We start from the raw sequence: 72,089 nt of genomic DNA, 5'->3' as shown, positions 1-72,089 counted from the left end.
TAACCTCAAAGCAAGGGCATGATTCAAATCTGGGAACTTCTGCAAAATGATCTGAGTAACCTTGAGAAAGACAGTTCATCCTTCTAAGCCTCTGTTGCCTTATTTATAAGGTGGGGATAACCATCATGGTTTCCCCTGCATAGGATGATTGGGAGAACAGGGTGATTTTAGGGAATTGAACAGTGGGTTTCTCACCTGCTACATAGTAAGGCCATCAATCAACAGTAACTCTTGATATTAAATGTTCTTTCTCCAACATTTCTAAAAGAGACTTTTGCTATCTTGAATATTTTCTCATTTATCCTGAAGTCTCTTCTTCGGGACTTTTTCTTTTCCACCATGAATGTTCCAAGTCTGTGACGCCTGACCTGTTGACCCACCTTTCCGCACACCTGTCCAGATCTGAGCCCATTACAGAGTGGTCTGCACAGCCGCAGTGTTGCAGGTGCTTTCTTTTACTTCCTCATGGAGAGTATTTGTGAGTGTAGTCACAGTGCCATCTTTAAAAAGCTTCCCAACTCTCCTGTCTGCATCTCATGTCATGGCAGGAAGCCAGTGTTGTCTCTGACTATTAAGAGAATTCTGTCTTCTGGAAGCCAAGTGCACATGTCCAACTCTGCCTAAAACTTTCCAGTTATAGTAGAATTTGAAGTGAAAAGAGTCACATTCCCACATACCATGGGACTTTCACTCTGTCAGCCCTTTCCTCCTTGTTGGGCAGAACTGGTTCAAGAAAAGACAGAAGTCAGGAGAAGGTGCTGGGAATGTCAACTGGAGCCAGATGGGAGAGAAACCTGCTAGGCCATGAGGAGTCACTGAATGTTCTAAGCAGAGTGGTGACATGTTTGGAGCAGAGCCTGGGGAAAAGTTCTCTCTCAAGGTTATCAGGGTGTGCCAGGGAAGTGACGGAGGAAGAGAAGATTGGAGTGGAGTGAGAGGCCATGGCAGCTGGTTGGAGGTGGTTGGTGAGAGATCCAGGAGAGGACAGTCCTGAGATCTGCTGATGCCATTCCTGAGACCTGGGAGAACTAAAATGCCATCAATAGAGATGTTTGCTGGGGTATCAAGCTGGATGTGGTAGTGCTGCGTGCAGAAGGAGAGGGCAATGGTAACATGGTGCTGACTTTTCTTTGTGTGACAATTTTGCTATGAGACAAATGTCACATAACACAAAACCCACCATTTTGGGGTTTTGGCTGGGCACAGTGGTTCATGCCTGTAATCCTAGCACTTTGGGAGGCTGAGCTGGGCAGGTCACTTGAGCCCAGGAGTTCGAGACCAGCCTGGGAAACATGGCAAAACTTCATCTCTACAAAAATTAATAATAATAATAATAATAATAATAATAACAAAAATTAGCCAGGCATTCTGACACTCACCTATAGTCTCAGCTACTTGAGAGGCTGAGGCAGGAGGATTACTTGAGCCCATGAGGTTAAGGCTGCAGTGTGCCATGATTTACCACTGCCCTCCAGCCTAGATGACAGAGTAAGACCCAGTTTCAAAAACAAACAAACAAAAAAAAAAACAAAAAATCCTGCCATTTTAAAGTGTACAATTCAGTGGTTTTCACTCTATTTACAACCATCACCATTATCTAGTTCCAGAATATTTTCATCAGACCCAGAAGAAACCTGTGCTTGTTAGCAGACACTCCCAATTCCCCCTGCCACTGATACCCCTGTCCTCAGCCCCTTGGCAAAGACTAACCTACTGTCCATCTCTACAGAGTTGCCTAGTCCAGACACTTCATATAAATAGAGCCCACTTAGCATCATGTCTGCAAGGTTCGTGCATGTATCAGAACTCCCTTCCTTTTTATGACTGAATAATATTCCACCGTATGGAGAGACAACATTTTGTCTCTTTATCGGTTGATGGACATTTGGGTTATTTCTACTGCTATCTAACAGGAATAGTACTGCTGTGAACACTTGTGTCCAAGTTTCTCTGTGGGACCATGTTTTCAACTCTCTTGGGTGTATACCTAGGAGCGAAGTTGCTGAGTCATATGGGAACCCTATGTTTAGGTTTTTGAGAAACTGCCAGACCAAACTATTTTCCAAAGGGGCTGCACCATTTCACATTCCCACAGTGGTGCATGAGGGTTCTACTTTACCCACATTCTCACTTACACTTATTTTTTTTCTTTTTAAAAAAGTTTTAACCATTCAAGTGGGTGGGAACTGGCATCTTATTGTATTTTTGATTTGCATTTCCCTCTTAGCTAATGCTGTTGAGCATGCAGCTGAAATTTAGTGAGGACACTACTCACCTATAACTCGTCAGTGGAGCAGGTATGAGATTGAGTCCACAACTTCAGATATTCAAGCAATGAACTTTTTTTCTGCAACATTGCCAGTTTCCATGTTGAACCTTCATTCTGCCATGGTTGTGTAACAGGACCCCAAAGTAACAGTGCCTTAAACTGGGAAAGTTAGATTTCCTCGTTCCATAGGACTGCAGAGGCAGGTGGTCCCTGCGTCCAGTGGCTGTGCTAGATGGGCCAGTGCAGGCTCTTTCTCTCCTGTGGCTTCATTGTCCTGGGCTGTTCACGTCCTCTGCATCATCCAAGATGTCTCTCATCACATCCACACTCTGAACAGCAGGATGGAAAATGTCCCTTCCCTTTAAGGGGGCAACCCTGAAGTCACACACATTATTCCTTAATGGCCAATACTTAGTGGCAATGCCATCAAGTCACCTATTTCTGCAAAGCACGCTGGAAATTGTAGTCTTCACGATGGGTGGCCTTGCAGCAGGTAGAAATCTGTAGTTGTGGTTCTGATAAGATGAGAACAGTTACTGAGGGACAAATAGCGGTCTTGGTCACACTAGGTCTGTTAGAAGACATCATTCCCATCATTTGAGTTGGCACAAGGGTGGCGGGAACCACAGGGGAAGACCCACCCTGACACTGATGATGTTTTTGGGCTGGAAGAGGAAGAAGAATCAGCAATGCCCCAGGCATGCCTCAAGCACACGCTCCTCAGCACTGGGATCCTTTTCCTGGCTGCTCCCCTCATGCCTCGTCCCTCAGCTCTCTCCTCCACCCGACCCTTCCCTCAGCTTCTTTCCCCACCAAACTTTCGGGTGTGGGGTTCTCTCTTGACTCACCATTCTTCATTCCCAGGATGCTTAGATTTACTACTTAGGGGACAATAGCCTGTTGAAGGCTGCCCAAACCTCCATGGCCCTGCGCCACCGTCTCCCACCCCATTTTCCCAGTCTGTTCTATATGTGGTCTCCTGCCACGCCATCTCCTTTACTGCTCATCCAGGTCCCAGTCACCGTGTCCTCCAAAGTCCTGGCGATCACACACTTGCCTTCCTGCGCACATCTCTTTGGAGCCTTCTGAGGGTGAGGAGGGATGTAGCATCCTTCCACGAGTGAAGCGCTTGATGCCCATAGTCTCACTGAATTCTCTAGCATACTCTGAGGAGGGGCTGGCTGTCCTCATTTTACATGAGAGGACTCGAAAGCTCAGAGCTGCTAAGTACCCAGGACCTCCCTCCACCCTGCCAGAAACAATAGTGCTGGAATCATGCCCCAGGGCAGGTGGCCCACTCCACTTTACCTCACAGCTGACTCTTTTCTGCCCCAAATCCCAAATCTGTACTTCCAACCTCTGCTCCCCTGGAGCCTAGCATAGCACTCTTCTGCCCAAGGTATTGAAGTTGAGTCTCAGGTAAACCCAATCTGTTTCCTTCCACTCCCAAGATGGAAGAGGAAAAGGAAAAAAAAGTGGAGAACATGCTTATGAAATCCTCAACTCCCCTTGTTTACTCTGTAAATAGCACAATATGTTTAGATTTTTCCACATCTAGAGGATTTCAAAATCTACCTGGGAGGGAGGGCTGGGGCATCAACTGGTATGCAATGTGCTTTTTAAATTTAAAAAGTGCTATGCAAAGAAAAGCGCTGCCTTTGGGCCACGTCACAGCCGCTTCCCTCCCCAGCGCCTGCTCTCCTGAGTTATCTGGTGGAACTGTCTTTAGTTAGCAGGGTGAGAGGCACCAGAGTGGGAGCAAAGGGTGAAAGGCTTTGGAGCCACAGCAGCTGGGTTTAAGCCCTGCCTCCGCTCCTTATTTACCAGGACTTGAGGAAGGTTCATCTGAGCCTTGATTTTCCCACTATGAAATCGAGCTAATAATTATCCACCTTGCAGTGATGTTGTGAAGATTCTGTTGTGAAGATTCACACTGGAAGAGTTCAGAAACTTAGTAAATGCTAATGTTCATGTCGTTAAAACTGGGACATTACATGTCCAACTACTACGAAACTGTCTCACAAGCTGTAATTTACTGACCCAGACTTCGAGTTTCTCAGTTGAGGAAAAGAACCTCCCCACCAGCACCCTAGGAAAGCTCAAGGGCAGTGGCCTGGCTCTCAAAGCATCTGCCCTCCAGGACTTCTGGCTCCTGCCATGGGACTTGGGCTTCAGCGCTTGCCTTCCCTGACAGTTGGACTTGTGAGAAGATCAGGAGGTATTGCCTGGAGGGACAGAGACAAAGCTGGGGCAAAGTTCCCAGGCAGCTGCCAGCCCTGGAAGCAGGACACAGCGAGTGTGGCAAGGTCACGAAGCACGTGGAGACCCAGGAGGGACCTGACACTGTGATGTGACAGGTGGGCTGACTTACACAGTGCAGGCAGACATCTGTACTCAGGGCAGGTGACCCAGGTGGCCCAGGATGGCAGCCAGCAGGGCCCTGTGGTGTACCTATAATTTTGGAGTGAAATCTAACTTAGGTGGGTGTCCACTCACTGCCTGCCAGTCTTGGATGGGTTCTGACAACAGAGGAAACAGCTTAGTGGAAGCATAGAAAAATAGCAGCAGATAACAGCTCTGGAAACTAAACCTCGGGGGGGCAGAACTGCAGGGGACTCAAGGGAGCCTGTCATTCCACCTGTTCATTTTGTGGAGGAGAAACCAATGCCCACGGAAACCAGCGTCTTATCCACTAAGATGCAGCAGGCCAATGGCCTAGAGCCAGTTGGGGGCTCTTTCTCCTCCACCATGGCTTCTCAGCATTGTCAACCCAGTCTCCTCTACATGACAAATATTTTGTAATGACCTCTTTACTATCCTGATATAGCATTTATAGATAATATAACTTGCCTTTATCCATAATAAAAAATCAATGTAATGCCCTACCTGTAATATAGGGAGAAATAAAAGGAAAGTCATTTATAATAAAGTAGTTCAATAAGTAAATACACAGGCACAACTGTACTCAAATGAATGCCACAGCTATACACGCAGACTGATGGAGGCAAGTTGTATTGTATTTGTGACTTCAATACCTTAAGTGTTGTTGCTGTTGATTACATGATTTTTCTTTTTTTTCTTTGAGAGGGAGTCTCACTCTGTCGCCCAGGCTGGAGTGTAGTGATGTGATCTCGGCTCTCTGCAACATCCGCCTCCCAGGTTCAAGCGATTCTCCTGCCTCAGCCTCCCTAGTAGCTGGGATTACAGACAGGCACCACCATGCCCAACTGATTTTTGTATTTTAGTAGAGATGGGGTTTCCTCATTTTGGCCAGGCTGGTCTCGAACTCCTAACCTCAGGTGATCCACCTGCCTCAGCTTCTCAAAGTGCTGGGATTACAGGTGTGAGCCACCACACCTGACTGATTTTGTGATTTTTCTGAAATGGCGAACAACTCTTGGCAAAGACACAGCGCGAGCTCCCCTCTAGAGAAATGTGAGCCCATTTCCTTGAATGCAGATGAGGCAGGGTAAAGTGGTGATGCTTTCTCTAGGAGGTGCAATCCCAGGGCAGCAAGCATGAAAGACAAGGAAGCGCAGCAGTGAAGGTGGAAAGCCACACAAACTGATATGCTGCTGGACAGCCGCTGCTTCAAGACACACTGTGAGGGCGGTGTGTACACTCAGCCACATGGGAAGTCCCCAGCCAGCTTGTACAGAGAAATCAAACTTTAGAACAGTCCCCAGGGAGAAGGAAGAAAGTAGGAATCCTGATACCCAATGGCCAAAGTTCATTCCATAGGGAATTGACTCTCCCGCACTTCTGGGTTATGTTATCTGGTCCCTTGGCAACTGAGCAGGAAGCCAGATTGCACCTCCTTGAGCGTGGCCTGTTATGTGATGCTAGAAGCAACAGGAGCATTTTGAGAGTCACGGTACAAGGGCACACGGCTGGTGGGGCTCAGGTGGTGGAATGAGGATGCCTTGTTGAGACTCAGGTGGAGCAAAAAGCTGAAAGCCTGGGTGGCAAGGTGCAGCGAAGAGAATCTGAGGAGATGAATATGCTGTGTCCGATCCAATACAGTGATTGCAATCCTGGAAGACTCGTTGTATGTTAAAACCTTTTAAATTTTTTATGTTTATATATAAAAAAGAGTTACATTTCAAGCTCAGATCACTATGAAGACGTTTTTCAATCTATTCCAATGTTTAATGGAACATCTGAAAGTCACATAGAGCACGGGACAATTATTGATTCTGTGGGACTGTCCCTTAGATTTCAGGAAAATGATCACTGATATCTGTAAGTTTCAGGCCTTATTCTAGGCACTCTGTACAGATTAATTTACAGCATGTGCACAAAAATCTTGGGAGATAGGCATGATTACTATTTCCATTTTACAGATGAGGAAACTGAGACCAGAGAAGTTTACACAGCCAGTCAGTGGTAGAACTGAGGCTGGAACTCAGGGGTCTGGATCTCCATTGGTTCCAGTCTTCATCCTCTAAATGCCAGTGAGATCTCCTCTACCAGTTGTTGGGACAATAAACACACTCCCAGAAATTTCTCCCCAGCCCATGGGAGCAGTACGTTCCCCCACGGGCCCATTGCACAGTTCGCAGATGGACACATGGCCCCCAGGGAGCCGGGCCTGCTGGGGCTACCACAGAGCCCCAGGTTTACTAACCCTGAGCAGGGTCAGGGATGGAGTGGGTGCGAGGGGCCCTGCAGGAAAGGGGAGGGTGAGGGGAGGAAGAATTTGGAGTCTCCTCATGCAGCCGTTTCGCTGTGCTTCTAGATGCTTGCATGGCGGGCTAGGCATTTGGCTGAAGTGGTGGCTACAGATTTCAAGGCATTTTAAAGGTTATCACCCAGACTCCGGTCAGGCACCAGAGAAAATGCAACAGAAACCCCAACCCCAAACCAAACTAATCTCCTATTTCCATCCTGTTGCAACTCAGCCATTGCTCTTTGTGGCCCACAGGACTCCCCACGTGTGGGTTGGATCCCATCTGAACCTTGATTCCCACACCCGCCGGCTTTCAGACCTCGTCTGCCAATCGTGGCTGTGCAGAGCCCGAGGGGTGGGTTTCTCCCTGAAGAGCTTCTGACAGACATCTGCACCGAGAAATCAAACTCCCAGCCTCCTTGCAGGTGGTCTCAGATCTGCCAAGCCACCAGGCGTGAGGCTGGCAAGGGCGGAAGGAAAGCTGCCGAATCAGCTCTGGAATCCCACAGCTGAGCCCGCCTCTGGTTCTGCAGGAGAGGAGCCCAGCTTTGCTTTGCGGTCAAAGCTGCCTCTTCTGTTTTCTGCACCAACCAAGATGCCATCTGAGACCGACACCCTCCAATTCCTGTGATAAATAAAGGAGCGATAATAACGATAATGGCTGAGCCTCTTCTGGCATCTACCATGTCCTGGATACTGTTCTAAATGCTTCATGTATATTAATCCTTGCCACAGCCTGTGAGCTGTGTACTTTTATCATCGACTATGCCCTTTTTGCAGATGGGAAGACTGAAGCACAGTGAGTTTCAGTGATTTGCCTAGGGTCATGCCAGCCGCTACGTGGCTCCTGGTTGTGCGTCTCTAACGATTTCACCCTACTGCCCCTCTGCTGCTGCCCCTCAGCTGCCTCCCAGAGCAACAGACAGCTTCAGGGCTACTCTCCTGCCTGATTTCCAGCTTCCCTCGTCACACAGAGCTGGGGACAGCAAATTGGGCAGCTGCCTCCCAGGATCAATGAATGATCACAGATTTTCGAGTTGAGTCATCTGTCAGGGGATGTGGTCTCCACGCTGCCTCTCCCTACCCCTGTGCCTGGGACAGGCATTGCCCATGGATCCGGGGCTTTCTCTCCCCTGCCGAGGCCACACTGGGTCTCAGGGCTCCAGGGGATTTCAGAGGGTGACAGCATGTCTGAGATCCTCGTGGTCATCTTGTTTCCTGGCTGACTTCACCTCCTCCCACTCCACTCTGATCCTTTGGGCCTCCCTGATTTCTCTTAACCTCGAGCTCGCCCCGAGCCCCTTCACCCTCCACTGAGAGGGGACCTGGCCCCAGCATCTCTTCCTTCTGTGGCTCTGAGTCTCCGTGATGTACCAGTGCTGTGCTCCTGGCCACAGAGTAACAGACCTCCTGGCCTCTCTTGAATTTCCTGCTCTCAGGATGTACAAAGTTGGAGTTGAGATGGTGGATGTGGCATAGCTCACAACGAGTATTAGTTCTCCCATTAGAGTGGGCAGCTATTTAATTTCATGCCAACTCACGATGACATTTTCCAGAACAGAAAAATAAACAGAATAAAAAGAGAGAAACAAAAACCAACGCAAGATGGGTTTCCATTTGGAAATCAAATATGTGTCCATTTATTTGCACCTGAGCTGCCAGAGGCAAAGGAATTCCAAGCTTCACTAGTGGACCTTGAGTTTTCCCTCCCTACTCACCATGACTCCAGCGGCTCTGGGTGTCACTTTGAGACCTGGCTCCGGCCCAGATGTGCTGTGTGTCCGCACAGATATGCTGTCTCCCCAAGTGCTCCCACACCCTGCGGCACTGCATGTGCTGCTGCCCAGGAGCCAGCAGAGCCCCAGCGGGCCCTTTGTCGCTCACTGCCCAATGTGCATTCTCCAGTGGGCACAGCAGGCAGCCCTGCTCCGCGGGCCTCTGCCCGAGCCAGGGATTACAGGATGGGCCTGCCTGCAGTGGCAGATGGTAGCGCTTACAGCTAAACTGCATTCGGCGCTTTGAACATCTTGAAAAGATTTCTTTAGAAGTTAAACTTGGCTTGGGAGTGACAATATGGTTCAGTCTGTATCTTTGAAAGGGCCTCAGGGTGGGGCAAGGGGGATGGCTATTTCACGGTTCCCCGCCTTGGCTTGGCTGTCTTCCACGAGTCCTGTTTCTCATGGGTCCTGCAGTCACAGTGGCTTCCAAATTTCGGCTCCATTGTTTGGAAGTCACATTTGTTTCTGTACATGTGCTGTGGGAAAGGCCACACTGGCTGTCCTGCAAGGACACATTTAGATGCCCCAAGACAAGCGCATGCCTTGGGGCACACGTTGAGGCAGAGGGTGTTGTGTTCTGCACCAGGGCTGGGTTTTGCTGTTGCCCCTGCTTCAACCCACTGAGGGGTTGACAAGCATTTGGGCAGGGTTTGGGGTCCCAAACCTTTTGGCATCAGTGAGGACCAGTTGACAGCTTCTTGCCTCCTGGAGCTCATGGCTAATTGCACTAGAATAATACCCTCCAAATCCCCATCCTAGGCTTGTCCTATTTAACGAATCCTTTGGGGGACAAAGGGTTTGATCATTTCTGGGCTCAGATAACATCTCCCTTCCCCATCCCACAATTTTCCCATCCTTAATTTGGCCACTGTAAACTCTGTCAGGAAAAACCCAGCCTTCCCCCCAAGGAAGGCACCCAGGAGCACTTCCTAGGGTGAGTGAAGCCCTGAAATTGGCAGAAAGGCAAGGCGAGTGTCCAGCTTGCATACCGGGCTGGCCCCTGTGTCTCTCAGTGGCTTCTGCAGCCAGAGCAGGCTCCATTGACCATTCATGAGATGTCAGGTGGTCTACAGATGGGAACACAGCATTATTGATTTTTACTAGCCTGCTAAAATTGAAAGGAAAAAACCCGTCTTAAAAGCTCCCGGTTAAGCTTTGTTTCCTAAGTGGTGATTCCAGGGCTCTGAGTTTGTCAAAGGCAAGTTTAAAATATCAGGACTGTGGAAGATATAATAAAATGAAATTTTCTTACCGTCATTAACTTCAGAGAGGAGATAGATCTCTGACTCGGGTTTGGGGGCTAAGGGGGAGGGGGAGAGAGATACACAGAGTGGGGGAAGGGGGAGAGAGGAAGCTGAAAGAACAAAACCAGCAACTCCGCCCCTCATAGAAGCCCCTTTGATAAGATTGGATGTGAATATAAAGAAATGAATTCCATCTGCTCTAAATTGACAACAGTTCCCTGGCCAAGCAACGACAGGGGATGTGATCAGGGAACATTGGCCTGATAGGCCCCCACCAAGTACACTGACTTGGAAAATGGGGAAAGTTTGGGGTCAGGCGATGAGCTCTTGGGAGAGGAAGCTGGAGAATGAGGAGGCTCCGATTACCCTACCCCTAATACTTATTTAGATGTTGTTTCTTGTTCTTCTTCCTGAGAGATCTCATAGTCCCAATGACTAGAACACAGTTGAGGGCACAGTCGTGTCTGCAGAGGTGTCTGCACTTCTAGTTGGCTTGCCTGGATGTGTGTGGTTCTTGGAGGCATCTTGGGTCATTTTTCTCCAAATCTTTGATGTTAGGGAAAGCCCCTTAGAGAAATTCCCCAGTGAGTCCACCAAAGGGTTTGTGCTTATGGGGTGGCCTCCTAGAAATGAGGGTTCTGCATCATGACTGAGCCACTATATCCTCCTAAGTGTCTGTACATGTGTGTGTGCGTGTCTGTGTGTCCATATGTGTGCATGTGTGTTTGTGTGCATGCATGTGTGTTCATATGTGTGTGCGCACTTGTGTAATGGTCATGTGTGTGCATGTGCTTATGTGTGCATGTATGTGTGTGCGCATGCCTGTGTATTAACATGTGTGTGTGCATGTGTGTATGTGTGCATGTATGTGCGTGTGGTCTTTATCTGCCTGTTGGATTGATATGGGAATGGTATTTGGCTGGCGCCTACCTTCTTTTGATCTGCACAATGGCACTGCAGCACTGTAGAAAATATATTGATTGATTGACCTTTTTGAAGTTAAATGAGCAGAGATCTGGGAGTCGTGAGACCTGAGATCTGACCAGTGGGTCAGTCAGTAGATATCTATTGAGCACAAGGAAGCACTGTGCTGGGCACGATGGAGGAATTGAAGAAGCAAATGATACTCTTCTGCCTCCAGGTAACAAAAGTGTGTGGGGCAGCCACCAATTTCTATTGGGTCCTCGGACTATGGATCCTGAAATCACAGAACTTTGGAGTTGCACAGGGGCATGGGAATGCCTTAGCCCTGCCCTCTTACCTCCTGGATGAGGAAGCTGAGGCTGAGGGAATTGAGATGACTAATGTCATGTTCCATTGGAGTGTCCTGAATTCCAGTCTGTGATTATTGACCAGCTGAACAGCTCTGCCTTTCTGAAAAGATCACGCGGGCTCTGCTCTCATTATTGCCAGAGGACCCAGCAGAAGTGAGGCCTACCAATCTTCAGAATTTATCTTCTATCAGATGGGCAGGGCAGCCCCTCACAAGTGCTGGAAAGCTTAGCAAAAGTGTCCTTGGAAGCTACTTTTCATCCATAGCAGGGGGATGAAAGTGACTTGGATTAGAATTACATTATTGTATTGATTACAAAACAATTAACTTTTATCTTGCAATAACTAAATTCCAGATGCTTTGCTGAGGGCTTTATATGCAACATCTATTTTAACTCTCAGAACACAACATGAGTACTATTATTATCTGTGGTTTATGTATAAGGACACTGAAGCTCAGAGAAGTGACAAGACTTGCCCAGCGACACATAGTTGGTGCCTGGATTTGCACATGAATACCAACTCCAGCAGTTGAGCAAAAAATCTCATCAACTTAAGTATTTTTGTTTCTATGGTTCCCAAGGACAGTCTACCATTTATTTATTACTAAAAGCAGTTGCTATTTCTATGTTAATGTAGACAAAGTGTGTGCTAGTCCCCCTTTATAAAGCCGAGGTTGGGCATTGGACAGATACATTTCTAGTTAACTAATCCTGTTTCATCAAATGTTGGCAGCATCCTGTCAGACTTCGTAGGCACTGGGGAGAGGAGCTGTAATAAGTCTATAGTATAACAGACTAAAGCGGAAGGCAGAATTACTGGAGTCTTGTGATTTGGGGAAATCCTCCTCCCACCCCACTAGAAAGACAAATAGTTTTCAAAATGATTATGTTTTTCCATTTTAGAAATTTAAAAAAATAAATTAAGATTCAAATTGCCTGACTTAGGTGTTGCAAACAATTTCCAGGTGATGATCAAATTCCTTTCTTCTCTGGTGATGAAATTTGTTCATGGTTAAGGATGATCAGCTTTCAGATAGCATGGCGATCAGTCAGAAAGACACAAACAATACAGTGCATCTTACACTCATATAATTAGCATTTCCCCCAATTAGAGTATTAGGAGAAGCATAACATCAAGACTTGGTTTGACACTGGGCATGCTGTTTATTTGTGGCATCGTCTTCGGGAATAATGGCATTTAGCTACATACAAAGAAATATCTATAGAGCGAGCACCAGGCAGAGGCTAGCTGGTCCCCTAGCCAGCTAGGTGGTGTCGTTCAGACTCCATCCTGCAGGAAGAATTATGGAGGTGCTAGAAATTTCAAGGGCAACCTCTTGTACACCCTTCTCTTCTCCACCTCAGCCCCTGCCCCCTTTAATTAGGTTCTTTGGTTTGTCCCTGACAGTAACCAAGGTTACCAGGGCCTACGCAGAAAGGAGACTTCTTGGTCTCCGTCTCCAGTGAGAGGATGAACACCTCGCAAGGGGTTAAACTCAGAGGGGACCCTGGTGACCAGCATTGCAGAGTCCCCCTCCTGGGAGCCACTGTGACTGAGTGACAGCTGAAAGGCTGGAAAGCGTCACCAAGAGACAGAGGAGGACCCAGCACTCTGGATAGATTTTTATCACTTTCTTGAACGCTTCAAATTACAGACATTAGTTCTGAGGCTTTGTTTCCCAATTGGTGCCACAGCAATTGGTTTTTGTTCATTGATTTACATGAATGCATATTGTAGCTGGTTTCTTAGGATGCATAATTTGTGTCAAGGGGTTGCTTTTGTTCCTGGGAACTCTTGAGGGAGTGTAGGAGAATGAAAATATCACTGCAATGCACCCCTTCCCTCCAGGGGGTCTCATCTGTTGTGGGGGTGGGGGGCTGGCAACATCCACTTGTTCACAGGTCAGTGGGCGTCGAGAGGAGGCGATGGGTGTCTGTCTCAGTCCTGGCCCTATTTTCACTTTGGCCTCATGCTCAGGGCATTGTTGACATTTTGAGCTGGGGGTGGGAGGGCTGTCCTGTGCATTGTAGGGTAATTAACAGTGTCCTGGGATTGTACCCCCTAGGTGCCAGTGGCACCTCTTCCCCAGTTTCAACAACCAGAAATGCCCAGATGTTGCCAGATGTCCTCTGGGGTAAAATCATCCCCAGTTGAGAACCACTGGCTCAAGATAACTAGAAACTCCACAGACCTAGACTGACTACATGCCCAGGTGTGACACCTAGAGTGTACAGTTCCTAGTGCCATGAAAGCATGTGGGCATTGGGAAACGGGAGGAAGTTGGGGTAGAATCACCCTCTAGGAAAAAAAATTCTCACCAGAAAAAAAATAAAGTTAGCCAACTCTTATATAGACCTCACAGTGACTAGATCACATAGACCTCACAGTGACCCGATGCTAGACTCAATCACTTTTTTCATCAAATTTCCCAACAGTCCCATAAGAGAAGTCCTCTCATTCTTTTCATTTTGCAGATGAGGAAACTCAGGAAAAGAGAAGTTAAGTTGTTTGCCCAAGGCCAAAATCTAATTAGAAGCAAAACTGGGATTTGAATCTAGGTCTCCCTGGCATCTTGTACCTCGCCAGTGGATGGCTTAAAAGCGTGGAGAAATCAGCAGCCTCAGAACCTGTGCTCGCTCCCTTGGGAGGCTGTTATTGCATCTGCTGCAGCTGTGCCCACTGCCAGGATGCCTCTGGCCAGCTCTTTGCATAACAATACTCAGAGAAAGAACAAAGAATGACCCTGCTTTAGGGTGCTGTGACTTAAGGAAATGTTCACTATCTCCCAGAGGAGCACCAAGAACCTCACTTGGGGACAGAGAATCCAGAATCCAGTGAGCACCACTTGGCACCAGCCCTCCCAGGCTCAGTCCTTTGCTGCCTGCGAAGAGCGTGTGGCTTCCTCCGAAGGTGCCAAGCCAGCGTCCTGCATTTAACCTTCCCCACTGGGGAGCCTTGTTTACTAAACAAAGCGACTACACAGAATCGGGCCTCTGGGGAAGGTAGCAAGGTGGAAGGGCAGGGGTCAAGAAGCGGGGTCAAAGGGCTGAGACTCTGGGGAAAACGGGAGATTAAACATCCTCCTTTTCAAATCGGGAGGTTCAGATAATTAATTGGTCCCCGAACATGAAAGCTTTCAATGATTGTGCTAGGCAGCGGCCATTCCGCCTTGCTTCTCGTCTGGCTTGCTGGGATCCTCTTCTGCACTGCGCAAGCTGGGGTCAGACCAGCCGATAGCCAAGCAGACAGAGGTCTGGCCCAAAGGAGGCCTGTGCCAGTGTCTGTCCCCACAGAGTCCCTTCTTCACTGTTCCAGTGGCAATCTGTCTTTCACACAGACGGCCTCTGAGGACAAGAAGTGTCAGGGATGGGGGGCTGCCTCCATGCTGGGACCACTATGGCATCCATGGCCTCCTGGCCAATTGGAAATCCCTGGCAGAGAGAAGGCAGCTGAGGGATCACGTCCTCCTCGCTGCCCTGGGAGAATCTGAAGCTGCCTGATCCCAGCAGGATTGCTCCCACTGAACCAGAAACACCCCAAGAGCCTTCTGACGTTACAGTGCTCCATGAGGGCGGGGTGACAATCTCCCCCATGGCATACCTGTGGGAAGGTGAGAGATGCGTACCTTGAAGTCTTTTAAAATTCCTCTTTGACAAGGATGACAGTCATAAACATGAGCCAGGACCACACACACAGATGTTCACCTGCCGCCCTCAGGTCTCTTGCCCATCATGATGTGTGACCCCATTTTACAGATGAGAAGACAGAGATTTCTCATGAATATTCTCCGGAGCCAGGGGCTCCCGGCTGCCCAGTGGTCTCTCTCCGGGGAACAAGACAGACCTCCGAGCAGGCATCTGCTTCACCCTGGAGAGTGAGCTGCTGCAGGGCTGGGCCAGGGGTGGGAGCCACTGTGGAGCTGCAGCCTGGGGCTGCAGGGCAGAGCACCCAGTTTGCCGGTGGCAGTCTTGCCTGTCCTCTGCAGGGCTCCCACGGGCTTGGGAAGGGGCCATGTGGAGAACCCTCCTGGCTACTGAGGAGCCAGGCTCCGGGAGTGGCCATTCTGGGCAGGACTCCCCAAAACCGTGCTCAGGCCAAGGCCAGCTCTGGTAGTCAGGATGCCTGTTGGAAAGCCCCTAGAGGGGGCAAAACTTAGCCATGGGGATTGGGCAGGGTGGGCGCGGGAAGCCAGAGGCCCCTGCCAAGGGAGCAGTGCACCCCACTGGCAGCTCCTTGGTCAAGGGTGGGGCCCGGGGTGAAGGATGCGCACCAGTGCGGGAGGGGCTGAGGGAGGGGGCGGTGCTGGCGACTGCTAAGTGCCCGAGCAATGAAGCTGAAAGGGCTCTTAGGCGCCCCTTTCTTCTTTCCTGAAAGGATCAATCGCGGAGCTCTGCCTTTGTGTGTGATGGCCCCGCTGTGAAGTACACTTAAGGAATCAAGTTTTCTAAAATTCTATAAATCATTATTCCAGCCTCTTGCCCACCCCCTCCAAAATCATTCATCTGCTGAAATATTTAGCAGTGGGCGCGTCTGCACACACACACCCTGGAGGCAGGCACGTGGGAGAGGGCACAGTAGCCGTTGCAGAGGTGTCCCGAGGCCTCTGCCTCTCTGCTCTCCCTTCACAGGGACCTTAACAGCCCCTGATCGCCATGTCCAGGTGATCGTGGCCAAATCGTGAGGTGTGGCTTCCTCTGTCCCTCTCAAGGGCCCCATAAAAGAAAGGCCCCAGGGTACTGCGGTAACACCCTGGTGGCTCCCTCTGGGGTCCGAATGAGGCAGGCGTGGGTGTGTGCACACATTTGTGGTCAGGTCTGCCAGGGTGGCTGGGGAACGCCACACTGCAGAAGTTGTTCCTGGCTCCTGTCCTCTGCACTTTTGGCCACTCTTAGCAAGGATCGGGGGAGAGCAGTGCTGTGCTGATGTGATGAGTTTGACCTGTGAGTTGTGGGCTGGGCAGGGGAGACTAGAAGTGCTGGCCCTTTGGTGGACTTGGTTCTTTGAGAATGAGGATTTTGGCCTGGTTCCTCTGTCCTCACCAGGGCTGGAAGCTCCAGTACTTTCCAGAATTTTCCACCCCTCCCACCCTGTACACACACACCCTGATACATGACAGGGCCGACCACAGCAGCCACAGCCAATGTCCCTGAAAGGCAAGGCAGGCCTGATTGATTTGCAGCAGTTGATCTGTGTAATGTCCCTTTTCCCCAAGCACCCATCTCGCCTGCAGAGGCGCTACATTACCTCACAGGCCTGGCTGCCAGCCTGACACCCTACACCCAGGAGGATGCTTGGGAGGTTACCGGTGCAACAAGCAAAATGAAAATCCATAGTTTTAAACCTTTATGAATTGAGAATGTGAACCTGGCAAATGGACCCGGAGTTACTAATGGACAATTGGTGTAACCAGCCCATCCATCCTCGAGGACCTGGCGAGGCCATTCCCGTGACTGCTGGCTCCTGAACACGGAGTGCTCCCTGAGCCTGCCTTCCCTCCCCTTTCTCAGAGTCAGGGAAACAGATGCAGGCATGGAAAAAGACCTGCAGGCAGCCCGCCAGGGGCCCCCAGCTCTGTGTACCCAAGTGAGGCCTTAGGAGAAGGCAGCAGTGGGTGTGGGGGAGGGGATTCAGGTCTCCTGGGCTGTCCAGGGCTTCAGCCAAGTGGCCATCAATGGGCAAAACAGAGCCCCCATCCCGACCTCCAGATGCAAGCATTAGAAATCTTCTCTTGTACAAAGGAAGACCATATCCCAACCATACATGGGCACTTGACTCAATGGCTGTGCTATCGAATGGGAGGGAGATCCAGACCTGGGTCCCCCCCGGTCCTAGCCATCTGTATGTACTAAAGACACTGTCTCTCAGGGCCTGCAAACATGTCATCCCTCAATACCCATGAGTCACTCACCTTCTCAGGGCAGCCTTTTCTGGCAATTCTGTTGAATGTTGCCCCAACCCTGCATACTGCCTGCTTTATTTTCTCTATAGTGGTAGTCCCAATTGGACAGACTGTATATTTTACTCATTTGTGGGATTCCTATCTGTTTTTCTCCTCTAGGACAGAAGCTCCACCAGGGCTGGAATTATTGTCTGTTCTGTTTGTTATTTTTTCCAAACACCTAGAAAAGTGCCTGGCACATAGCAGGTGAATAGTAAGTATTTGTTGAGTGAATAAATGAATGGTTGGATGTCTCAGAGGTGTGAGGCTCTTCCTTGTTTGGACTCCAGCACTCTGATCTCCACCCTCTAGAGGGGATTGTCCCTTTCCTGTTGCTGCTTCCTTAGCTGCCCTCATCTTGCCAGCACCTGCCTGCTCAGCTGCCTTCCCGCTCTTGTTTCTCCTGTCCAGCCCCACGCCATTCCCATACTCCTGGTGCATGACAGCAGTTTACTGTTCTGCTCCTGTCTGGGTGTTCTCTCTTTTCCTGCAGGCCCAAGATCACTAATTAAATGAAGGGACTTGGCATTTTTCTCCCTGCATGCCCCCATCCTCCAGCAAGCACCCCGCAGCCCCAACACTTGCACAAAACTGACGCTGAGTTGGAGGTTTCCTAAAAGTTAGTGTGGACTTTCCCTCTAGAAAGCAGCATGAGTCGCTCCTCACCTTCACAAACAAGGGAACAAGGGGACAAGGTCAGACCTTTGAGGATTAAACTCTGAAATCAACCCATGATTGATGGGGGCAGAGATAAACAGACCTGAGAAGCAGAAGGGACACAAAAGAAGTGATCAATAAATGTTAGTTTCCTTCTGCTGTGGTCTGAATGTTTGTGTACCTTCAAAATTCATATCTTCATACCTAATCTCCAATGAGATAGTGTTAAGGGGTGGATAGTGTTAAGGGGTGGAACTCTGGGCAGAGTACTCATGAATGGGATTAGTGCCCTTCAAATATAGGCCTAAGGAAGCTTGTTTTTCCCCGTGCCATGTGAGCACACAGCTGAAAGGTGCCATCTATGAAGCAGAGCATGGGTCCTCATCAGACACCAAATCTGTTGGAACCTTGATCTTGGACTTCCAATACTCCAGAACTGTGAGCAACAAGTTTCTGTTGTTTATAAATTACCCAGTCTAAGATACTGTGTTACAGCAGCCTGAATGGATTAAGACACCTTCCTTTTCCCCTTCATTTTCTCACTGCACAAGTCTGGGGTATTTGTTCATCAGATGATGTATCAGTTAGGATGAGTTAGGTGATCATGCTGCAGTAACAAACAAAAGGTTATTTCTAGATTATGCTGTGGTCATGAACGTTTCTTTCTGCCTCATGCTACAGGTCCCCCATGACTGAGGATTTTTGTTGTAGTTCTCTTCATTCTGCATTGCAGGCTGATAACAAGACTCAGTATCTTTGACATTCCCTGTTGCAGACAGAAAGAGAATGTATCATGAGTGGGTGCTCTCTTAAATCTACCCAGGAAGTGACATTTATATTCCCACTCACTTTTCACTGGCTTGAACAAGTCACATGGCTATGTGGAGCAGGAAGGGCAGTCTTGCCATGTGCCCCAGGGAAGATCCAGAAGTTATCTGATGAATAGCACTGACTCCCACTGAGAGGCCTTTTTCTGAAAGAGCGGGTGCACCCGGTCACTGCTGACACTTTTCCTGTTTTGAGGAACCTGTGAGTCCCTGTCTGTTTTCATGCCAGCCCTGCTGAGGAGCCCAGGAATCTTCCCCTGGTCTGTCTGGGCTCCTCTGCAACAGTCTGCTCTGAAGGCAGCTCTTGTTCTTTGCCTCCCACAGGTGCCCTGATGGCTCTAGAGGGCAGCTGCTTGGTGACAGGGCTGTTTTTAAGGATTGCTGGGGTTGGAAGGAGGCTGAGCAGCAGAATGGCCCACACCCTACTATCACTCACCTTTGGCCTGAGCCCAGTTATAGGGTGCTGCTGCTGCACCTGCAGAGGAAAGGGGGCAGGTGGCCAGGGTTGCAGACTTAGGCCCACTTGCTGTGGTGCCCAGGCCAGAAAGCACTGATTCTGAGGCTCCATCACAGACCAGCTTCAGGGGCACAGGGTTCAGGAAGGCAGACTTGGTTTGGGAGCTCTGTGTCTTTTTCTCTTTGTTAAAAATAAAAAAGACTGACTTGGCACATCATTTCAATAGCACCCTTTTAGCAGATCAGACCCTCTGGTTCTTCTATCTTTCCAACACATGCCAATCTTGGATGAACCCAATTATCTGCCTTCATTCAAAGAGCTGAGGACTGTTGGAGGAAATCTCACAATAGGACAGACGGATACCACTGGAAACGTACAAACTCCAATCTCAAAGCCTCGAAACCACCCAGCAACCCTATAGTGGTTCTCTACCAACTTTCTTTCCTTAGCTCTCCAGAGTGATGAGTTCAGAACTTCACCATTCTCTTCACACTTTCAAGCTCTTCCACCCTTGCCTTTCTTCTCACTCTTGACAGCATTTCTCAAAGTTCTTATTCTGGAAAACACTTTAAAATCCTTTCTAGGTCTGGGGTAACTCATGCTGAAAATTTATTTAATCTATGACTTGTGGTACATTAACATAATCAGGAAATTATAGATATTATAACCCAATAAAATGTCAATGCATTTTTGAGTAGGAAAAGAAAGCGGGGGTGGGGGAGAGTGGGGGAGGGGCATGGAAGGGAAATGGCTGAGAGTCACCAAAGGCTATGGAGATGTCAAGTTTCTTTCAAGACAGGTTTTTAATGAAGGAAGTGAAAATAGAGCAGATGAAAAAAATGCATGTGCGACATAGTCAAGGCAAATACATCTTTGCAAATGCTTTTTCTAAGTTGTTAGTGATACCAAAGGCCCTGTAGAATCTGTTTTCCTCGTGAGCCTTCTGCTGGTCTTGAACTATGTAAAACACACTTCAAAACGCAGACAGAAGGGAGCGCCACGGAGCACATCAGACTGCAGGACGTTTGTGCGGGGGGCACCGTGTGGCACACAGCAAAGGTTTCGAAACTTAAAATAGAGCATCACTTCTTCCTGAAACACGAAAATATGCATAGGGGATTTTGCTCTCTTTTTGTACACATGTTCTATGTGGCTCTTTTCTCCCTTTTTTTTTGTCAGCTATATGGCAGAAAATTTACCAGGAACTGGCATAGAAGTGGCACAGATGCCTTAGTGGGTCTGGAATGTTAAAAAAAAAAAAAACAAGCTATTTTTTAAAAAACTACTGTGGCGAGACATAATTCACATATCATGCACTTCATCCATTTAAAGCATATAATTCAATAATTCTAGCATATTCACAGTTGTGTATCCATCACCACAATCAACTTTGGATCATTTTCACTACCCCAAAAAGCAACCCCCCACCTTTTAGCCATCACTCCCCAATCTCTCTATCTCTCCAGACAAAGGAAAGCACGCGCCTATCTTTTGTCTGTATAGGTTTATCTATCTGGGCATATCATATAAGTAAAATCATAAATAAGTGGTCCTTTTAGACTTATTTTTTTCATGTAGCTGATGTTTTAAAGGATCAACCATGTTGTAGCATGTATTAGTACTTTATTTCTTTTTGTTGATGAAGAATATTCTATTGTAGGTATATAGGTCATTTTTTGAATTTTGCAGTTCAAAAACCTAAGTTATATGACTGAGGAGAAAAGGGGTCACAACAAGTGAAGAAAAGACACCTGCAGGCATTTTACTGCCAACCTGAAGTCCTCCAGTTTTAGGCTAAGCAGAAAGGATTATGGCCTCAATAAAGGGTTCATGGAAAACTAAAAAGAAGCATCTGGACCAGTCTTGTTGATAAGATCTGGAAAAGGTTATGTGAGAGGACCCACAGAGGCTTTTAAATTCCATGTTTTATAAACATGTTTAACATTATTTGTTTGGAGAGAAAAGTAGGAAAAAATATGTGTATCAATGTTAGTCATTAATTTTCTTAGGGCCATGTGATTGACCAAATATAGCTCCTGTGTCCTCCAGGGAAGCACCTCTCAAGATAGAAGGGAAGGTCTTTAGGGCACTGAGACACAAACCTGAAGCTATAAAGTGAAGGTAAATCCCCAATCTCTGTGCAGATGTTGCCACTCCTGCTGTCTGCTTACTGCTGGCATGTTGCTTGCTAAAGTGCAGATCCTCCAGCCATAGAGTATGTCTGTGCCCCTCAGGACTGTATATAATAACCACATTCTCAGGCCCAGACCAGAGTCAAGAGTTAGGGACTCAGAACAGTGGTAACTACTGATGAAGCAGTTGCTCCTGAACTTTTTCTAAGTGTGATACTCCTGCTTGGCTGCAACAATGGCCCCAATTTTTCACCCTTCTCTGTAGCCATACTCTTCACTATGTGAATCTGAGCTTCCTCCCACTGCACTTCAGGCAGTGTGACCTGCCCTATCCTTTAACACTGACCTCAGTCATGTCACTTGCTGTGGTCAATGGGATGTCAGCAGAGGCATGAGCAAGCCAGCTGAACTGCAGTGCCTGGTTGAGCCTAGCCAAGATCAGCCAACCTTGACTTGTGAGCAATTAGCAGTTCAGCAGAAGCATATAGTTGGCCCTTCACTGATTCCAGATGTTTGGATGTGAGCATACACTTATTGTTGAATGCCATTGAGACTTTGTGGTTGTCCATTAGCAGCATACAGTGGCAATGCATAACTGACACAGCCCTTCATAAAGTCGCTCTTAAATTAGCTGTTTTTGCTAGGTGAATCTAACATCCACATTCTCCTTGCTTCGTGCATTCCATCCCTGAATTTCTGATTTTCTCAGACCACATCTCACATTCTAGTTCCTCATGTGTTCTCTCTGTAAGTCCTCTTCTTGCTCTTCTCTCCTGTTTTATGTGCCAGTGGTTCATTATACTAATTTTCTCTCCCAGTCTCTCATTCCTTCATTATACACCATGAACAAGAGAGCAAGAAAATGAAAAAAACCCAGAACCTTGGTGAATTGACTGTTCAACTGCAAGACTGAGATATGGGATGAAGGAATGAACTAGAAAATAGAAAACATTGATTGCTTTACATTTTCATCCACTCCATGTTCATCATAGAATGCCCTCACATGGTGGCAGGACAATCATTAACCTGTCTTAACTACCCCAGAAGAACTTTTCAGTGAGTACTTTCATTAATGGATATTAATAGGTGCCTCACAGGCTGGTGCAGGACATACCAGAGCAAAGAAGTAGAGGAAGGGGGAGGTGTGGCTTCCTGTCACAGCCAGTCTAGGTCCTACTGGCATTTTTACAAATGAAACTGTAAGCGCCAAATGTGTACACTCAAATACAGAATATTGCCAAGCAGTGAGGCTGCACTGCATGAGGTCAACTGTTTTCTAAATAACCTTCCGCCCTGTGTTCTGGGAGGAGGATGGAAACAAGAGACTGAATGAAATAAACAGAAAATGAAAGACAGGGAAGGAAGTGGGGGTAATAGAGATGTGAGGAGAGGGAAAGCTGAGAGCACTCATCTGTGCCTTTGGTTCAGAACAAGTGCATCAGGGTTTTTGAGATCTGGCCAGCCTCACTCCACCTCCCGAAGACTTCTTGCCTCACTGTGGCTGGTGGAAAACAAGACAGTCAAATTACTTTCCCCAGATATTTAGAGCTGGGGCTCGAGAGTCTCTGTTAGCCTCTGTGCTGTGCACATGTGCAATGCTAAAGGCTGTGGAGGTGCTTGTCTGCCCGATCTGTATAGGGAAGCAGAGAAACCTGGGAAGAGAGAAACAGAGAGAGAAGTAAATGAGGCATGAGGAAGGTGTTTGTGTATTGGGTTCTAGCCCTCAGGGAGAGGATCAGTGTCTTTTTCGCTCTTGGTTGGATTCCATGAGGCACACTTATAATGACCTCCTCTCCACATGCTTAAGCCAGTTTGAGTCACTTCCTGTCACAACTAAAAGAGCCTTAAGGGAACAGGGAAATAATTCATAGTCAATCTATTTTACTCTCTTCCTCTTTCTTTCTTTCTTTCTTTCTGTTTTTTGTTTGTTTGTTTGTTTGTCTCCAACTTCAGAACTCAAGTCACTATCCTGCTCTCCCCAATGCTGCATGGTTGTTGAGTGGGCAGTATTGCTCAGAAGTGGAATCCACTGAATTGGAAGACAGAAAATATCATGGCGAATTAGTAAAAATAAAGTGAGTTGAGGCAGTGGCTTTAGGAAAGAGCGTGTGGGTTGATGCAGGCTGACACAGGCACAGATGGGAAAGGGTAAACTCTAGAATGTCTTGTGCCCTTCCAGTTGGAGGATTAGGGAGAACTAAGAAGCTATTAGAGTTTGACCAAGCAGAGTTAAGGTTTGGCCAAGGGCCACCTGGATTGCCCAGGCAATGATGCTGTAACTTTATGATAATGATCCTACAAGAAACTCACATGCAAATGAAGTGCAAAGTAATTAGGGTAATTAGTGGCAAAGCAATATGTGGCTCCAACAGCTCTGCCTTGGGGGGCTGGCGAAGAGGGGTGGAGATTGTGTTGCAGTAAAGACAAAGAAGAGAAAACTGAGTTACACAAAAAAAGAGAATCTGTGTGCCTGGGAGGCAGACAATAAATGTACACATACATGAACAAGAAAAATTATCTGCTGGTGAAGCTTTTTGTGGAGAACTGAAATAGGGCAATGTGATTATGAATGGGTGGCGATTTGAGATTAGACAGTTAGGATAACTGATTTAATTTTTAAAAGTTTTTACTTACAATGAAACTTTAACACCAGGAACTCTGCCTCACAACCACACTTGAGAACTACTGCAGCAGGGACTATAGGAAATGTGGCCGTAATAGGACATTGCCTGTTGCATAGCAAGTCAATACACTGACACCGAGGGCTGCAGCAGAGAAAGGGTTTTAGGATGGGTGTGGTGGTTCACACCTGTAATCCCGGCACTTTGGGAGGCCAAGGCAGGCAGATCATTGAGGTCAGGAGTTTGAAACCAGCCTGGGCATCATGGCAAAACCCTTTCTCTACTAAAAATACACAAAAAATTAGCCAGCTGTAGTGGTGCACACCTGTAGTCCCAGCTACTTGGGAGGCCAAGGCAGGAGAATCACTTGAACCCAGGAGGCAAAGGTTGCAGTGAGCAAAGATCATGCCACCGCACTCTAGCCTGGGCGACAGAACAAGACTCTGCAACAACAACAACAACAAAGTGTTTTAATAGTAAGTTAACTGGAGGAAGCCTCAAATTTGCCTCCCTGAGGAGTTTGGGGTTAGGGACTTTAAGGGTTTTGAAATGGGCTAAGGTGTGAGAATTGTGGATTGGTCAAAGAATGCAGGGTGAAATCATGGGTCAGGGTGACGAAGAAACTACATTCTCAAGCTGATTCAGTCCTTCTGTTGGGGTCTTTAAACTGGTTGGCATCAGCCCTTCCAGTGGAATTCAGGTTCTGAAAAACATCTTTAGCAGTTCATTGTACCTACAGAAACAACAGGGATGCAAGCAGTCAGTCCCTAGTGTGAGGTGACTTTTTGTTACAAGGAAGTGGGTCACAAAATGTGGCCTGATTAATGCTTAATTATAACTGTATTTCAGAACCTGGCATGTAATTCTTGTTAAACATGTGAGGACAATTTCAGAAATGCAAGATCAAATCCAGCCACCTGAGGCATGGACCATCTCCTAGAATAGAGAATCAGAAAGCTTGTAGAAAGTGCTCACTGGACATGGGATGGAGTAAATTCAATAGGGTTTATCTGGAGACCCTTCTTTAAATCATTTCTCCAAGCCCTCTTAGCCATAGCCTTCTCAGTGAACCAGGAGAATTTCATATTTGTTGGCATTAACCCCTCAATTCTGAAATTATCTTTGCAAAAGTTATCATAATAAGAAAATCTAACAGAAAAATGAGGACAGTAAGAGAAATCTGATATAGCTGCCTCTATCTTACTTCTATCCTCTCAGCTGTCCTTGTTCATTCCTGGGCATAAGCCAAGCTAACTTTAAGAGGAATCTAGTTTATAGTTTAACCTTAAAGCAGGGATGATAATAACCCTTTCCCACACTACCTCTTCCTTGCTTGGGGACCAAGATTACCTTTGTAAAATTAACAAATTAGTCAGTAGGTTAAAATTATTGCTCAGGAGTCATGCAGACAGAAGCTGCAAGATTTCTAACCTCCCCAGTTGCTTGTATTGATAACATTGATATCGTAAAACCTAAGACTGGTGTTCAAGGTATTTTTCAGACCCTGTGTTCTCATGGACCTGGTGGTACCACACAGTCTGATAAACTGGCTTAATTAGTTTTGTGATTCTACCCAGGAACTGAAGACAGCAAGAACCCACGTTGACTCCCAGTGATTTCATCCCTAATCCAGCCAATCAGCATTCCCCATTCCCTAGCCCCTTGCCTACTAAATTGTCCTTTAAAAAATCCTAGACTTCAAATTTTGGGGGAGATAGATTAGAGTAATAACTCCTATCCTTCCTGACAGTTGTCTTGCAATAATTAAACTCTTTATCTACTGTAATAATACTGTCTCAGTGAATTGGCCTTATTTGTACAGCAGGCAAAAAGAACCCATTCGGTGATTACAATTCTATGAGGATAGCTGGGGACTCCTGCCATAAACATTGACAGTCACCTGACAATCAAGCATCCTTTTCTTGGAGTCCAGACACGTTCTTTTCTGTGTCCCATGTTCCAAATCTACCAAGCATCACAGGGAGTGGGGTGGAGGTGAATTGGGACACCTCAGATTTGCATAATAATAACTAGCTCTAAACTCTGTAAAAAAAGGAAAATGACTTCCAGGAATCTCAGGGAATAAGGAAATGCAGACATTTTGGGGAGGATTTGGAGTCCTTGTGACTTCGTCCTTCACTTGCATTCTTTATACATTTCTAACATTTTCTTTACTTGGATTTTAAAAAGCAAAGATGTCTTCTTTCCTCAGGCCCCTCCTCACTAAACGTTTCCCTGGTGAAGGTAGAAGCCTCCAGGGAATGAACTTCTCAGGAGATAATGGCCTCAGTCTAGAAATATTCACACTTCCCAGACCTGCGAGTTAGTGATGAGGGTGGGGCTGGGTGTGTGAACCAATCAGTCAGGGAGACCACGGGGTGGAGGGGTGGGGGTGCGGTGCGGGGAGAGAAAATTGAGGAGATAGGCTGGAAAGGAAGCCTTAGATGGGCACAAGGGAAGAAGCTGGGGCCCTATATCCTTGCAGCAGGGTTGCATAGAAACAGGGCCTAGGCTGGGCACAGTGGCTCACGCCTGTAATCCCAGCACTTTGGGAGGCTGAAGTGGGGGGATCACCTGGGGTCAGGAGTTCAAGACCAGCCTGGCTAACCCTCCTCTACTAAAGACCAGCCTGATGAAACCCCGTCTCTACTAAAAATATAAAAATTAGCCAGGCATGGTGGCAGGTGCCTCTAGTCCCAGCTACTAGGGAGGGTGAGGCAGGAGAATCTCTTGAACCCGGGAGGCAGAGGTTGCAGTGAGTTGAGATCACACCACTGCATTCCAGCCTGGCCTACAGAGTGAGACTCTGTCAAAAAAAAAAAAAAAAAAAGAAGAAGAAGAAAAAAAGAAAAGAAAAGAAAAAGGAAGCAAGGCCTAACACTCAAGGTCTCTATCATCTTATTTTGCTGGGGTGGAGGACAGGGAGAAAAGTTGCTGGTCAGACCCGTTCATGTTCAAGTGGCCACAGTACTCTCTGGGGGTGATGGAAAGTTTTCCTCAGAGCTGGAACCACTGAGAGTATAGACCCAAAAGACTCCCCAGGAACCTGGGGTCTGATGCACTGGGTCCTGAAGGTTGGCAAGTCCTTGCTGCTCAAAGTGTGGTCTTGGACCAGCAGCCCTGGCACCATCTGGGAGCATGGGTGCTGTGCAGAATCTCATCAGATCTGCCCCAGAGCTGCTGACTCTGAATCTGCACTTCAGTGAGATCCCCGGGGAACTCAGAGCACACTGGAGTGTGAGAAGCATGTCTGCAGGTGGCTCTGCAATATCAGACTTCCAGGTTTTAATCACAGGATGTTTACTGAACCGCATGCATGTGTTGTGTAATTGTGTGAGTGTGCACAGAGGCAAGATGCTAGTCCATACGGTAAATGACTAGAGCATTAGATAACACTCACGATGTCAAGGGGAAGTTTTTGTTTGTTTGTTTTGAGATGGAATCTGTGTCTGTTGCCCAGGTTGGAGTGCAGCAGCATGATCTTGGCTCACTGTAATCTCCGCCTCCCGAGTTGAAGCGATTCTCCTGCCTCAGCGCCACCCCCGCGCCCCCCCCCCCCCCCCGGAGTAGCTGGGATTATAGGAATGCACCACTATGCCTGGCTAATGTTTGTATTTTTGGTAGAGATGGGGTTTCGCCATGTTGGCCAGGCTGGTCTCAAACTCCTGACCTCAAGTGATGTGCCCACCTCAGCCTCCCAAAGTGCTGGGATTACAGGTGTGAGCCACTGCACCTGGCCAAGGAAACAGTTTTACGGGTAGTTTATCCCTCACCGCAGCATGCAGGACAGGGCCACTAGTCCATTAGGGACACACAGATCATCTGCTTGTGGTCTTCCTGCCTGGCCCTGCCCCATCACTGTGCTTCCCAAAGCCCGCAAACCAACACACCTTCACTCTGCTCCTAGTCAGTCTTGCAGCCAGGTTGATTATGTTTGCCTTTTCAGAAATGTGCTGTTTCTTAATGATGAAAAATCAGGACATTAAAGGAAGGGGCAAAGGTAAAGAAGGCGACCCAGATGAATGACACACTGGATGTACTGTTTAAACCACATTCCCTCGGGTGGAGTGTGGTGAGGCCAGTGCAGATGGAAAGTGGGGAACCAGGAAGAGTTTTTACAGTGTTGTTACTCACAGCTGCCTGGGGAGAACACAGCCTGGCACCTGGGGTTGCTCGAGAAGTGGAGGGAGGGAGGAGAGCTGTGGGCAAGCAGTTTCCACCGGAAAGAAAGTAGGGGGCGGGCAGCAGGTTTAGGATTGGCTTGTTTGAATAATTTCAGTGGATTGTACGGTGTTGAGGCTGTCCCTTGTCTGGTACGTGGCCCTGGGGTGATCAGAACAGAGGACGAGTGACCCTGAGTGTGACAGCCCCATCAGAGAGGTGCTTGGGGTTGTGGACTTAATCAGTTTCAGGAGGAAGAATGGACCTGCCTCTAACCGGGTCTCAAACTGGGTCAAGACAATCTTTGAAACAATTGCAATATAGTCAGGCCCCAAATTAAGTTTGTTTCCGTGTTATCTCATCCAATCCTACCAAAAGTGTAAGGTTGTTCCCATATAATCCGGTTATTGATGGCATAACCAGTCGCCCCCAACCTTAACAGCATAAAACAACAGCATTTATGATGCTCACCAGCTCCGTGGGACAGGAAGCTGTGCGGATGGCTCTTCTGGCTTCATCTGGCTTGATTCAAATGGCTGGAGCTGAGGCTGAAAGAGCCTGGACTGGGACATCCATTTACGAGGTGGCCTGGCTGGCCAGCTGAAAGATGAACTTAGCTGGGGTTGTTGACCACAGTGTTGACATGTGGCCTCTTCAGCATGGTGGTCTCAACACAGCGAAACTTCTTGCATGGAGGTAGAGGGTTCGAAGAACGTGTGTTCCTAGCCATGAAGGTGGAAGCTGCATGGTTTTATGACTGAGCCTCAGAAGTCGCATAGTGTTATTTCCACGCCAATCCTTAGGTCAAGGAAGTCATTAGGCCCCTCTTCCAACTACAGATTCAAAGAGAGTGCACAGAGACTCCACTTCGCCATGGAGGGAATGTCAAAGGTCCTGTGACTGATTTTAAAACAATGCCCCGTATTATAGAAAATGGATGGCCCTGCACAAAGTCAGAGTTTTGCAGACAATATAAGAATATTAGACCTGGTGGACTTCCAGTGTCATAACTTTCCACGACAGGCATCAAAAAGGCCTCAGGAAAGAGTTCAGTTAAAGGGACTTCTCTCTCCTCTTCCTGGAGCCTCACCTCCAATATCCTACTCCTGAACTGCCTCTCTTTCTGGCATTAGAACCTACTGAACAGTCAGCAGAGGGGAGGATTGTGAACTTATGCTATGAGTATTTGCTGTAGGGATCTCCTCTGTTAACGTTCATTTAATCCCACACACTTGTATTGAGTGCCTAAAAATAAATATGATAGCACCATGGTTAAGAGCAAGAACTTCAAAATCCAATTGCCTGTTTGAAATCCTAGCCCTGCCCCTGTGCAAAGGCCACAGCCAAGTTATTTAAACTTTTAGTGACTCAGTTTTCTCAACTTTAAAATGTGCATACTATAATAATACTATGGACTGTCATGAGGATAGGATAAAAATATGCAAGGTAAGCACTATGTCAGTGTTCTCTAGAGTTGTTTCTGCAGAGCAGAACTTCTGTCCCTCCTTGCTCTCAAGGATTGCACAGGTCAGTCAGGTGGAAGAAAGGTACACAAATAACAATTCCAGCAGACAAGCTGTGGTGGATGCTGAAATAGAACCGGAGACAGCTGTGGGACAAGGCAAGGGAGCTAGAAAAATGGAATATTGACCACATTGTAAAACTGCAAACCCATGTGTATTAAGCTGCTGGGGTTTTACCTAAACCTCCAGTCTTTGAAATCTGCTTCCGATAGCCATGACTCCGAAGTGGGAGTTTTATAATCGTATTTGAGCTTCAGAGATTGCTGAATGCAGTCTTTTAGAAAAATGGAGATTTACTTAAAAATCCACCTGAGGACTGGAAGCTTCTTGACTCTCTTTCTGGAACAGGGCCTCACCCAATAAGATAGTGCTTAATCAGATTGAATTATCCAGCTTTCCTGGTGCTGTAATTGATGCTTGTGTATCACTATTGCCTTCCCAGCTCAGCGTGAGCTTCCTGAGCCAGGAACTGTGGTGTCTACTCCAGCTCAAGCTCTTGACGCTCAGGGAGTTTTCAAGAATCTCAGGCAAAAGTTCCATAGCAATTGCCCTCAGGTAACCACAAAGAAACATTTCCGTGGAGGAATTCATGGATAAAACGCACTGTACCTGATAAGGTTACAAATGGGCTTAAGATGCCATTTAGGGGTAAAATTCTTGACTTGCTTTTCTCCCTATTCCCAGTGCCCACCACAAAGCTTGGCATATAATGAATTTCATAAAAGTTCTCTGAGTGAATGAATGAATGAACGAAGGAGGAGGGCCTGTGGCTGACGTTGCCAGGTTTAAAACCTGAGCCCTAGATCCAGGCGAAAGAAGTTTAGCAAACAGGTAGTGAAGCCAAGAACACACATCTGAGACAAGTTGCCTATCCCGATGAAGAGACTCCGATATCTGAGCCAACGACGTCGGGGAAGCACTAGTGTTCAGAAGCAAATGTAAGAGGATGTTTTCGGTTGCAAATAACAGAAACTCTCATTCAAACTGGCATTAACAAGTGAATGCAGTCTCCCATAGCTGAAAATATCAGAGGTGGGTGGACTTCAGAGTGCTTGATCCAGCCACTCAGTTAGATCCAGGTCCCTGTTATCAATCAGTGACCCAGGTTCTTCGGTTGTTTTTCTCTGGGCATCAATGTAAAGGTTGGCTTCCCTCATAGTAGCCAGCAGCAACTGAGGCCGCATGTATCTTTGTTCAATTTCAGTAACTGGTTGTTCACAACCGTAGAACAAGAGCCCTGGGGTTTGGGCTGATTGGAGCACCCTGAGTCAATCACCATGGCCAGGGTAATGTTAGGCTCTGGACAGGTGAACCTGAATTAACAAAACCAATCACTGTGTCCAGGGGAGGGTGTCAGGTGGGGTCAACCCGAGCATCTCTGAACATCAGCACTGCTTTACTGCAATGATTCTGAGGCTGGATGCTGGGGAGGCAACCGCAGTACTCAACGGCAGAAGAGTACTTGGCCGTGAGTCCTTTCCTCTGACCCTCCACCTCTCATCTGCCCTCCTGTGGCTGCTTCCAGATATCATTCATATAGCTTTGGGGATGAAAAGATTGGGATGAATTTATCATGCTTCCTATGCTAAAAGGTGTTTTAATTTTCTAAAGCCCTACCACATTCTTAGTAGAAAGATGAACTCAATTCAATACATTTGAAGAAGAGTGAATACAGAGGCAGAAATGTCCACGTCTTAGGACAGATACCAGGGCCGGGCTGGTGGCTCTAGGGAAGGTGATAATGTGTGCAAACTTTTCCTCTGCTCTTTTCTCTTCAGTTTTACCTGGTTCTAACCAGGTATTCCTCAGGACTTCCTAGCCCACCTTGTCCTCTGCTCTCAGACCCCCACTGGATTCCTCGCTGCATTTCTGTCTTTGGAAGGCCTCTCCATGCCCTAAGGCCCATCTCTTCAGGAGCTCATTAAGGGACTAAAGCTAACAATTGAGTAAATGTAGGTGCTAAAAGGTTCTCCTGACATTCATGGATGCTGTATTTGTATTTTGTAAAGGCAGTTCAAAGAGAACAGACGGATTGACTGCACAGATGTCAGTGCAGATTCCCAGACAACAAAAGAACAAATGCTCTCACCCTCCCAGCCCAGAGCTTTTCTCATCTGGGACGTTCCTGCCATGTCTGCATGGGCAGGGGAGTGGAGTGGAGAGTGGAGATGTCCCAGGAAGGGGACATTCCTCTCTACAGCAGAGCTGGGGAGAAGGAAAAGGAAAACCGAATCTCCCTGAGACAAACCAACAATAATATCCAAACCAACCCAAACACACACACATACAGGAACACACACAAACACATACATGCATGTACACAAACACACACACAACTACATACACACATGCATACAACCACACATGCACACACACATATAGGAACATACGTGCACATAGAAACACACATATGTTTACTAACAAACATACAGGCACACACGTGCACATGCACACAAACACATGCACATACAGAAACACACACAAACACACCCCCACACCCACGCATATACATAGGAACATACATGCACATAGAAACACACATGCATTTACAAACAAACACACAGGCACACATGTGCACATGCACACAAACTCATGTACGTACAGAAACACACACAAACACACCCCCACACCCCCACACCCATGCATATACACAAACATGCACACACATATACATATACACACATGTATGTACACATACATACACAAGCACAAGTTGCTAATTGCTACCAGACAGAATCCAAAGCAGCCTTTTGCAGAAAGGTGCCACAAAGATTGTCCCCAGGAAAGAGGGGCTTCTTGTGCCCCTCGTGTGTCCGAGACTACAACCACTTGCATGGTGAGGAGATGAAGCTAAATGTTGATAATGAGGAAATTGCAGATGGCAAAATGAAACACAGCTGTTCCAGGGTAAAATCAGTAAAAGAGGGAAGGGTGATAGGGGAGAGAGAGAGAGAGAAAAAACGCAGATGTTGAGCACTCTGTCCAGCTCTCCAGTGCCTTAAACCAGCTCTCTGTTTTCAGAGCTCTGGAGCTCTGGTTGTGTGGTGCCTGCATTTTCTCCCACTCTGTCCCTTTCTTCTCCACACTGGTCTTATGCTCTATTGATTGCTCTGGCCTTTGCAAAGCCTCAGGTTCTTCTCAGAATCCTTGGACCCCAGGGAGCCCTGCTCTTTGCTCCTCTCTGCTCCAGCAAGAACGTGGTCTTCCAACAGCACCAGCTGTGATTGGAGGAAGAGACCCTAGCCTCACCCCAGAGCCTACAGATCTCATATCCTCTGCCTTCCTGCCGTGGGTCCCCCACTCTGCCCAGTGCCATGACCCGGCATATCCCTCACCTGTATGCATCTCCTTCTGCTTGGACTCCAGCCACCCTCCCAACTCCTGTGTGGCCTGCAGTGTCAATGAGCCTACAGATCTCATAGCCTATGCCTTCCTGCCGTGGGTCCTCCACTCTGCCCAGTGCCGTGACCCGGCACATCCCTCGCCTTTATGCATCTCCTTCTGCTTGGGCTCCAGCCACCCTCCCCACTCCTGTGCGGCCTGCAGTGTCAATGGAGCCTTATACCCTGCTCTTTGGAACACTTCTCTGGCTTGCCCCAGCTCTCAGATCAAGGTTTTGAGCTCTGGCCAGTACCTCCCTCTTCACCTCATCTTCCATCCTCTCTGGCATGGACTTCTGGTTAGTAAGGCTGAACCACATGCAGCCTCCTTGAGGGGTTCTCATGAGTCCCACCAGGGGTCCTGGGATCCAGAAGAGAAGGCCCTGCTCAAAGGGCTTAAGTTCCTTTCTTCATGGACCCCTGTTCAATGACTTCCAACTCTGCAAGGTGTTCACTATGGCCTTTTTATAGACCTAATTTTCACAACAAGAAAATTGGAAGTGTGGTCAAAAGATACTGGCCTGGGATTCAGAGCCTGGGGCTCTAAACCAGATGCTGCCACTGATTAGATGAGTGGCCCTGGCAGCCAGGCTTTTTGTGAGGTGAGGGGACTGGAATTCTAGGCCCCTTCTGGTAGGGAAATCTGTGCTTCAGAAGGGCCACAGAGCCCCCAGGAATCTGACTTAGCAAGATCACATTTTGGCATTTTCTGACTTGCACATTTCCTGGGGAAAACCAATGAGCTTACGCCTGTAATCCCAGCACTTTGAGAGGCCAAGGTGGGTAGATCCCCTGAGCTCAGTACTTTGAGACCAGCCTGGCCAACATGGTGAAACCCCATCTCTACTGAAAATACAAAAATTAGCCAGGTGTGGTGGTGGGTGTCCGTAATTCCAGCTACTCGGGAGGCTGACGGATGAGAATCACTTGAATCCAGGAGGTGGAGCTTGCAGAGAGCTGAGATCGCTCCACTGCACTCCAGTCTGGCAACAAAGCAAGACTCCAACTAGAAGAAGAGGAAGAAGGAGAAGAAGAAGAGGAAGAAGAAGAAGAAGAAGAAGAAGAAGAAGAAGAAGAAGAAGAAGAAGAGGAAGAAGGAGAAGAAGAAGAGGAAGAAGAAGAAGAGGAAGAAGAGGAGGAGGGGGAGGGGGAGGAGGAGAAGAAATAGTAATGTTAAATCAAAGCAGCAATGCTGTGAGGTAGTTGCCACTTAATTAGACAAAAGCGATTTTGGATTCACAAAACCCTGCACTATACCCAGACAAAGCTGCTGCCTGGTACAATAGAGCCTGTGATGTGGGGTCTCATGCTCCCACCCCCTGCACTCAGTTTGCCTTCTCTGAGTAGTTTCTGAGCACTGTCCAGGCTGGGACGCCCTTCCGGATGGCTGCTGACAAGCACATGTGCCAGAGGAAACTAGAGTCTGAAGGGTTCTTGGATGCTCTGATACGCGCTGAAAAGAAGTCAGGCTTCAGTTAGAAGTGAAATCTGAGACTTCGGTTTCCTGCAGAGAGCAAAGGGAGAAGGCAGACATATTGAGGCTAAGAAGTCAGGCAGTGGAAAACAAGAGAGATTGATTCATGCAGGGGAAGACAGCTTGGGAGTAGTGATAAGAGAAGGAACAATACTAGACACACAGGCTGGGTAGAGTCAAAGGAAAATGATTTTGCAAGATAGCGTGACTCCCCAATGGACCCACACTGAAACCTTCTGGCTGAGTCTTCCCAGGTAGGTGTGGGACCTGAGTTGTTGTGCAGGAAGACCCCAGTTCCTGATGGAGAAAGCCCACAATATAGACAGACTGGAACATAATGAAAACACTTAAAATAGGCTGGGTGCAATGCCTTATGCCTGTAATCTTAGCACTTTGGGAGGCCAAGGCAGGAGGACAGCTTGAGCCCAGGAGTTCAAGATCAGCTCAGGCAACATAGCAAGGCCCTATCTCAAGAACAACAACAACAAAACACTTAAAATATTCTTTGGAGGAGCTTCTAGCTTTTTACCTGATATGCCCAGGGGCCAGAACAATTTCCTGTAGGAACTGACCAGATCTGCATGGTCCAGAAGCCAAATCGTAAAATCAGAGAAGCTGGTCTTTGTTCTTCAGCTTTATTTTCTGAATCCGTCTCCCTCACCACCTCCCTACCTTCCATGTTTTCAGTGCCAACTTCCCTATCTTTACATTTTCTACCCTCTCTCTCTCCTGTAAACCCTTGTGACAATCTTACTGTTAGAATGGGAGTATGTCTGGTAAAGTTCTTCACACCATGAAGTCTTAGGGACTTAATGTGCTATTTCTTTGAAGGGATTAAATTCTTAAGAGCAACATTTTTGACACCAGTTGGAAAATATTTTGTTGAGGACCTTCCCATGAGCCCTATATCTTCCCATAAGCCCTCTATCTATATCTTGCAATGCAGGACAACTCTGTCTACTGCCCATGACTGAGACCCACTGGGTGCAAAGTCTGTGGGAAAGTTATATTTTGATGCCCATGATGGTCACCAAAATGACTTCTTTGGGAAGTGGTCTAGTGCAGTCATGTGGATTCCAGCTTGGCCACTTTCTAGCTGTGTGACATGATGCACATTTCTTTTAAAGTTTCAGTTTCCTGATCTGGAAAACATACATAAGAATGGTATGCCCCTCATGGAGCTACCTTGGGGTTAAGATAGTATGGCATGAAACAAGTGCTCAATAAGTATTTACAATCATGCTTCCTTGATTGTGAGGTAGGCTTATGTGGAGATGTATTTGAAGTCTCACTTGATTCTGTTGGAGATCCATTGTATACCTTTATGTCCTATAATTGCAACCTCAAAGTAGAGTTTGAACTAAACTTAGAGACATTTATGGGGCATCTACTCCATATCCCAGGCTCTGTGCTTGGCACTAAAGTATAGAGATAAAAATCCCTTCTTTCCCTCAAAGGGACGATAATCAAATAAGGAAAGAAATCTAATATACTATATTCAGGGCAATCACCTAGTGATGCCAAGGGAGAGGAAGGTTGCAACAGAGTGAGGCATTCTCTCTGTTTGGTGGAGTTTGAAGGTTCAGGAGTATCTTCATTGAGGAGGTGACACCCAAGGAGGTTTTGAGAGGTAAATGGGAGTTTCTTAGGTAAACAAGAAGGGAGGAGGACACCCCAGTAAGAGGAAAGAGCAGGTATAAAGTTATATTGCATTTTCAAAAATGTGGAACCAGCCCAAATGCCCATCAATCAATGAGTGGATAAAGAAACTGTGGTATAGGCCAGGCGCGGTGGCTCATGTTTGTAATCTCAGCGCTTCAGGAGGCTGAGGTGGGTGGATCACAAGGTCAAGAGATTGAGACCATTCTGGCCAACATGGTGAAACCCTGTCTCTACTGAAAATACAAAAATTAGCTGGGCATGGTGGCATGTACCTGTAGTCCCAGCTATTCAGGAGGCTGAGGCAGGAGAATTGCTTGAACCCAGGAGGCAGAGGTTGCAGTGAGCCAAGATTGCACCACTGCACTCCAACCTGGTGACAGAGTGAGACTCTGTCTCAAAAATAAAATAAAATAAAATAAAATAAAATAAAATAAAATAAAATAAAATAAAATAAACTGTGGTATATATGTATGATGGAATACTACTTAGCCATAAAAAGGAATGAATTAATGGCATTTGCAGCCACCTGGATGGGATTGGCGGCTATTATCCTAAGTGAAGCAACTCAGGAATGGAAAACCAAACATTGCAGATTCTTACTTACAAGTGGGAGCTAAGCTATGAGGATGTAAAGGCATAAGAAGGATACAATGGACTTTGGAGACTCTAGGGGAAAGGGTGGGAAGGAGGTGAGGGATAAAAGACTACAAATTGGGTTCAGTGTATACTGCTCAGGTGATAGGTGCACCAAAATCTCACAAATCACCACTAAAGAACTTACTTATGTAGCCAAGGACAGTCTGTTTCCCAAAAACCTATGGAAATAAAAAAAAAAAAATGTAAACCGTTATATTGCTTAAGATAGGAGGGAAAAGTGTGGGAGAGAAGTGAGACAGGAAGCTGGAGGGGGACCAAGCAGAGCCCAAGGGGGTCTTGGAGAGGGGACATTTTCTTGGGGCGATGGAGGGTGCGTTTAAACAGAGGGCACCTGAGCAGATCCAGTGTCAGAGCAGAGGTTGGGCTGGAAAGAGGAGGTGAGCATAGGAGGTGATGTTTGTCCAGCTTCTCTTATGAACTGCTTTTAGCTATGTTGATTAGACCTTCCTTGTAGTCCTTCTGAAATATAGTTTTAGACTTAAAACTAAGCTCCAAATCCTTTGTCTGAAATTTGGAAATCCAAAGAGTTCTGAAAGTTTTTTCATAACTCATTTGGTGCCAGTGACTGACTTGAAGCTATTTGGTAGCTATCTGAGTGGAACCGATATGGGGCTATGTACAATATTTCATTTATCCTACACAGTGTAAATATTCTTACATTTTGCTGCAGAAATATTGAAATTTGATTATAGGGTGTTGTGCCAGATTCTTTGGGTATATTCTGTGACATATAGCATACACAACTGTGTTGTCTTTCTAACCTTCAAAAAATCCTGAAATCTGAAACACATTTGGTCCTGAGGGTTTTGAATAAGGAAATATATGCCAGTAATGCATTCTACCTGTCATGTAAAAGAGTAATTACTTTGTATCATCTAAACTTCCCTTCACCCCCTCATCCACATTTCAGGTTTTAAAAATATCTCATTGTGGTTTTGATTTGCATCTCTCTAATGATCAGTGATGATCAGGGTTTTTTTTTTTTTTCATATGTTTGTTGGCCACACAATGTCTTCTTTTGAAAATGTCTGTTCATATCCTTTGCCCACTTTTTGATGGGGTTGTTTGTTTTTTTCTTGTAAATTTGTTTAAGTCCCTTGTAGATTCTGGATATTAACCCTTTGTCAGATGGATAGATTGCAAAAATTTTCTCCCATTCTTTAGGTTGCCTGTTCACTCTAATGATAGTTTATTTTGCTGTGCAGAAGCTCTTTAGTTTAATTAGATCCCATTTGTCAATTTTGGCTTTTGTTGCAATTACTTTTGTATGAGGTGTAAGTAAGGGATCCAGTTTCAGTTTTCTGCATATGGCTAGCCAGTTTTCCCAACACCATTTATTAAATAGGGAATCCTTTCCCCATTGCTTGTTTTTGTCAGGTTTGTCAAAGATCAGATGGTTGTAGATGTGTGGTGTTATTTATGAGGGCTCTGTTCTGTTCCATTGGTCTATATATCTGTTTTGGTACCAGTACCATGCTGTTTTGGTTACTGTAGCCTTGTAGTATAGTTTGAAGTCAGGTAGCATGATGCCTTCAGCTTTGTTCTTTTTGTTTAGGGATTGTCTTGGTTATACGGCCTGTTTTTTGGTTCCATAAGAAGTTTAAAGTAGTTTTTTTCTAATTCTGTGAAGAAAGTTAATGGTAGCTTGATGAGAATCACATTGAATCTATAAATTACTTCGGACAGTATGGCCATTTTCACGATATTGATTCTTCCTATTCATGAGCATGGAATGTTTTTCCATTTGTTTGTGTCCTCTCTTATTTCCTTGAGCAGTGGTTTGTAGTTCTTCTTGAAAAGGTTCTTCACATCCCTTGTAAGTTGTATTTCTTAGGTATTTTATTCTCTTTAAAGCAATTGTGAATAGGAGTTTGCTCATAATTTGGCTCTCTGTTTGTCTATTGTTGGTGTATAAGAATGTTTGTGATTTTTGCACATTGATTTTGTATCCTGAAACTTTGCTGAAGTTGCTTATCAGCTTAAGGAGTTTTTGGCCTGAGATGATGGGATTTTCTAAATATACAATCATGTCATCTGCAAACAGGGATAATTTGACTTCCTCTCTTCATATTTGAATACCGTTTATTTCTTTCTCTTGCCTGATTGCACAGGCCAGAACTTCCAATACTATGTTGAATAGGAGTGGTGAGAGAGGGCATCCTTGTTTTCTGCCAGTTTTCAAAGGGAATGCTTCCAGCTTTTGCCCATTCAGTATGATATTGGCTGTGGGTTTGTGAGAGATAGCTCTTATTATTTGAGATATGTTCCATCAATACTGAGTTTATTGAGTGTTTTTTGGCATGAAGGGGAGTTGAATTTTATCGAAGGCCTTTTCTGCATCTATTGAGATAATCATGTGATTTTTGTCATTGGTCCTCTTTATGTGAAGGATTATGTTATTGACTTGCATATGTTGAACCAGCCTTGCATCCCAGTGTTGAGGCCCACTTGATAATGGTGGATAACCTTTTTAGTATGCTGCTGCATTCAGTTGGCCAGTATTTTATTGAGGATTTTTGCATCATTGTTCATCAGGGATATTGGCCTGAAATTTTCTTTTTTTGTTGTTGTTGTGTCTCTGCCAGGTTTTGGTATCAGGATGATGCTGGCCTCATAAAATGAGTTAGGGAGGAGTCCCTCTTTTTCTATGGTTTAGAAAAGTTTCAGAAGGAATGATACCAGCTCCTCTTTGTACCTCTGGTAAATTTGGCTGTGAATCGGTCTGGTCCTGGACTTTTTTTGGTTGGTATGCTATTAACTACTGCCTCTATTTCAGGACTTGTTATCGGTCTACTCAGGGAGTCAACTACTTTCTGGTTTAGTCATGGGAGGGTGTATGTGTCCAGGAATTTATCCATTTCTTCTAGATTTTCTAGTTTATTTGTGTAGAGGTGTTTATAGTATTCTCTGATGGTAGTTTGTATTTCTGTGGTATCACTGGTGATCTCCCCTTTTTCATTTTTCACTGGGTCTCTTTGATTCTTCTCTCTTATCTTCTTTATTATTCTTGCTAGCAGTCTATCAATTTTGTTGATCTTTTCAAAAAACCAACTCCTGGATTCATTGATGTTTTGAAGGGTTTTTTGTGTCTCTTTCTCCTTCAGTTCTGCCCTGATCTTAGCTATTTCTTGTCTTTTGCTAGCTTTTGAATTTGTTTGCTCTTGCTTCTCTAGTTCTTTTAATTGTGATGTTAGGGTGTCAATTTTAGATATTTCCCACTTTTCCTGTGGACATTTAGTGCTATAAATTTCCCTCTAAACACTGCTTTAGCTGTGTCCCAGAGATTCTTGTACATTGTGTCTTTGTTCTCACTGGCTTCAAATAACTTATTTATTTCTGCCTTAATTTTGTTATTTACCCAGTAGTCATTTAGGAGCATGCTGTTCAGTTTCATGTAGTTGTGCAGTTTTGAGTGAGTTTCGTAATCCTGCGTTCTAATTTGATTGCACTGTGATCTGAGAGTGTGTTTGTTATAATTTCTGTTCTTTTGCATTTGTTGAGGAGTGTTTTACTTCCAATTATGTGGTCAGTTTTAGAATAAGTGTGATGTGGTGCTGAGAAGAAAGTATATTCTGTTGATTTGGGGTGGAGGGTTTCGTAGATGTCTATTAGGCCTGCTTGGTCCAGAGCTGAGTTCTAGTCCTGAATATCCTTGCTCATTTTCTGTCTTGTTGATCTAATATTGACAGTGGGGTGTTAAAATGTCCCACTATTATTGTGTGGGAGTCTAAGTGTCTTTGTAGGTGTCTAAAAACTTGCTTTATGAATCTGGGTGCTCCTGTATTGGGTGCATATATTTTTAGGAGAGTTAGGTCTTCTTGTTGCATTGATCCTTTTACTAGTATGTAATGCCCTTCTTTGTCTTTTTTGATCTTTGTTGGTTTTAAGTTCATTTTATCAGATACTAGGATTGCAGCCCCTGCTTTTTTTTTTCTTTCCATTTGCTTTATAAATCTTCCTCCATCCCTTTATTTTGAGCCTATGTGTGTCTCTGCACATGAGGTGGGTCTCCTGAATACAGCACACTGATGGGTCTTGACTCTTTATCCAATTTTCCAGTCTGCACCTTTTAATTGGAGTATTTAGCAGGTTACACTTAAGGTTAATATTGTTATGTGTGAATCTGATCCGGTCATTATGATGTTTGCTGGTTATCTTGCCCATTAGTTGATGCTGTTTCTTCATAGTGTCAATGGTCTTTACATTTTGGTTTGTTTTTGCAGTGGCTGGTACCAGTTTTGTCTTTCCATATTTAGTGCTTCCTTCAGGAGCTCTTGTAAGGCAGGCCTGGTGGTGACAAAATCCCTCAGCATTTGCTTGTCTGTAAATGATTTTATTTCTCCTTCACTTATGAAGCTTAGTTTGGCTGGATATGAAATTCTGGGTTGAAAATTCTTTTCTTTAAAGAATGCTGAATATCGGCCCACACTCCCTTCTGGCTTGTAGGGTTTCTGCAGAGAAATCCGCTGTCGGCCTGTCTTGCTAGGTTGGGGAAGTTCTCCTGGATGATATCCTGAAGTGTGTTTTCCAACTTGGTTGCACTCTCCCCGTCACTTTCATGTACACCAATCAAACGTGTGTTTGTTCTTTTCACATAGTACCATATTTCTTGTAGGCTTTGTTCATTTGTTTTCATTCTTTTTTCTCTAATCTTGTCTTCATGCTTTATTTCATTAAGTTGATCTTCAATCTCTGATATCCTTTCTTCTGCCTGATCAATATGCTTCACGAAGTTCTCATGTTGTGTTTTTCAGCTCCATCAGGTCATTTCTGTTCTTCTCTAAACTGGTTATTCTAGTTAGCAATTCCTGTAACCTTTTATCAAGGTTCTTAGCTTCCTTGCATTGGGTTAGAACATGTTTCTTTAGCTTGGAGGAGTTTGTTATTACCCACCTTCCGAAGCCTATTTCTGTCAATTTGTCAAGCTCGTTCTCCATCCTGTTTTGTTCCCCTGCTGGTGAGGAGTTGTGATCGTTTGAAGGAGAAGAGGTGTTCTGATTTTTGGAATTTTCAGCCTTTTTGCACTGGTTTTTCCTCATCTTCATGGATTTATCTACTTTTGGTGTTTCCTGTCGGTGACCTTTGGATGGAGTTTTGTGTGGTCGTCCTTTTTATTGATATTGATGCTATTGATTTCTGTTTGTTAGTTTTCCTTCTAACAGGTCCCTCTACTGCAAGTCTGCTGGAGTTTGCTGGGGGTCCACTCGAGACCCTGTTTGCCCAGGTATCATCAGTGGAGGCTGTAGAACAGCAAAGATTGCTGCCTGTTCCATCCTCTGGAAGCTTCGTCCCAGGGGGGCACCTGCCAGATGCCCACCAGAGCTCTCCTATATGAGGTGTCTGTCAACCCCCACTGGGAGGTATCTCCCTGTCAGGAGGCACGAGGGTCAGGGACCCACTTGAGGTGGCAGTCTGTCCCTTAGTAGAGCTCGAGCACTGTTCTGGGAGATCTGCTGTTCTCTTCAGAGCCAAAAGATCAGAATGTTTAAGTCTGCTGCAGCTGTGCCCACAGTGTCTCTTCCCCTAGGCACAGCCCCTTTCCCCAGGGGCTTTGTCCCAGGGAGATGGGAGTTTTATCTTTAAGCCCCTGACTGAGACTGCTGCTTTTCTTTCAGAGATGCCCTGCCCAGAGAGGAGGAATTTAGAGAGGCAGTCTGGCTACAGAAGTTTTGTGGCACTGTGGTGGGCTCTGGCCAGTCTAAACTTTCTGGCAGCTTTGTTTACACTGTGAAGGGAAAACCTCCTAATCAAGCCTCAGTAATGGTGGATGCCCCTCCCCACACCAAGCTTGAGCATCCCAGGTTGACTTCAGACTCCTGTGCTGGCAGCAAGAATTTCAAACCAGTGGATCTTGGCTTGCTGGGCTCCATGGGGGTGGAAACCACTGAGCAAGACCGCTTGTCTCCCTAGCTTCAGCCCCCTTTCCAGAGGAGTGAAGAGTTCTGTCTTACTGGCGTTCCAGGCACCACCAGGGGAAAAAAATAAAAACTCTTGCAGCTAGCTTGGTGTCTGCCCAAATGGCCACCCAGTTTTGTGCTTGAAACCCAGGGCCCTTGTGGTGTAGGCGCCTGAGAGAATCTCCTGGTCTGTGGGTTTTGTGCTTGAAACCCAGGGCCCTTGTGGTGTAGGCACCCGAGGAATCTCCTGGTCTGTGGGTTGTGAAGACTGTGGGAAAAGCATAGTATTTGGACTGGATAGCACCATCCTTCATGGCAAGTCCCTCACGTCTTCCCTTGTCTAGGGGAGGGAGTTCCCCGACCCTTTTGTGCTTCTCAGGTGAGATGACACCCCACCCTGCTTCTGCTCACTCTGTGGGCTGCACCCACTGTCTAACCAGTCCCAATGAGATGAACTGGGTACCTCAGTTGGAAATACAGAAATCACCTATCTTCTGTGTTGGTGTCACTGGGAGCTGAAGACTGGAACTCTTCCTGTTGGGCCATCTTGCCTAGGAATCGAGTTCACATATTTTTAAAGCCCTTCACATGACTGATATGAAAACAGATTAAGAGATGACTGATCAGCTGGGTGCGGTAGCTCATGCCTGTAATCCCAGCATTTGGGAGGCCAAGGCAGGCAGATCACGAGGTCAGGAGAACGAGACCATCCTGGCTAACATGTTGAAACCCCATCTCTACTAAAAATACAAAAAATTAGCCGGGCCTGTAATCCCAGCTACTCAGGAGGCTGAAGCAGGAGAATCGCCTGAACCTGGGAGGCAGAGGTTGCAGTGAGCTGAGATTGCACCATTGCACTCCAGCCTGGATGACAGAGCAAGACTCTGTCAAGAAAGGAAGGAAAGAAGGAAGGAAGGAAGGAAGGAAGGAAGGAAGGAAGGAAGGAAGGAAGGAAGGAAGAAAGAAAAGAAAAGAAGGAAGGAAGGAGGAAGGAAGGAAGGAAGGAAGGAAGGAAGGAAGGAAGGAAGGAAGGAAGGGAAAGGAAGGAAGGAAGGAAAGAAAGAAAAGAACTTATGCAGTACCCAGTAGCAATACTTTCAAAAAAGCCAGTGAGTTTCTACAAGTATTTGGTATTATGAAAACCTCTATTCTTTATTGAGTATAATTTGTTAAAAATTATCTTAGGAGTGTCCTAGTTCTCTAAACCAATCCTATGGCATGTAGAAATAGATAGTGAGGTAGGCATCTATTGGATTTCCTGCCTAACAATACCCTTGCCTAGCAACTCCCCCCTACACACGTGGTTCACATATGATTCTACCACTCCAAAACACAGTTTGATCCAAGAAGAGGGATGTTACTTCACCTGGAACAATGATCTCTTCTTTGATGACTTTGGATTTGAGATTGTTAGTCTGCTTGGACTGCCATAACAAAATATCATAAATTGGGTGGCTTAAACAACAGAGATTTCTATCTCACAGTTTTAGAAGCTGTGTGAGCGGATTCAATTTCTGCTGAGGGCTCTCTTCCCGGCTTGCAGATGGCAGCCTTCTCAGTATGTCCTCACATGACCTTTCCTTGGTGAGTGCTTATGGAAAGACAGAGAAAGATCTCTCACTCTCTCTTCCTTTCTTTAGGAGGCTACATTCTTACTGGATTAGGAGTCTACTCTTAAGACCTCATTCAACCTTAATTACCTCCTAAAAGCTCTAGCTCCAGATACAATCACACTGGAAGTTAGGGTTTTAACACATGAATTTTGGGGGAACACAATTCAGTACATATCAGGGACTAAAAGTGTTCAATTATTTCCCTGTGGATCTGTGAAGCTCAGAGATTGAGAAATGCCATTGTTCTCTGCTATGTGTAGAAAGAGGGTGTGTAGAGAGAAGGAAGAAGGTAGTTGACATCCAAGTAAAGCAGACACAAGACACAGAGAGCAGTCTTCATATTGTCATATTCCTGGTACCAGCTGTTTCTGAATCTCAGATGAATCCTTACCCTTCTAGGGTCTTGGTTTTTCTGTGAGGTGCCCCAGTTTCCTTCCAATAAATTGCTCATTTGTCTAGATTTAGTTGGTCTATCCCATTTATAATCAAAAGGTAGTCTTGACTATTATTATTTCTACAATATCAAAATAGTTTTTTAATAAAAAGTAAGTGGAAATAAAAATAGTATTTAAAAATAGAGAATTTTATCTGTGATTACAAAATACACCTCAAAAGACATCCTGGAGCTTTGATATCCCACTTCAGATCTGGAGCTGAGAAAATCATGATCGCAGGACACACTGGGGTTGTTTTCCTTGGCCATGTGCCTGCAAATCAAAGTGATGTGTCCACAGGCTACCCATCTACAGACAACTCCAACTCTTTTTACAGTACCAAGATCATATTTATCCTAATTTATTCTCACCCTTAAAAAAGTATATTGCCCATAACATCTATCCTATTTCCATTTCAAGGCCCCCTGTCTGTCTTGTTGGGCTTAAGACACATATTGTTCCCTTGGCTTCACACTCAGATCTCACTAAAGGGCTTGACTTCAGAAACACTTTTAGCCATTTTTCACTCTCAGCCACCTTGGGGATGTTACGCTTTAGGAAAATCCTAGTTTAAGAAAACTTGAGGTGCAATGCTGGGCTATGGTTAATGGCAGGGTGAAGCCAGCTTGCACTAGCCCGTGAGAGCTGATTGCACATATCTTCTCTCAGCTTTGTGTTTAGTGACGTCTCGTGAGTGGCTTGAAGTCAGGCATTGTAGGAGCACTGCTTATATCATGGAAATTGGAAAACACTGTAAGTTATGTTTTTGTTTTTGTTTTTTTCTTGGAGAGCTATTGGTTAAACATGTATCAGCACATCACAAGCTATCACCCACTTGACTTGACAGTCCCTTTCCTGGTGAGACATTAAAAAAAGAGAACTGGCTCTGAAATGTCTGGTTAAGTATATATAATTTATAATATTTATAAGATTTATAATTTATAATCATTATAGACTTCTGCTTTTCCTATTCAGGCTGGACAGTGACTGCTTTTGCTAATGTCAGTACCATGGACAGCAAATCCGCAAAGTAGCCGAAACGAAAAGAACCAAAAATAGCACAAAGTGAAGGGTCTGGACTTGGCAGTGGGCTGAAAATTAGAGGACAAGAGGACAATGAAGAATTTCGAATGAGGGAAGAAGTAAATGTGGTATCTACTAATATCTAGGGTCTTTGTTAGGTGATGTGCCCAGGATTCAGTGTTATGGTAAAGCAGACACCATGGATGTAAGCCAAAATGAGAGCACTAACTTTATACCACAATTCAGGAAGACAATAAGTAAGACATCAGGTGAAATGTTTCATGGTAAAATGAGTGGCCAGAAAATAAAATAGGTGGTCAGGAAATAACTGAATCACAGGAAATGGGGGGATGAGTACAAGAGATTAGAATAAACAGGAAATAGTAGCAGCAAGGCAGTCTATATCCAGGGCAGAGAACATGGTGTGATAAACAGAGCCCTGGAAGGGCCTTGGCCTGGCTTTGCTACTGACTTTCTGAGTGACCTTGGTCGGATCACTCGATCTCTCTAGGCCCTAGTCTTCTCATCTGTGAAATGAGGACATTGAACTGTATGATCACCGAAGTTCCCACTAGCTCTGTGACTCTGTGGAGCATTTTTTCCAAGACAGAAAATTTCTTATAAGCCCTTAGGGGAATTAGAGCAGAAATCGATAAATAGAATATTTTGACTAGGGTAGAAATTAAAAGGAGGCCCATAGAAATTTGACTTTCACATGTTGCTGAGACAATTAATTGAGATGGGTTTTCAGAAATAAAAACAACAACAACAAAAAATCACCAGCATCCTAAAGAGACTCAGACTCTTAACCCATGGCTATACTTGACTGACTGACTATTCATCAAATGAATTAAAGCTAAGACACGTTGCGATTTTAATGTCTCCTCCTTACTGCCTTGTCATAATCCAGAAATCAGTTCAATCTTTGTGATTATTTTGGGATTGAACATCACTTAACTGCCAATTTAAAAAATCTAGGGCTTATCCAGTTACACAGAGGAAGAAAGGACATTCTTAACTAATCCCCCCATGCACAACCTATTCAGAAAATATGTCTAAAGAGAAATATCATCATAGCTGAAGATTAATGAACCAAGAGTCAAGGAAACTGGTCAACCAGTTATCAGAATTAATGAAAAAATAAAGCTGAATTTTAGAAAACTTCACCTGAGTTTATATAACAGATATTCATTTAAAAATGTCAGTAAGGAATGAACTATATAGAGTTCAACTCCTTCTTTTAAGAGTTGTCACGCTACCTATGAGTGATAGGTTAGAATCAAATACCGCATTTTGTGAAGTTTGGAGTTCAGAGGCAGGTGATCTGTTATGGGAAGATCATGCATTGATGTATGATCTAACCACTGTCTGAAACATGAGCAGACATTTAAGGAGCTTCTTTGAAGGCTCTGAGGACACCATTTACAGCACAGAGATCTGCGGAAAGGATTATCACAGAACCTGATCAATGAGAGGCCAACTGTGCCAAAGGAGAGGAACATATGTCTGGAGAATATAATCTCAGATTCCTTGTTGGTTGGCTTATATAAATCAATCTAATACAAAATATATAGGTTTTTCAAGTGTTTGCCTAATTTAAATTTGGCTGCCTTGGGCATGTAGAAATTCAGAGTGCAGCATGGAAATCAACGTCATTGTCCACACCTGAGCCACTATTCTCCCTTCTCCTCTCTTTTGAAGGCTGTATCACCTCACCAACATGGGATTGTGTTGGGTGTAACTTTTGTTATAAAATTATCAGTAAGAAATGTTTCTGGTTTAAAGATTTTTTTTTTTTTGCCTTACATAATCTGATTTTGAAATCATCATAAAACTTTAGATTTTTAGAGCTTGGAGAAATCTAGAAGGAGCATCTGCTGCAACTGATAGCTGAGTTTACCTGAGGTAGGTACAAGGACTTGCATATGGTAAAATTAATTAGGAAATTGCAGGTGCCAGGGGTCATGGTGTTACATATGACCACTCACCAAGCCTTCCACAAAGGCTGAGTCTTGCTCCTGGCACTCACACAACTCAGCTCTGTGTGGGAAATGGTCACAGAGCCTGGCATGCTGACCCCCACTAGAGAACTCACGGGCTAATGGGAAGGATGGCAAGTCAACCACTAACTAAAACACAGTGGGCGCCCAGCTGCCACTTCGGAGGCTGCACAGTCACCTTTTCTAATTACTCCACATTAGTCCTAGACACACTTAAACTCTGAGGACACTTTGGGGATTGTAGAATTGTCATCAAAACAATGTAAAGGTTGTACTCTCTAAAGACAATATGCTGGAATAACCAGAGTTAAATTGGATGAAAATTTGCTAAGGTTGTTTCTCATTTCTAGGGTTTCAAAATTCTTGGTTCACTTTCAGTTCATGAAGATGTATCCCTTATAGCTGCTACTGGAATCCATTCAAAAGCCCCCTTCCAAAAAATTTTCAATTCAACCACAAACACTATTAATTTAGACTTTCTCCATCATGTATGATAAGTCGAGGATTGCCATTTTGGTTTGCCTTGTCTCTCCCATTCACCAGCACCCCATTATTTCCTCTGCCTCCATCCCATCTCTTCCAACTAGCTTATAAAGGCAGCAAGCACATGCCCTGTTTGTAATCTATTATCCTGTGCCATGTAGGAGAGTACTTTACAAACAGGAGATGCTTCATCAATGCAGACACAGTGCTTCTTTCAGCCTCAAAGCCTGCAGAGCTGAGCATGATCAGTTACAGCAGAATCTGTTCTGGGGATGGTCCCTCTCACTCTCTTTTCTTTGGTACCTTACGTTTCCTGACCAGACCCAAATTTCCTTCACCTTCAATTCTCTCATTAAACCTTTTAGATTTAGCAAATACACTAACCACGTATGGAAGTGCAGGTGCCAGAAAGTCACTTAAAGTACTTGTTACAACTTTGTAGAAATTCCTCCTTTGCCTGCCACGTTTGCAAAAGGGAGCCAATAGTAAATAGCAAGTGACAGGAAGTAATGAATTGTCTGTGACCATGAAATGTAGCTTTCACCAAGGTCTCTACTGAGGAGCTGCAGGATGAAGTGTGGGTGCGGGAGGGAAAACTAACAAAATGTTGTTGGTGCCAAAGAATAAGCCACTTTGTACAGTGACACGCATGTTACGGTGTCAATTGGTACAGAGTTTTTCGATGACTCACATGATGAAGAAAGAGCCATGATTCAAAAGCTGTCATCGTGAGAAGACTCAGTGCTGCATCAACAGCACGGTTGTCTGCTTTAATAGGATGCAAACAACTTTGTCAGGTATCAGATAAGATGGGCTGTGAGTCAAGCTGTCATATTGTAAGACAACTGAATTGATTGGTGTTTGTGTTCTCATTTTGTTTCCAATGGGTGAGGAAAATAACCAGAGATGCTTGTCCATTTCTCCTGTCTGCAAGGGATTACCACATTCCATAGTTTTTGGGTTACCCTTTGGGGCTTTGGCTGGGAGCTAAGTATGAACCTGTCTGATCATCTAGTCCTATAAGAAGGTACATTCTGGCTTCAGTGACTCCAGCAATCTGTGGTGTGCTGCTCAATATCTTACAACAAGCTCCTACCCCCCTTGGAAAAAATAAAAGCCCAGATTTATAGAACTTCCTGATTTCCATGGTGTAGATACTCCCATCAATGTCAGTTTCAAGCTACCAAGATGACATCACTGAATGTAGAGCTGGGAAGGTATGTGCCAGTCGGTTGTCATGGGCTGGTACTAGCTGGTTCCAACATAGCACTGGCAGCAATCCCAGTACATACACACAGCTAAATGTCTTTGTGAATTGGGGACAGAAATGCCATCCTGATCCCCTGGCTGTTGTAAGGTCAGAGTCAGAGTATCTATGTGCCTGTCTTTCATTGCCTGTAGGGACAGGTGTCACTTACTGATATAGTTTGGGTGTCCCCACTCAAATTTTACCTTGAATTGTGGTTCCCATAATTGCCATGGGCCATTTGAAGGACCCAGTGGGGTGGAACATAATTGAATCATGAGGGCAGTTATCCCCATGCCGCTGTTCTCATGATGGTGAGTAAGTTCTCATGAGATCTGATGGTTAAGGGGCTTTCGCCCCTTTTGATCAGCACTTCTCCTTCCTGCCACCACGTGAAGAAGGATGTGTCTGCTTCCCCTTCTGCCATGATTGTAAGTTTCCTGAGGCCTCCACAGCTCTGCAGAACTGTGAGTCAATTAAACCTCTTTCTTTTATAAAGTACCCAGTCTCAGGTAAGTCCTTATTAGCAGCAGTGAAAACAGGCTAATACACTTACCTTCCTAGGCACCAAGCTGGGGCCTCAATGGCCCCTTTAATTAGGGTGACCATATATTTTATTATCCTAACAGAAACACTTTTGAACTAAAAGAGGATGTTATTAATAATTATACTAGGACAACTAGGGCTGTGCCTGGACAAGCCAGGACAATGTGGTTACCCTCCTCTAAGGCAAAATGTGAACATGATGGCAAACAAGCCATATATCCATTGAAGCCCTCTCTGTATTCTGCATCCCTGAAGTTGGTGCTGTACCCATCTGGGAGAATAGTGCTGGAGTCTCCACTCAGCCTATGACTGCCACCAGTCTGGGAGTGGGAGGATCTGCAGAGCTCATAAAACTGTATGAGTTTTTAGGCTTACAGCTTCTCTTGATGCATATTTCCAAGCACTGCAAGTGTCCCTTCCTGTCCAAGCAATTGTGTCAGCAGCTAAATGCTTTTCTTGTTGGTCTCAGTCCAAACTTCCATTCTGCTCATAAAAGATAAGAAATATATAAGATTCTATGGGAGAAAAAAAGAACCCAGTAAATAATCCTCTATGTACACCACTCTAAATTTGCTTCCAGCCCTTGCTGATAAGTGTGCAGACATAATTATTGATGGAGTTGTAATCCATGTGTGCAAACTATTGGGTGTTGTACTTGTTTCCATTTAGTAATATTTCACATACTCATTTCCATATATTGACACAATCCACACGCTTATCATTTTTTTATGGCAGCATAGTACTCCATCATGTTGACACACTCTAGTTTTACATCCAACTCTCCAAAGACAAAATGCCATGGCTTCATGAAAACTGGTTGTCACGAATGCAAGCCGGCAGGGAAAGTTCTGGCTGGCTGGCAGCGTAGGAGGAGCAATGGTGGGCAGGAAATCAAGGTCTATCAGTAACTGGTGCTTTCTTTTGGAACTGAATCACTGACTGTTCACTGTGACATGTGCAGATGGGGGCACTGAGATAATTATAATTTATTTTGTGTGTGTGGTCAAATTCAATGTTGACACTCACCAGTCTTTTGCTTTTATAACCTTCAGCTCCTCAAAGTCCCAGACACAGAAACAAGCCACACATCAATAAGCATATTTAACAAAGGGGCAGCTAACATTAACGTAGGCGTTGGGGCAAATTCTAAGTGATGCCTAGAAGAATATAGGCATTTAAATTATGTAGCAGCAGGATAAAGTCTTCCAACTCTTTCTGGCTTCTGAGGGACATCTAGCTGCCCGGGTGGTTTTTCAAAGGCCACCACAGCAGAAGGTAGCGAATTATGTCCTGGAAATACAAGCCTTAGGATGAGGGCTTAGCTTAGGGCCCCAGCCTGACAATTCACTTCCTGTTCATTCAGAGTCAAGCCTAGCTTGGGCTATTGATTTGAATAGATGTTGCTTTGGTTGCTGAGGAAGATCAATAAACAGTATAAGGGAAGAAGGTTGCACTTAAGTGCAACCTTTGACCTTGAACCTAAGGCTGAGTTAGTTAAATTTGATTATCTTCTTGTTGGGGTTAAAGTCTCTTCTTTTGTGTAACAAACTTGCTTATTTGGAGGGTCTAGAGGAGAGGTTTGACTTACTCCTCATTGTGCTTACTGTATGTCAGCCTCTCTTCTAAACATTTAAGGCACATGAGTTCATTAATCGTCACAACAATTGTACAAGGTATGTGCTATTACTCTCCCCATTTTATAAATGGGGAAACTGAGGCATGGGGTGGTTAGGTAACTTGTTGAAGCAACAAAGTTAGCACATATCTGATCTGGGGTTTCAACCCTAGAGGTTTGGCACCAGGGTCTATGCCACATTCATCTACCATACTCCTCTAATGAAATTCCAATTGTCACCCAGAGGAGGGCCTGGTGTCTCCTTGTCCTTGGCTTCTTTGGCCCTGGGATACACCAGGTTATCTTCAGCCTCAGAGGAAGAGCCACAGATGGGAGGGGCTGATGGCATCCATCCGAGCCATGTGAGTTGAATAACAGAAAACACAGATAAAATGATTAACCCCAATTTTTCCTCTAATTTCCTTTCTAAATAGATTTTTCCCCTGCTGATGAAATCTGTCTCAATTTGGTGGTGAGTGGGTAAGTAGGGGAATCTGGATTGATTTGGTATTAGAAAGTCTCACATGTCTGTAGGGAAAAATATAGGGGGTGGATTATCCTCCCCAAATATAGTAGGGAAACCACAACTCCTATCATGTTTTATCCATCCATCCATCCACCCATCCATCCATCCACTCATTTGTCCATTATTCATTTGTCTATCAATCAATCAATCAATTTATCTATCTTTCTACCTTCCTACCCGTCCATCATTTTCACAGGAGGTAGTAATAACAGTGTTGAGGTCACTCATCAGGATGCTGCCTGCTGTGTCATCCAGCCACAGCCCTGTTTATGGCCATCATAAAATGTCTGTGGATAGTCCAGCAGCTGATTTTCCAGGGTCTTTTTCTACTGTCTGAAGGATCAGGAAAAAAAATCTATCAGCTGGAGAAATTAAGCCATTTTTCTTCAGGGGAGAGAAACGGAGTAGCAGGCTTTCCACATTAAAATGCTACAGTGGATTCCAGATGAATGAAAAATTGGTCTGCATAGCAATGAGACTAGAGAGAGAGAGATTTGGAAGGTTTGTAACTGGCTCCTGGCAGAGGCCCTGGGCTGAGACACTACATCAAACCCGGTGCAGTCGGGCAAGCTTGGCTCTTGGGACTTCAACTCCGGGGAGCCGGGTCCTGAGACATCATCCTCTTCATTTTTTCTGTCTTTTATTTTTCCAAAAGGCTAGTTGTCTGGGTGGTTTTATTAGAGAGGTGCAAGCGCTGGGTTCCTCTTCCAGCTATGGCCCTTTGTTCCCATTGCTGCTGGGAACCTGCTGCCTGACAAAAGTCCCACTCCTCGTCACAACTCACACAGGCCAAGTCTGTCAGAAAGAGGGGTTCAGCCTTTGGAGGGTGCAGAGTCTGTCCCAGAGGGAGAACATTAACCCAGCTTCAGGCACTTAACCCAAATATGATCCAGGTATAATGTTATGACCAGCTGGAAACCTAATTACAGGCCCTCTATGGACCTTAACAAATAGAGGTGGCTGTGTGGATGACAGTAAGCAGGTTAATAGGAAGCCACAAAAGCAAGAGAATTTACTTAAGGATGCCATCCAGACTCCACCCTTGCAAGAGATTAGTTTTCTGTGGGGTGCAGACGCCTGACCTTCCTGATTTACCCTGGAGTTCCTGGCCATTTCTCACCTCTGGGGACAGAGGCTACTTTGTCTTGTCATTGCTTTTTCAGGATGAGTCTTCTGCCTACAGCTAGTTTTGCTTCCTAATGAGGGAGCCCCATTGTGGTAAGGGAATAACTGGGGCTCTAGCAACCTAAATGCAAATCTTACTTGTTAGGGGGTGTGACTAGTCCTCTGATTGCTCTGAGGGTCAGTTTCATCATTGATAAGGAAGAAACGGGGATGCTATCCTTCAGAGATGCTGTATGGACCGAATAGATGCTCAATAAATGCTGGCTGCTATTTTATTATTTGTCTGCCTGATATGAACTAAGGGGTCCAGAATTCCTGCTTTTCCAAACATTGCCTGATCTACAGGGTCTACAGTTCTGCAATTCTTTTCATTTATTTATGTCTAATTTCATTTCTGAGAGGTTTATGGGCTCTTCTCCCTGATGTGCTATTAAAGGGCAAGTATTCGTGGGAGAGGCAACAACACATCAGATCTGCCATTTCATATTTTCCCACGAAGCATCCTAATGGCAGCGGGAGTGAATGTTTATATCCTGGGTGAGCGTGTGGGTGAGGCCACAAAGCAGAGCAAATGTGAAACTTGAGAGTTTTTTTTTAAGCTTGTGCAGATTTTGAAGTCTATGCTATAGAATAAGCATAGTCCAAATGATTTATTTAGAAAAAATACAAATTTGGTGCTGCCAAAAGATAAGGGATAACTACTCTTTGGTTTAGAGTGGGGGTTCCAATGCTGCTCCTAAGACCAGCTGCATTGGAATCACTGGGAGAACTTAAAAACACCCCAGCTGCTCAGATCCCCTACTGAAAATTCTGACCCACATGTCTAGACTGTAACATGAGAATATGGGCTTTCGACAGTGTCCCTAAGCAATTCTTCCTTGAGGTGACATCTGGGATCCATTGTACAATAGATGCCCCTGGATCCTCTGCAGCAAGATGCATGTGTTTACAGGTGTTGGGGCCTTCTCAATAGTCTTCCATGCAGAAGGAAGTGGCTGGTGGGAGCACAGCCGTGCGTAGAGCCCAGAGTTGAGTGAAGAAGGCTCACATACAGGCAAAAAGTAGGGGCTGGAGGTAGGAGGTCAATCAGATGGGCTTTTTGAAAGCAGTTTCCACATTTATGCATTTTGCCTTAGAATCGTCTTTACTTGTCTTAGTTCTTTCAGGCTGTGATAACAAAATACCTTAAACTGGAATGCTTTATACACAACAAACATTTCTCCCAGATTTGGAGGTTAGGAAGTCCAACGTCAAGGCACCTACAGATTTGGTATGTGGTGAGGGCTCAATCTCTGCTCCATAGACGGCACCTTGTTGCTGCATCCTCACATAGCAGAAGGAGCAAACTAGCTAGCTCCTCTTTAAAAAAAATAATAAGGGCTTCTTTTATAAAGGCCTAATCCCATTCATAAGGGCAAAGCCCTCCTGACTTAATCACTTCCCAAAAGGCTCCACCTCTTCCTGCTACCACATTGGGGATTAAGTTTCAACACATGGATTTGGGGGAACACCAACATTCAGACCATAGCAGTACCCAAGTCAAATTTGATCCAAGCCTTTGGCTTTGTATTCATCTGCAGTCTGAATGTGGACGTTGTTTAAGAAAGCAAAAGGTACCTGGGCTGGACTCTGACAGTGCCACCTGGCTGTGTCCAGTGACCTGATCTGAGCTTGTCATTTGAGCAGATTCAGTGTGGGTTGATCACAAAAGCTGCAGGAACCACATAGCATTGTTCTCTGACTGTTGGAGAAAAGCGGGAGTTGTGGGGGTGGGCGGGGGGGTGGGGCACAGATGCTATCGTCTCTCAAAAGACAGAGCTCTGGAAGTTTCTCTAGACTCCAAGTCCAGGACAGTACTTCCCATAATCTTGGCCACAGCCGGTGCTGGACGGCAGAGAATGTCACCCTCTCTGACTCACCTGTGGGTGCTCCTTCCCATCCCACAGCCCCCACGGGGCAGCAGCCCCGTGCACTGGCCGCCCCTTTTCCTGACAGTCAGACTTAGGGGAGATGGCCAGCCCCAGGTAGGCTGGCCATGAGCTTCCCACTTCAGGTTTTCCAGTTTGCCGACCAGGCAGGCCTCAGGCTTGGATTTCTGCTGATGCAGGTGAACCCCTGGGACCTGACCTCTGCCCTCCTGTCCCTCAGCAGGGCCAGTTGTCAAGGAGATGACAGGATTGAATTCCGAGTTAAGGGAACCAATCTTGTCTTTCTAATTTTATCTTCACTCTCTTTTCCTCCTGCATCCCCTTCCTCCCCGTCGTCCTTTTTTTGTTTGTTTGTTTATTGCATGGCATGCAGCCATTAAAAGAATAGTGGTCATTCTCTAAACTGAGACCAACTCATTATTTTATTAAAGCAATACCTTTTACTGGCTTTTTAGGAAATCTCGGCTGTAGGTTTGCTTCTGCATGTAATATACTTTGTGCTACCTTACATTATTGATGACTGCCAAGCACTTTGACAAGCTCACCTGGAACCATCACAGCATCTGAGGAAGACTTTATTACCTCCAATTGTTTGATACAAAAAATAGAAATCAAAAGGTGAGGCCCACAGCTAACCAGGGAATGAGCTGGGCTTAGATCCCCCGTCTTAGAGCTGGCCAGGACTTAGGGCAGGATGTGTAACTGTTCTTGGGCTCCCTGAGGCGCTACACCCCTGGGACAGGCTAAATACATTCAGTAAGCTGTAAACAGCTGGGCTTTGAGCTCATTTTAATGCCTCGTTCAGATGATGCTGATGCCAATGCAGATGCTTCTCACTTTGGGATGTGACATAATCTCTATAATTTGTGAAAAGCTGTCATCTTTCCAGGACTAGCCTGCATATGGTGCTTCTTGTTTCTCCTTTCAACACTCACTTGCTCCTGTTCACTTTAAGACAATAAAAATAAGTGACATTTGTAAAACTTTACTCATCAGGGGATTTTAGAAGTTAACTGAGAAACCTGCAAGGACATGGAATAAAAACCTCAGTGGGGTAGACTTAGCTTCTTCCTCTCAGAAGGTATGACCAGAGTCCTTTTCTGTTCACCTAGTACTTACAAACAGGCTTCTAGAATGAGCCCCACTATATCCATTATCATCCCACTGTGTAACCTAGACATTTTCAGTTGTTTGTATTTCAATTTCAGTAAAGGACAGTCAGCGGGAAAGAGCCCAGCTGTTCTAAGACTCAGGTGGGCCCGAGCCTGAGGAAGCCAGGCCCAGCTGAGACGTCCTCCTTCTTTGTCTCCACTCACACCCTTTGGTTGGAACTTTTCTCCCTGGGTCCCACCGCAGCTGCCCACTCCTTAGGTCCCCACTCTTGCTTTATAGATACTCAGGATTCTCCCCCCCACACACATAGTGGCCACATGTCTTCTTCGTACCCATGGAGGCTTTTCCAACCTGCATCTCCAGTTACTTACTTTCTTTTTTTTTTTTTTTTGCGACAGAGTTTCACCCTTGTCTTTCAGGCTGGAGTGCAATGGTGCAATCTCGGCTCACTGCAACCTCCACCTCCCAGGTTCAAGTGATTCTCCTACCTCAGCCTCTCGAGTAGCTGGAATTGTAGGTGTGCACCACCATGCCCAGCTAATTTTTTTATTTTTAGTAGAGACAGGATTTCACCATGTTGGACAGGTTGGTCTCGAACTCCTGAGCTCAGGTGATCTGCCCACTTCAGCTTCCCAAAGTGCTGGAATTACAGGGATGAACCACTGCACCCAGCAACTCCAAGTACTTTCAAGAGGACAAATCAACTTTTCTGTAGGAGTGTGACAGGATGACTGTCATCCCAGCATAATCATGAATAGCATGGTTCTTTTGACTCAAATCAAGTATTCTTTTGACTTAAATCAAGTATTCTGGTTTGGACGGTAAGTTGTGTGATCTCCCAGTTAGTGGGTTCTGAAGCAGGATACCATCATCCATATTACCTAATGTGAGTGGTTCCTTATATGAAATTGAAGCAAGCCATGCAGAGAGGGAGAGGGACATCAGGAGGGGAACCTCTCAGGCCTCTCAGGTGACTTGTCTCATTGGGTTCAAACTCATTTATCTTCGTGTCTGCGGAGCTAAGCGTGGAGCCCTGCACATACTTTTTGGCCTCAGAACCCTTTTACATTCTTACTGAGGTCTTTAAAGAGGTTTAGTTTATGTGGATTGTATCTAACATATTTACTGCATTAGAAATTAAAACTAAGAACAATTTAAAATGTGTATTCATGTATTTAAAACAATAATGAAGGCTGGGTGCAGTGGCTCACACCTATAATCCCAGCACTTTGGTAGGCTGAGGTGGGCGGATCACCTGAGGTCCGGAGTTTGAGATCAACCTGACCAACATGGTGAAACCATGTCTCTACTAAAAATACAAAAAAATTAGCTGGCCGTGGAGGTGTGCACCTATAGTCCCAGCTACTTAGAAGGCTGAGGCAGGAGAATCACTTGAACCTGGGAGGTGGAGGTTGCAATGAGCTGCACCACTGCACTCCAACCTGGGCGATACAGCAAGTCTCAACCACAACAACAACAAAAAAAACAAACAAATGAAAACATATTAAATATTAAAATAAATCACATTTTATGAAAAATGTTTTCTGACACAAAGAAGTGTAACAAGGAGAGTGATTTGATTTAAATTTAGTGAGAAGCATGGCGTTGATTTATGCTTTTGTAAATCTCTTTGAAGTCTGGCTTAATAGTAAATAGCTAAATTTGATTCCCATATCTGTTTCTAGATTTCGTCTCACATCCACACCCATCATGTAGCCTCGGAAAACTCTACTGTGCCCTCAGGAGGGAATGAGACAGAAAGACAAAGTCTAGTATTATTATGAATATATTTCTGAACCCGTGGGCCTCCAGAAGCATCTCGGAGGCTCTCAGGACTCTCCACACTACACTTGGAAAACTGCTGCCCTGGACATTCAGTTAGCGCCAATTGAATAAAACAAAATTTAACGTGGAAAATCTTTAAGAGAAGTGTGGAAGCTTCCAGTTGGTAGAAAAAGGTATAATTTACACTTACTGATTATTCATAGGTGATTTAAGCAGCTACCTTAGATGTCACATTTTGGTTCAAATTTTGGGAGGTAGTATGGGCATCAGGGGTGTCCTGAGGCTGATTGTAAAAAACTATCATGGAAAAATCTTTTCCATGGAAAAAGGTAAAACAAAATCCAAGCAAAATATTCGCCAAATTTTGAACATATTTGTTTGTTTGTTTGTTTGTTTGTTTGTTTGTTTGTTTGAGACAGAGTCTCACTCTGTCACCCAGGTTGGAGTGCAATGGTGTGATCTTGGCTCACTGAAACGTCCACCTCCCAGGCTCAAGAAATCCTCCTGCCTCAGCCTCCTGAGGAGCTGGGATTACAGGCATGCAACACCACACGTGGTTGAGTTTTGTATTTTTAGTAGAGACAGGATTTTACCATGTTGGCCATGCGGGTCTGGGACACCTGACCCCAAATGATCCACCAGCCTTGGCCTCCCAAAGTGTTGGGATTACAGGCGTGAGCCACTGCACCTGGCCATATATTTGTATTTGTGTGAAAGGGATGCATGAAATTCTTAAGTCATGGGGTGAGTGTGTGTGTGTGACAGAAGAGTAGATATTCTATCTCTTCTGATAAAATTATACACTCGCCAAAGTTGGAGCTATATTCTCTCTTTCTTTAGGTCTATGGTGTCCAATACAGTAGCCACCTGGGGCTACTGAGCCCTTGAAAGGTGGCAAGTCAAGTTGAGATGCGCTGTAAATATAAAATGCACACTGTGGATTTTAAAGACTTAGTATAAAAAAAAGTAAAATAGTGCGATCATTTAAAAATATTGACTGAATGTTGAAATGATATTTTGGCTATCTTGAATAAAATATTAAAAATTAATTTCACAGCCAAGAAATTAATTTTGTCCTTTGGTAGACGAATGAATTAGAAAAACAGGAAAGCATTCGTAAAATGGGATATTATTTAGTGCAAAAAAGAAATGAGCTCTCAAGCCCTGAAAAGATATGGAGGAACTTTAAATGCATATTGCTAAGTGAAAGAAAGCATGCTGAAAAAGCTTTCTTTTCTTTTACAGTGTAAGATTCACTGTAAGATTTCTGATTATTTAACTGTAAGATTAAATAGATTAAATAATTAAAGATTAAGATTCACTGTAACATTTCACTGTAAGATTCTGATTATTTAACACTCTGAGAAAGGCAAAACTATGGAGACAGTGAAAAAAAAGATCAGTGGTTACCAGAGGGTTGGGAAGGGGAGGCAAGGATGGAGGAACAGGTGGATCATAGGGATTTTTAAAGCAGCGATACTATTCGATATGATGCTACATTGGTAGCGCACGTCATTTATACATTTGTTAAAGTCCACAGACGTATACAACACAATGAGCCCTAATGTAAACTATGGGCTTTAGTTAATAATAATGTATCAACATCGGTTCATCAATTGTAACAAATATACCACACTAATGCAAGATACCAGCAGGGGGAAGTGGGAAGTGTGTGTGCGTGTGTGTGCACGCGCGTGTGCAGGCCTGAGTGTGTATGGCAGGGGTGTTATATGCAAACTCTGAACTTCCTGTTCAACTTTTCTGTAAATCGAAAACTGATTTTTATGAAGTCAAGTCTATTAATTGAAAAACTAATTCTGCTCATTTCTTTGTACGTTTATTAATGTGGCTACTAGAAAAATTAAAATTGCGTATGTGGCTTGCTTTTTAGATTTTTATTGGACAGAGCTCCTTAGACTAGGGCTGTACCTCCCGGGCCAGGGGCTTAAGTTGCTTAAGCACTTAGCAAAGGTTTACTTGGCTTGCTTAACCAGCAGGCCAGTGATCATCTGCAAGGCACAAAAACAGAATCAGTCAAGGCCCCGAGAGATCCCTAGAGCTGATGGGCTGCATTTTCCTTGCAGCCCACTTTGGAGGGGGTAGTGGGAATGGCCAGAGACAGGGACGGCGGCTTCCTGCTTTCTGCTGGCTTGAGCTGCTGGAGAAAGCGGACTGGTCTTTGTGTTCCTGGACCTCATTCCGCGCCCTAACCGCCGCCCACAAACTCAGGGGAGGCAGGGCAGGAGCAATCCCCAGCACCCGGCTTCCAGCGCTTCTGGGAGTGCACGTGCGTTGCTGCACGTGGCCTGAGCCCTGTCAGCGGCCGGGCACCGGTCGCAGCCCCCGGTCCCGCGGCGACCCCGGCCCAGGAAGGAGCCCGGTAGGGAGTGCGCTTTCCCCGGCCTCCCGAGGCGGGATCGGGGCCTGGCTCCACTCGGTGAGAAGACCCTGCCAGCCAGCTGGGTGAAAGACCCACAGAAATCCCGGACTGGCTGCAAGATGCATTGGTAGCTGGCGCCTTCAGTCGGATTCCTGAACTTTTGCAGAGAAGTCTATGAGTGACGTTTTCATAAGTCCCAAAGTAGGAGTGGAAGCAGCCTCCCTTCTTCCTAACTGCATCCGGAAGCGCAACCCAGCACAGAGCCTGTCGTTCACCCCTGGGTAATTGTCCCAGGGAAGCCATGTCGCAGAGCCTTCTCTCCTCCTCCACTCCTGGTCTCTGCAACCAAGAAATCTGAATGCAAACCGGGCATCCCCTGTACCCTGGCCTGTTGGACTTAATCAGGGACATGGTCCAAATGCAATAGGGGGGTCAGGGAAGACTTCAAGCCCCATGGTTGGATTAGAAGCTCCTTCATTCCACAAATACCTGTATGTATTTTTCTTTTAAATTTTGAAATATTTCAAACACACAGCAAAGCAGACAAAGAATACTGTAGGGCTCTTATGGAACCACCACTCAGATATAACAAACGTTAATATGTTGCCGAAAGGCTTCTGGTAATTTTTTAAAGAAATAAAAAATTTCTTTTTTTATTTCTTTACAGGGTATTTCTCCTACCCTGTTACAGAGTAGGAGAGCCTCAGCATCCCCAACCCCATCCTGTGCCTTCTTTCTCATCCCCGAGGGAGCCTCTCTCCTGATATTACTGGACTCCTTTCCTACCCAGGATTCATACATTATCTGTGGCATAGCCATAAACAATATGTATTATTGTTTTTATCAATGTCCAATCAATATTTATTGGATGCCTAGCATGCACCTGCCACTGTTCTAGGCTTTGAGGATAGAGCAATGAAAAACCGAAACCCAATACTCGAGCTTAAATGCTAGTAAGGAAGACATATGAAAAACAAACAAGTATGAGTGTGCTGAAGAAAAAGCAGCCAGGAATGCAGTCCACTGCTCTCCTCTGAGTGGGTCCTGTCTTCCTATCATCTTACGCTTTTGACTTCTTTTTGGAGGTCGTTTTTCCTGTGGGTGTCCCCTTCCCCGGGTGGTGGAAATTTACAGAGAGGTTTTACATTTGCTTCTGCTGGGAGCACCAGGGGCTCATTGGTTTGTGAATGGTTTGTACAGATACTTTAGCCTGCGGTTTACATTTGGACTTCACCTCTACAGGAGCTGCAGTCTTGGGATGTCAATATCACATGGTAGATGGTTTTTCCTCCAGTATCCCAGGCAGATGGTATGTCTTTTTGCCACTCTTCCAAGTCATCAAGAGAGATTTTCCAGCCTTCTTTTCATGGAGGCTGCAGGTTTTTCAAAGGTTTGGGAAGAGGCAGGGTCTTGGGTTTGCTCCCTATGTCAAGCAAACCTGGGCTGCAGGCCACATGTGCTGTTTGTGTGACAGTCACTGGGGCCAAAGTCCAGGGCCAATATCACTTTTTTTTTTTTTTTTACCCCATTTTGTAGTCTCTTTATGCCTCTGGCACCTGGGGAGTTTTTTTCTTTCTTTTCAGCTTGGCTATACATTTAAATCATTTTTTGGTTATCTTTTATCCAGTCTTTCTATGTGTTTGGAGGATGAGGGGGCTCCACTGTCAGCACTGATTACTATGCTGCCAGGTGTATAAACCATGCCTTTGTTGGCTTGTCTCAGCCCCTTAAATCTTCCCTCTGATCTCTAGCATTGTGGTTAAAAGCACTGATTCCAGAGCCACACTCTCTTCATTCAAATTCTGGTTCCACCACTTAATAAACGTGGGCCTAGGGAAAGTTAATTAGCCTGTTTCCTCATCTGTAAAGTGGGGACAATCATAATACTGACATCCTTAGATTGTTAGGAAGATTAAATAGATGAGCTTTGGTAAAGTGCTTAGAATCGTGCCTAGAAGGTGGTAAGTGCCATATGAGCATTGGCTACTGTTAGTTTTAGTGTAAGGTTTTTATTGTTAGTTTGCTCTTAATAAACATTCAACTCTTGGAAAATAGAAACCATCAGGTTAATACCATGAATCTAACCTCTAGCATGTTTTGTTTATTCAGTTCTTACTAGTTGTCATTTTGGAGAATAGAGACAAGGAACCCACAGGAAGAAGAATCCATGGGCAAACTGTGGTGGGGACGGATAATCCCGGAGGCTGGGCTGTCCAGGTGTGGCCCTGGAAGGGAGTGATCTTCCCACCATGGGGGCCTATAGTTCTTTGATAAATAGATATACTTTTAAATTTACAAAAGTGTTTTAACTTTTGGCTCTTTCCTGTGATTTTGAGAAAGGAGTCTGTCTTTTGTACTGGAGTCTTTGCCTTGGCCACTTTTCACTTCCCATTAAATGGTGTCTAGGAAAGATTTTAAGAATTCCTGTGAGATGTAAATGTGGCTGGTGAGTCTCTCCTCTTAGCATTATGAGTTAAGTGCTCCAGCCTGAGAGGCTGTGCTTCCTGGGCTTTGCTGTAATGCAGTTGGATGTGTCAGGCTGCAGAGATGTTTGCTACAGAAGGACATTCACTCCATAAAGCCCAGGAATCTAGACGTGGGTCCTGGTGTCAACGTTAGGGAATAAGAATAATTGGATACATAGACTTCTATTTTATGCCTTGTTGAAAGCCAATATTGGTTAGGCTGGATGTTTTCCTTCCAATAACAAGTATTCATTGAGCATTTACTAAGTGCCAAGCACTGGCACCCAAAAGGCAACCACTGTTTCAAGTGTCTTAGACATTCTTCTAGAATTATTTGATACAGGCAAACACACACACGCACACACACAAACACACACTGCAAAATTGGAAGCATAACACACACATTGTTGTGTGTCTTGCTTAATGTTGTAGCTTGTAGGTCTTTCATAGCAGTACATATACTTTATTATAGCTGCATCATTCTTTTTAATCACTGCATAGTATTCTACCACATAGATATACCATAACTTACATCATTAGTCCCCTACTGGTGGACATTTAGGTTGTTTCAAATAATTGCCACAAAAAATGCAGTGCCTAATCTTGTAGACACATTGTTTCACAGATATATATATATATGACTATATCTGCAGGATAAGCTCCTAGAAGTGGAACTATGTGATTCTCCCTGCCCTCTTTTCTTTCTTTTTTTTTAATTATACTTTAAGTTCTAGGGTACATGTGCATAATGTGCAGGTTTGTTACATATGTATACTTCTGCCATGTTGGTGTGCTGCACCCATCAACTCGTCAGCACCCATCAACTCATCATTTATATCAGGTATAACTCCCAATGCAATCCCTCTCCCCTCCCCCCTCCCCATGATAGGCCCCGATGTGTGATGCTCCCCTTCCCGAGTCCAAGTGATCTCATTGCTCAGTTACCACCTATGAGTGAGAACATGCGGCGTTTGGTTTTCTGTTCTTGTGATAGTTTGCTGAGAATGATGGTTTCCAGCTGCATCCATATCCCTACAAAGGACACAAATTCGTCCTTTTTATGGCTGCATAGCATTCCATGGTGTATATGTGCCACATTTTCTTAATCCAGTCTGTCACAGATGGACATTTGGGTTGATTCCAAGGCTTTGCTATTGTGAATAGTGCTGCAATAAACATACATGTGTATGTGTCTTTATAGCAGCATGATTTATAACCCTTTGGGTATACACCCAGTAATGGGATGGCTGGGTCATATGGTACTTCTAGTTCTAGATCCTTGAGGAATCGCCATACTGTTTTCCATAAGGGTTGAACTAGTTTACAATCCCACCAACAGTGTAAAAGTGTTCCTATTTTTCCACATCCTCTCCAGCACCTGTTGTTTCCTGACTTGCCATTCTAACTGGTAGATTGCCATTGTAACTGGTGTGAGATGGTATCTCATTGTGGTTTTGATTTGCATTTCTCTGATGGCCAGTGATGATGAGCATTTTTTCATGTGTCTGTTGGCTATATGAATGTCTTCTTTCGAGAAATGTCTCTTCATATCCTTTGCCCACTTTTTGATGGGGTTGTTTTTTTCTTGTAAATCTGTTTGAGTTCTTTGTAGGTTCTGGATATTAGCCCTTTGTCAGATGAGTAGATTGCAAAAATGTTCTCCCATTCTGTAGGTTGCCTGTTCACTCTGATGGTAGTTTCTTTTGCTGTGTAGAAGCTCTTTAGTTTAATTAGATCCATTTGTCAATTTTGGCTTTTGTTGCCATTGCTTTTGGTGTTTTAGACATGAAGTCCTTGCCCATGCCTACGTCCTGAATGGTATTCCCTAGGTTTTCTTCTAGGGTTTTTATGGTATTAGGTCTAACATTTAAGTCTCTAATCCATCTTCAATTAATTTTCGTATAAGGAGTAAGGAAAGGATCCAGTTTCAGCTTTCTACTCATGGCTAGCCAGTTTTCCCAGCACCATTTATTAAATAGGGAATCCTTTCCCCATTTCTTGTTTTTCTCAGGTTTATCAAAGATCAGATGTCTGTAGATGTGTGGTATTATTTCTGGACTCTGTTCTGTTCCATTGGTCTATATCTCTGTTTTGGTACCAGTACCATGCTGTTTTGGTTACTGTAGCCTTGTAGTATAGTTTGAAGTCAGGAATTGTGATGCCTCCAGCTTTGTTCTTTTGACTTAGGATTGTCTTGGAAATGCGGGCTCTTTTTTGGGTCCATATGAACTTTAAAGCAGAACTTTTTTCCAATTCTGTGAAGAAAGTCATTGGTAGCTTGATGGGGATGGCATTGAATCTATAAATTACCTTGGGCAATATGGCCATTTTCACGATATTGATTCTTCCTATCCATGAGCATGGTATATTCTTCCATTTGTTTGTGTCCTCTTTTATTTCACTGAGCAGTGGTTTGTAGTTCTCCTTGAAGAGGTCCTTTACATCCCTTGTAAGTTGGATTCCTAGGTATTTTATTCTCTTTGAAGCAATTGTGAGTGGAAGTTCATTCCTGATTTGGCTCTCTGCTTGTCTGTTACTGGTGTATAAGAATGCTTGTGATTTTTGCACATTAATTTTGTATCCTGAGACTTTGCTGAAGTTGCTTATCAGCTTAAGGAGATTTTGGGCTGAGACAATGGGGTTTTCTAAATATACAATCATGTCATCTGCAAACAGGGACAATTTGACTTCTTCTTTTCCTAACTGAATACCCTTTATTTCTTTCTCTAGCCTGATTGCCCTAGCCAGAACTTCCAACACTATGTTGAATAGGAGTGGTGAGAGAGGGCATCCCTGTCTTGTGCCAGTTTTCAAAGGGAATTTTTCCAGTTTTTGCCCATTCAGTATGATATTGGCTGTGGGTTTGTCATAAATAGCTCTTATTATTTTGAGGTACGTTCCATCAATACCGAATTTATTGAGCGTCTTTAGCATGAAGGGCTGTTAAATTTTGTCAAAGGCCTTTTCTGCATCTGTTGAGATAATCATGTGGTTTTTGTCTTTGGTTCTGTTTATATGCTGGATTACGTTTATTGATTTGCATATGTTGAACCAGCCTTGCATCCCAGGGATGAAGCCACTTGATCGTGGTGGATAAGCTTTTTGATGTGCTGCTGGATCCGGTTTGCCAGTATTTTATTGAGGATTTTTGCATCGATGTTCATCAGGGATATTGGTCTAAAATTCTCTTTTTTTGTTGTGTCTCTACCAGGCTTGTGTCTCTGCCAACATCAGGATGATGTTGGCCTCATAAAATGAGTTAGGGAGGATTCTCTCTTTTTCTATTGATTGGAATAGTTTCGGAAGGAATGGTACCAGCTCCTCCTTGTACCTCTGGTAGAATTCAGCTGTGAATCCATCTGGTCCTGGACTTTTTTGGTTGGTAGGCTATTAATTATTGCCTCAATTTCAGAGCCTCCTATTGGTCTATTCAGGCATTCAGCTTCTTCCTGGTTTAGTCTTGGGAGAGTGTAAGTGTCCAGGAAATTATCCATTTCTTCTAGATTTTCTAGTTTATTTGCGTAGAGGTGTTTATAGTATTCTCTGATGGTAGTTTGTATTTCTATGGGGTCGGTGGTGATATCCCCTTTATCATTTTTTATTGCATCTATTTGATTCCTCTCTCTTTTCTTCTTTATTAGTCTTGCTAGCGGTCTATCAATTTTGTTGATCTTTTCAAAAAACCAACTCCTGGATTCATTGATTTTTTTGGAGGGTTTTTTGTGTCTCTATCTCCTTCAGTTCTGCTCTGATCTTAGTAATTTCTTGCCTTCTGCTAGATTTGAATGTGTTTGCTCTTGCTTCTCTAGTTCTTTTAATTGTGATGTTAGAGTGTCAATTTTAGATCTTTCCAGCTTTCTCTTGTGGGCATTTAGTGCTATAAATTTCCCTCTACACACTGCTTTAAATGTGTCCCAGAGATTCTGGTATGCTGTATCTTTGTTCTCATTGGTTTCAAAGACCTTCTTTATTTCTGCCTTCATTTCGTTATGTACCCAGTAGTCATTCAGGAGCAGGTTATTCAGTTTCCATGTAGTTGAGCGGTTTTGATTGAGTTTCTTAGTCCTGAGTTCTAGTTTGATTGCCCTGTGGTCTGAGAGACAGTTTGTTATAATTTCTGTTCTTGTACATTTGCTGAGGAGTGCTTTACTTCCAATTATGTGGTCAATTTTGGAATAAGTGTGATGTGGTGCTGAGAAGAATGTATATTCTGTTGATTTGGGGTGGAGAGTTCTGTAGATGTCTATTAGGTCTGCTTGCTGCAGAGATGAGTTCAATTCCTGGATATCCTTGTTAACTTTCTGTCTCGTTGATCTGTCTAATGTTGACAGTGGGGTGTTGAAGTCTCCTATTATTATTTTATGGGAGTCTAAGTCTCTTTGTAAGTCTCTAAGGACTTGCTTTATGAATCTGGGTGCTCCTGTATTGGGTGCATATATATTTAGGATAGTTAGCTCTTCCTGTTGAATTGATCCCTTTACCACTATGTAATGGCCTTCTTTGTCTCTTTTGATCTTTGATGGTTTAAAGTCTGTTTTATCAGAGACTAGTATTGCAACCCCTGCTGTTTTTTGTTCTCCATTTGCTTGGTAGATCTTCCTCCATCCGGTTATTTTGAGCCTATGTATGTCTCTGCATGTGAGATGGGTCTCCTGAATACAGCAGACTGATGGGTCTTGACTCTTTATCCAGTTTGCCAGTCTGTGTCTTTTAATTGGAGCATTTAGTCCATTTACATTTAAGGTTAATATTGTTATGTGTGAACTTGCTCCTGCCATTATGATATTAACTGGTTGTTTTGCTTGTTAGTTGATGCAGTTTCCTCCTAGCCTCGACGGTCTTTACATTTTGGCATGTTTTGGCAATGGCTGGTACTGGTTTTTCCTTTCCACGCTTAGTGCTTCCTTCAGGGTCTCTTGTAAGGCAGGCCTGGTGGTGACAAAATCTCTAAGCATTTGCTTATCTGTAAAGGATTTTATTTCTCCTTCACTTATGAAACTTAGTTTGGTTGGATATGAAATTCTGGGTTTAAAATTCTTTTCTTTAAGAATGTTGAATATTGGCCCCCACTCTCTTCTGGCTTGTAGAGTTTCTGCCGAGAGATTTGCTGTTAGTCTGATGGGCTTCCCTTTGTGGGTAACCCGACCTTTCTCTCTGGCTGCCCTTAAGATTTTTTCCTTCATTTCAACTTTGGTGAATCTGACAATTATGTATCTTGGAGTTGCTCTTCTCGAGGAGTATCTTTGTGGCATTCTCTGTATTTCCTGAATTTGAATGTTGGCCTGCCCTACTAGGTTGGGGAAGTTCTCCTGGATGATATCCTGAAGAGTGTTTTCCAACTTGGTTCCATTTTCTCCCTCACTTTCAGGCACCCCAATCACACGCATATTTGGTCTTTTTACATAATCCCATACTTCTTGCAGGCTTTGTTCATTTCTTTCTCTTCTTTTTTCTTTAGACTTTTCTTCTCACTTCATTTCATTCATTTGATCCTCAATCGCTGATACTCTTTCTTCCAGTTGATCGAGTCGGTTACTGAAGCTTGTGCATTTGTCACGTATTTCTTGTGTCATGGTTTTCATCTCTGTCAGTTCGTTTATGGCCTTCTCTGCATTAATTATTCTAGTTATCAATTCTTCCATTCTTTTTTCAAGATTTTTAGTTTCTTTGTGCTGGGTACATAATTATTCCTTTAGCTCTGAGAAGTTTGATGGACTGAAGCCTTCTTCTCTCATCTCATCAAAGTCATTCTCCGTCCAGCTTTGATCCGTTGCTGGCGATGAGCTGTGTTCCTTTGGAGGGAGAGATGTGCTCTTATTTTTTGAATTTCCAGCTTTTCTGCCCTGCTTTTTCCCCATCTTTGTGGTTTTATCTGCCTCTGGTCGTTGATGATGGTGACATACTGATGGGGTTTTGGTGTGGGTGTCCTTCCTGTTTGTTAGTTTTCCTTCTAACAGTCAGGACCCTCAGCTGTAGGTCTGTTGGAGATTGCTTGAGGTCCACTCCAGACCCTGTTTGCCTGGGTGTCAGCAGCAGAGGCTGCAGAAGATAGAATACTGCTGAACAGCGAGTGTACCTGTCTGATTCTTGCTTTGGAAGCTTCCTCTCAGGGGTGTACTCCACTGTGTGAGGTGTGGGGTGTCAGTCTGCCCCTAGTGGAGGATGTCTCCCAGTTAGGCTACTCAGGGGTGAGGGACCCACTTGAGCAGGCGGTCTGTTCGTTCTCAGATCTCAACCTCCATGTTGGGAGATCCACTGCTCTCTTCAAAGCTGTCAGACAGAGTCATTTGCATCTGCAGAGGTTTCTGCTGCTTTTTGTTGTTGTTGTTGTTTAGCTGTGCCCTGTCCCCAGAGGTGGAGTCTACAGAGACTGGCAGGCCTCCTTAAGCTGCTGTGAGCTCCACCCAGTTTGATCTTCCCAGGTCTTTGTTTACCTACTTAAGCCTCAGCAATGGCGGGTACCCCTCCCCCAGCCTCGCTACTGCCTTGCAGTTAGATCGCAGACTGCTGTGCTAGCAATGAGGAAGGCTCCGTGGGCGTGGGACCCTCCCGGCCAGGTGTGGGATATAATCTCTGGGTGTGCCCGTTTGCTTGAAGCGCAGTATTGGGGTGGGAGTTACCTGATTTTCCAGGTGTTGTGTGTCTCAGTTCCCCTGGCTAGGAAAAGGGATTCCTTTCCCCCTTGCACTTCCCAGGGGAGGCGATGCCTCGCCCTGCTTCAGCTCTCGCTGGTCGGGCTGCAACAGCTGACCAGCACCGATTGTCTGGCACTCCCTAGTGAGATAAACCCAGTACCTCAGTTGAAAATGCAGAAATCACCTGTCTTCTGGGTCGCTCGCGCTGGGAGCTGGAGACTGGAGCTGTTCCTATTTGGCCATCTTGCCCTCTTTTCTTTAAAAAACAATTTACATTCATCTTTTCTCAAGTTGGCAAGCAGCAGAAATATGTGCTATTAAATGAATGAGTGGGATGTGGGAGGACAGTGTGGCAGAGAGCACTGGGCTGAGGATGGGGTCCCACGGTCTTTATTTCAGTCAGGTAACTGGCTGGATGACCCTGGCCTTGTCTTTGAACTTCTCTGAACCATAGTTTCTTCATTTGTGAAATGAATCATTGGGTCATTCAAGGCTGGGGAAGAAATATTCATGAACCTATGCACCTTTTTAGAGCATTTACTGTCCTGAGGTCCACTGTAGCTTTCCCCTCATACTCCTAGGCTTCTCCTTGACGAACTATGTGAGGTCTTGTTCTTTGGTTCCATTAATTTCTGGGAGGTTGGCAACGGCTCCAAATGGCCAGCTCCAAGGCCAGCTCCCATTTTGTAAGAACTTGTGGTGCAGTGAAAATAGGCCTGGAGGGTTGAAGAGTCCAATCTGGGTTCTTGCCCCAGCTCCATGACACTGGGAAGTTATCTTCTCTTATAGCACCTCATTCCATTGTTAAGTGGGTAAGCCCAGCAAGGTTTTGAAGTTCCAAAAAAGGGCAAAGCCTCACTTCTTACCTTTTACACAGGGACTTTTTGCAGAATAAACATGCCTTACTGTGTTCAGTTCTCAAACATGACTGAGTCCCTATGAGCTTCCTTCCTTCCTGTGGCCACTGTTTGCTCACAGTGGTCGTGGGTTGACTAGAGGAACCTCAGGTAGACAGAGGAAAGTGAACTGCTGGTGGGAGAGATTAGGCTAGTCCCTATAAATCAGCAGGGCCATTAGTGAAATCTTTTCACAAGATTTCACAGTCTGTGGTGTCATTGCGACAGAAACCCTTTATTACCTGAAGTATGTCCTGAGCCTTCCCAAGAGTGAAGTTGTTCAGAAAACACCGACCTGAGTGTAGGCACCAACAGAAGACCTGAGCAACCTGGAACAACTCCACGCACAGGAAGCCCTTAATCATTCAGTGATCAGCCTTAATGACTAATGTCAAAAGGAGAAAGACTACTACTGGCTGGTAATGGAAGTGTAAACATTACTTTAATGAATGAACTTTGCTAATAATATCATGTTATAAATATTTTAACTCAAGTTCAACCGAAAAGGATGATTAAGGAAGGTTGAGGGAGTTCATAAACAGAGAAATAGATGGGGTCTTAGCAAAAGGATTTGACTGATGAAATTTTACAAAGTTGAGAAACGTAGATGAATAGAAATTACTACTGTATAGAAGCTTCTTAAAGTCTCACCTTTTAACAATCTTTTTCCATCCTTGAATTGATTTGCCACCATGGACATTCCCATTTTCCTTAATGTTCAGTCTAGGGAGAATCTCACACTCGCACAACCCTTGGATGGGAAAGAAGCTCAGGTGGCTCCTTAAATTGAAGGCTCCTTCTGCCTTCAGGCCATCTGAGACAGCTCTCCTGGAACCCAGCCCATGCAGGCCGCTGGGAAAATGGTTACCATATTTGTCAGATCTTGTCCAAATCAAGCCCTGAAGACACATGCTTGGACATCTTTGGAAGCTCAGTGTACGGGAAACTGGCATCTAGGTCAGACTTTTCACCCTACAGCAACAACATGGAGCTTAACTACTCTCACTTCCAGTGCTTTCTCACCTGATCCAACTCCATTCTTCCCCATGATTGCAATGCACCCTCCCCACCTCCATCCTTGTTGTCTCAGTCATTCTATGCTTACAGACTCCCTGGTCATTGACCACCTTGAGTTGGGCTTCCAGTGATGCTAGTTCTGGGCTTTTTCTTGATAACTGGAAGTTTTCTCACATCTGCGTTTGCCCCATGTCCAGATGCCAGGCTTGGAGACCGAGGCTTTGGGAAAAGAACTGCTGAGGCAGTGGCAAGAGACCTAGCTGTAGGCTTGTGAAGGCAGGGAGGTTCTTTGTGCAACCATAGCCATTCCTTCTGTCTGTCTGTTGTTGCCTTTCTCTCCTTGGTTCTTTTTCAGCTCCTTAGACCCTAACTCTCATGGCTCCCCCTGCATGCCTGTGTTACCCTGCTGGTTGACTTCACTCACTAGTTGGCAGCAGGTATAACCAATAGTCTTTCATTGGCTGGCCCCACTCTGTTTTAAGCTGGTGTCTAACTTTAGAGCTTAGCCCTTTTCACGTTGCTTCTGACCTCTCCAATGGCCCAGCCCTGCTCTGGTGTATATGTGAGGGGTTGGGGGAACCTTTGTCTTCCTCCCTTTCAGGTTTCCACATGGTGGAGCGGTCCTGGGGTGAACTCTT

At 45.0% G+C, this 72,089-nt stretch overlaps 1 long non-coding RNA gene across 1 annotated transcript in view; it reads right to left on the bottom strand.

The window, feature by feature from the left end:
* LOC113225178 overlaps positions 1-1,476 on the bottom strand; it is a 2,131-nt gene extending 655 nt beyond the window's left edge. Inside the window, exons 1-3 of the long non-coding RNA XR_003309805.1 lie at positions 1,422-1,476; positions 1,181-1,309; positions 1-1,019 (exon numbers count right to left, since the gene is read on the bottom strand). The exon at positions 1-1,019 is cut by the window's left edge and continues 655 nt beyond it. This is a non-coding gene — a long non-coding RNA (uncharacterized LOC113225178). The remainder of the gene's footprint in view (positions 1,020-1,180; positions 1,310-1,421) is intronic.
* Between the last annotated feature and the right edge of the window lie 70,613 nt (positions 1,477-72,089).

Source organism: Piliocolobus tephrosceles, chromosome 18 (genome assembly GCF_002776525.5).
Source record: "Piliocolobus tephrosceles isolate RC106 chromosome 18, ASM277652v3, whole genome shotgun sequence".
NCBI lineage: Eukaryota > Metazoa > Chordata > Mammalia > Primates > Cercopithecidae > Piliocolobus > Piliocolobus tephrosceles.
This window is presented reverse-complemented; position numbering and strand designations above follow the sequence as displayed.